Source organism: Chiloscyllium plagiosum, unplaced genomic scaffold (assembly GCF_037043375.1).
Source record: "Chiloscyllium plagiosum isolate Xiang-an unplaced genomic scaffold, Cpla_swu_hap1 HiC_scaffold_123, whole genome shotgun sequence".
NCBI classification, from domain to species: Eukaryota; Metazoa; Chordata; class Chondrichthyes; order Orectolobiformes; family Hemiscylliidae; genus Chiloscyllium; species Chiloscyllium plagiosum.
Window position 1 is genome coordinate 58,328 of NW_028270262.1, and position 72,089 is coordinate 130,416.

At 42.4% G+C, this 72,089-nt stretch overlaps 1 pseudogene; it reads left to right on the plus strand.

Moving 5' to 3' along the window:
* The first annotated feature begins 305 nt into the window (after window positions 1-305).
* LOC148134008 (uncharacterized) lies at window positions 306-48,136 on the plus strand (annotated as a pseudogene).
* Window positions 48,137-72,089: the final 23,953 nt, after the last annotated feature.

Below are 72,089 nucleotides of genomic sequence, written 5' to 3' on the forward strand. Positions count from 1 at the left end.
ATTGTTTCAGTTTATTTTACTCTTGACACCGAATGCTTCCAGCGAATGTGGTCATTTGCTGCCAGAAACTTAAGAGAATATGTTGGACAGAGAAAACCTTGGCTCTGACTCTAGCTACAATTAGCATTCTGTTTTGTTCAGTAAACATTCCCTTCTATTTTCGGTTTCAACCTGAGAGGATAATTGGCAATGTTCCGTGGGGCTGCCAAACAAAGTCAATTTTTTTTACTGATCCCAAGTGGCAGGGATATAACTGGCTTGATAACATTTTAACACCTTTCGTCCCATTCGTGTTAATTCTGTTGATGAACACTCTGACAGTCAGGCACATTTTCGTGGCTAGTCGAGTCCGCAGGACACTGAGGTGTAACAGCAAGGGGGAGAGTCACAAAGATGTGGAGATGGAGAACCGAAGGAAGTCAGTGATTTCCCTCTTCACCATATCCATCAGCTTCATACTTCTGTGGTTACTGTACGGTACAAGTTTCCTATACTATGTCATTAATGGAACAACTATTGGTGCTTATGAACAAATTGGATACGTACTCAAGGATTTCAGCTGCAGTACGAACACATTATTTTATGCAATAACACTGTCCAAGTTCAGAGCAAAATTCAGGAGTGCGGTGCAAGAACTGGTCTCGTAAATTTGTTCTCTTAATGACTCAGCAAAATACCTCAGGGAGGTCTACAGTGTTTCCAGAGCAGAAACTGCATACGTATGCGAGGATTCCATCAGCACAATCACATAAATCCGAGTATGACACCGAGTTGGGAAGGGGAGAGCGAATGCAGTCACCATTTAATATGCTCAGAAACATGCTACTGTCCCTGATTGCCTGATGGATTGTCACATACGGAGACAAACAGAAAATGAGCAGTACCAGGTCATTCAGCCTTTCGATTCTGGTCTTCCTGCCATTCCAGAATATCATGGATAATCCAATTACAACATCAAATCAACATTCACGTCTGTCCCGGAGGTTCACTCCACCCATCCCCTTTCACACCTGAACAACAGCCTATCCATCTCTACATTAAAATTATTGACGATATCACAAAGGTACAGCTGGTAATGAGACAAGAGGTAACTAACAGGAGCAGTATAGAATGGAAAGAGGCTGGAGAAGTGATTTGATGCGTGTAGTTGAAACATTGGGTATTCACGGAATGTCTTGTGGATGAGTGCTAAACACTGGCAGGAGGGGTCTCTGCATTTCCCCTGCAGTGGAGGCGAGATAGGGGCAGAAACAGTCCCGACTGTATTATGATGATTGTCAGTCTCTCTCGGTACAACTCCCAATAAACACTTTATTACAACAAGAGAAAGACTCCAGATGCTGGTGATGCTCTCATCGAAATATGAAATAATTTTCTGTTGTTGTATTTATTCTTGAAAGGGTTTCTTAAGCCAAACTTCTGTCCACTCACAACACTTTTCCCTACCTTTTTCTATCTGCTATTGTGTCACTCCCTGTCCTTCTCTGCCTCTTTTTGTCTGTCATTCTATTTCACTACCTCTATCTCTATCGCTCTCCCTATCTCCCAGTTTCTTGCTGTCAGTCTCTCCTTCTGTTATTCTCGTGCTCTCTCTCTCTCTCTCTCTCTCTCTCGGTCTTTCTCTGACACTGTTTCTCTCACTTTTTGTCTGACTCGCTCAGTCTCTCTGTCTATCTCACTCATTGTCTCGCTGTCTAATTCTTCCTATGTCTCTGTCTACCTCCTTCTCTCTCTCTCCCTCTCTCTCTCTCTCGCTCTCTTCGTCACGTGCTCTCATTGACTAAATCAGAATTTTGACTCAGTTTAGCTTATTTTTACGTGCATTGACTCAAGTCCCTTCCTCATCCCTTCAGTCACTGATTTTACTGCAGTAAGTGATTTTGGAGAACACAACATGCTTGGTCACAACGAGCAATACCGTGACACAATATGAAGTATAGTTCTGTAACGTTTTGTTCATTCATCTGTGGCACTTTGGTTGTCTCTCTTCCTCTCTCTCCCACCAAGCCACTCCCCATTCCACCTCCTCCCCGCCCCAATGTCAGTGCGGAAGATTGTCTGTGTTTCTTTCTCTTTCGGTGTGTTACAGTCTCTGTGTGTAGGCGGCTTCATTGTTTTTGTGGGAATGTCCCTCGTTTTATCCTTCTTGCGTTTGTATGTTTCTGTGACTGTGACTACTTCTACTTATGTGTCTGCTGCTGTACTTTATGTTAAAAATCACCCAACATCAGGTCAAAGTCCAACAGGTTTATTTGGAACTACGAGCTATGAGACTGCCACTCTTTCATCACCTGTTGGAAGGAGCGGCGCTCTGAAAGTTAGTGCTTCCAAATAAACCTATTGGACTTTAACCTGGTGTTGTGCGATTTTTAACTTTGTCCACCCCAGTCTAACACCAGCACCTCAAGGTCAGTACTGTGCTTTACGGTCGTGAAGCTGTGTGTGTGTTTTGCTCATGTGCATCTGATGTGCTTCTGTCTGTGTGTATGTTCATTAAGTAGTTGAGTGTGTGACTGTAAATCATTGCATTCCTAGCACATGTGCGTCTACTGAGTGTTTGCATTACTGTCAGCGTCTCAAGATGGTTCTGTGACTCCATGTCTACCTGTCTCGGGGTATTATTGTGGGAATCCGCATGTGTCTCTGCCTGCCGGTGCTCCTGTTCAAACAGGTGATTGTATTGTTCAGACTACATTTCGCTGTCTGTCCATGTGTCAAGATTTTTCTCTATCTCCAGCAGGATGTGTGTGTGTGTGTGTGTTTATGTGTCGCTCAATATCTGCATCTAATTGTGCAGTTCTGTAACTATGTTTGAGTATGATCATGTGCGTATATAACAATGTTTCTGTTACCTTTTGCATGTTGGTTTGTCATGTCTACTTATGTAACTGTATTTCTGTACGTGTGGTAGGATGTGAATGTTTGTCAGAGTGTGGTTCTTTTTCTGCCTCGTCCTGAAACTCCCTCTCCTGAGAAAGGACGAGTGAATACTAACGGCAGATCCTGGTGCATAAATTGCACTCAATGGAGTATTACTGGGAACCCACGATAATTCAAGATATCAGTATCTCTAACCCCAAGAATCCTGAAAAGTGCATTGTTACTTCAATTCAAAGAAATAACTAACTGAGCAAGAAAGGGAAATACGCAATGAAGGGCAGGCCATGAGGAAACTGAGCAGAAGCTAGGGCCTGCACCGTTGGGATCCGTCAGATATGACTCCAACTCCAGCAGGCAAGGTGCAGGTAGTGTTTACGTTGACGGGGGTGGGGGGAGAGATTCCTTTTCGCTCTCTCCTTTTTGTGTATTGTTTTCATTTTGTTTCATTAATCTTCCTGATGTCTGGGAGGCCGGAACACTGTTGGTGGGAACTCATCATTTTGTTGGCTTGGAGAATGGAATCTTGGCTGTAGTCGATCTGGAGCTGTGACACGTTGCTGTAGTTGGCCTGGCGTGTGGTCTCATGGTGGCATCAGTGGGTCGTCAACTTTGGCTTTGTCAGTCCGTGGATGAGGGACTCCTGGTTACGGAAGACCACGAGAAGGGACCCTGTAGACCACGATGAATGAAGATTAACTTGATCTAAGTATGTTATTTTATCTTTCTTGTAGCTTAAAATTGCGTCAGATTATGGCGTGAATTAATGCCGCTAATTAAACAAGGTTACATTATTCTTGGGTCTTTTTTCAAAAGGTCTCATAAAGATAGAAGTTCCGATATGTCTGGAAATATATACGTGAGGGGGCTTTTAAGCTTTTCTTTTTAACACTTGTATATGAAAGGGGAGCGGTTAATTCTCCCAGTTCAAGGTTTGGTTTGGTTTGGTTTTGCAAGGCTATCTTGGATCTGATTAAATATATTCAAGTATTGCCTCAATTTGAGGAGAAGGATGCAGAAGCTGTTTCTCATCTCATTTCATAATGTGGCTAAACAATTAAAGTGGCCAGTGACCATGTGACTCTTATTAGTCAAAATAAAACTCTAAGGTAGATCTAGTGAGGTATTTATATCATACCATAAGATGGATCTGGAGCGTAAAGCCATTTTAAGTGCATATGAGAATGTGCTAGAATCCTACAGACAGCATTTCAGGAAAATAATGAAGGGGCCTGGTCAAACTTACATGTTGAAATCATCAAACAAGTTAATTTTGATTGGTGGTTAACAGAAAAAAAAATCATCAAACCTATGACGCTCGAGGAAAGACAATTATGTTGATGGATTTCAAACGTTTACTTCCTGATGTAACAAGTACTCATGTGCAAGAGCAGACAATGAAAACGGCACAATTATCAGTTGAAATGCCCAATGATTTTGGGTTGGTTGTGAAATCAAATGTTGGCATCCAACGTCAATTCCAATCCGTAAGGGATAGAAATTGACGAAAAGAGAAGTCCTCACGTTGTAAGGGAAATGCAGTTCTTGTGGAGATCGTGTGGATAACTTACCACGGGGTTAAAAAAAACCTTTGAAGGGGAAACACATGTACAAAGAGTCCAGTCTTTTCACGATAATAAAGCAGGACACATGAAACCACAGCATTGTTGTGTTAGGAAAATAGGATAAGCCATGTAGTTTGTTGGAATGGTAACGGAAAGCACAGTGGGGGCTACAAAGATGCACCAGACTGTACAATCTGGTCGGAGATCGGTTATAGAGGAAGTGCCAGCTCTTCTTAAACTATGAACCTGCGTAGGCTAAGCTTTTTTTTGCGTAGGCCAGGAGCAGCAGGTAAAGTGGTTAAAAGGTTAAGAGATGCAGGATCCGCTCAATCTTTGATGTTAAAATATGATGAAATATGTAGCTCTGAAGGGCTATTCCCTGAAAACGTGCCAGCAACGCGGCGAGAGAACAAATGCTCATTTATGTAGAGTGAGATTAGAGTGTCAAGTGAAGAGTGGAGAAACCCGTACCTTTAATACCTATTCCTGCGTTTGCTGAACACTTTTAAAGAGTCTTAACTGATTGCATAGGACCCCTACCTAAAACAAAGAGTGAGAATTACAATAATAAATGAGCCCACTAGATTTCCAGAGGCCACTCCATTATGCAATATCTGAGCTAAAGGGATTGTGGAGGAGTAACTCAATTTTTTCAACAGATACGGACGACTCACAGATTTGCAAATTTTACATCAAAATTATTCAAGGAAGATATGGATAGCTGAGGAATAAAAGAATTTAAATCTACTGCTGACCATGCATAATCACAGGGAGCGCTAGAAACGTGGCATTAGACATTAAGGGCCATGTGAGGACTTATAGGCCAGATTATCTAGGTGAATGAGATATGGAATTCAATTTGTGCATTTTTTTTATAAACAGATTTTGACAATGTTGCCCCATCACCACGTTTATTTAGAGCTTGTTTTTTTTTTTCAGACGGGTCCTAAAGGCACGGGTTCCGATATGTCTGGGTTTATGTACGTGAAAACGTTTTTCAGTTCTTCTTTCCTTCAAAACATTTTAGTTTTGGAAAAAGACCTGGCTAGACACATCAACCTTGTAATTTTATAATCTCTACAATCCTAGGCCTCCGATGATCCAAGGAATATCTGTCTACCTGCAAATCATTCCCAGCCCTGATTTGCACTGCCAAATTGTAGAAATTCACATTTCTCTATATTAAACTCCCCTTGACACGCTTCAGCACAATGGCCCATCTAATCAAGGTCCTGTTGCACTCTGAGACGACCTTCTTTAATGCCTATTCCACCATCAATTTTGGTGTCACCTGCAAACTTACAACTTACAACCATCCATCCTGTCTTCACATCCAATGAACATAAATTGCATGTCACAGTGGAACGAGTTCCGACTGGTCACACGGACCCTTGTCGAATACCTTGCTGAAGTCACTGCAGAGAGCATCCACCACTCTTCCTTCATCAGTCGTATTCGTCACTTCTTCAAAACTCAATCCAGTTAGGGAGATATTATTTTCCACGCACAAAGCCTTATGGTTGATCCCTAATCGCATTATGCCTTTCTAAATACATCCTGTCCCTCTAAATGCCTTCTGTAGCGTTTAGAACAAGGACCTGGTAGATCTAATCGAATATGAAATCCCTGCTTGGTGCTGTTAACCAGGGCCCATAACAGAGCCCTGTATGACAGATATAAACAAGGGTCTCACTCGGATGTTTCCTTTCTTCCTGATGGTGGAAATTGAATAAAGATTTTTTTCACCTGTTGTCTTTCACTGTGTCTCACACTTGCACACACACAAAATGGGTGCTAGGGGGAAAATAAGCACTTCCGCAGTTAGGAGCTAGTGTGGGGGAATAAAAAAGAAACAGGAGTGTCAGACATCCAGTTCACTCTGTGGAAAAAAAGTAATAAAAAGGAAAAAAATAAACAACTGTCTCACTCGGGTGTTTCCTTTCTTCCTGGTGGTGGAAATTGAATAAAGATTTGCACACCTGTTGCACTTCAACATGTCTCACACCTGCACACACACACAATATGAATGCTGGGGAAAATAAACACAACCACAGTTAGGCAGTAGTGTAGGGGTAGAAGGAAAGAGAAATAAACAGGGGTCTCAAAAAGTCTTCTTATTGACAAGGCAATGCAACCCTCTTTGACCATTTCTTGTTACTTTTAATGGGATATGTATTCTTGGGTATTTACTGCCCATCCATAAACCCCTTGCAAACGCATTACTGTGATGAGCTCTGTTACGGAGCTGAATGAGTGTGCAGGACATGTAAGAGAAATTGAATGAACTGAGAGCTTACAGGCACCTGTGTCTATGACGAGATCATAGTCCCAGATTGTATTGGAAATAGATGCCTGAGTTGGAAGACTGTTTTGACAACAATTCGAATTTAACAAATCAGTTTAAATTATGCCCCAGAATAAAAAAAACCAATCAAGTTTGAATTTATTGTTTTGCCAACATTGAACCACTGAAATGATCCGATGTTGGGATATAAAAAAAACATGCATTTTGGAAACTGGACAAAGGGTATATGCCACCGACTGAGACCAACAAATTCGGAAATACTCTCTATCCAACCTACCTTTTCATATGAAATATATTCACAGTAAAAAGAAAGGTGATGATCCCGGGAGATCTTCAGCTGGAAAAGTAAAGTCACAGAAGTGACAGCCGCTGTGTGGTTTTGAAACTAAGTTGACGTAATTTCAGTCAGTGTCTTATTAGAACAGCATACTGTTGTAGATTGGAAGACAGATAATAAGCAGAGAAGGGAAAGGAGAGTTGAGAATTGCAAATAGTTTTTGTTTAATGTTCAATTTTAGAGTTAAAAAATCTAAATTGATATTATTTTCTTCAAATAGTGGAATTTGTGAGTTCTTGCTCGTTCATACTTTAAGAGACTACGAGGTGAGGCGAGCTTTTCTGGGTGTTTGCTTTAATGAACAGAGGAGTTCAATGCCATGTCGTATCACGTCAACATTGTAGCTGCCAATTTCAACTTGCGCTATAAACTCATTTATCTTGTTTCATATGTTGCATACATTTAAATACAACACTCTTCGTCCTTCACTGACTGCTATTCTTCTCATATTGTCCCATTACCTTATGTGCCTGAAGTTCTGTTCCTGTCCCTTTCCATACTCTCTATTCTACATGCATCTTCTGGAAATTTTAATAAAAACTCCTGTGCCTCACCCAGTTTAAATAGTTCAAAGTTCTTGTGATATTAATTTGCACCATGCATTTGTCTACTTGATTCTGAATGCTTCATGTAACATATTGCAAATTCTTCATGCAATAGCATCGAAATGTTTGTGCCTGTATGTAAATATAATTGTCTGTTGTAGGTTTTGGCTCAATATATAACAACTGTTATACGTATGACGTGTCCGTGTCACTGTATATAGAGAGTGCTGTATGTTGGAGACATTTGTGTCTCTATGTAAATACAGTTTTGCACTGAATATGTTTGCAGCTATACCTAAACACTGTTGTCAGTTTGACTTGTTATGCCTTTTATAAACATTGTATGTTGGATCTTCTTTCTTTCAATATGGGAACAAAAACTGCTCACAGGACTCTATCAGTACCTTGTACAGAAGCAGGAAGATTTCCCTGCACTTACACTCTGACCCCCTTGAAATAAGATCCAATATTCCATCAGACTTCTAGATTACCTGCTGCACTTCTGTGCTAGTTTGCTGTGTTTTGTGCATATTTAATCTCAAGTCTCCTTTTGTTTCAGCTTTCTGAAAACTTTTCTCTCTTAGGATGTTGTTCTGTTCTGCTGTTCGAATTTCCAAAATGAGCAAATTCACACTATGCAACGTGATTTCCTATTTGACAAATTCTGGTACAAATAGTTCACCTATGAATATCTCTCTAAACTGTTTGTACCCCTCTCGTAATTTGCCTTCCCACCTATTTTTATGTCATCCACAAACCTGGCTACAGCACATTCGCTTCCACTCTTTAATCATTCATGTAAACAACATTACATGTTATACATACATGTGTTCTACAAATAAATGCACGTATATGTTTATATATAATGTATTCGTGTTGTTGTATGTTGGATTACATTGTGGCCATGCATAAATACTATTCTGTATTGGAATTTCTCGTATATAAAAATAAACATCATCATGCATTGGACCTGTTTGCGTACGATTATTGCAGACGGCGCTGTCCTTGTTTTACATAAATGTTGTTATAGATTGGAAGTATTCGTGCTTATGGGTGAATATTAGCGCACATTTGAAGTGTTTTTGTTTCTGTATAAATGTTCATGTGTATTCTAACTGTTGGTGTTTGTCCGTAAATATTGTTTTGTATTGGTACTGTTTCAGTTGAGATACGGTCATTAAAGCTGTTTATGTATATGTAAACATTATTATGCAATGGTGTTGTTCGTGTTCATTCATAAATATTGTTGCATATTCAAACTGTTTGTGTTATTACATAAATAATATTCCGTATTGGAGGTGTGCGTGCTTCTACATAAATAGAGTTGCATGTTGGAAATTTCGTGCAGAACAGACCAGGTAAGTCTATCCGCTCATTATACCTTACTTGTTTCTGTACTGCACATCAAAACTGTGCTCTCTGAGAGCATGATCAGTGGGTTGGCAAGGGAATATGAGACTGCTGGCTCCAGAAACTATTGAGGCGCTCAAAGGTTTACACAGGTTGGAGAATAGTGAAACTCCTCTTTGAGTCTCCAGCATGCAGGTGGAAAACATTCCAGGGGAAGATCCAAATATACTATGTATGTTTGTATATTATATTATGTACAGGACATAGTACAATACAGTGTAGAACAGAACCTTCAGCCCTCAATGTTGCGCCGACCTGCAAACCACTGTAAGCCCTTCCTCCTACATTATCCCATCATCATCATCCATATACCTATCCAAGGACTGTTTAAATGAACCGAATGTGGCTTAGTTAAATACATTGGCAGGCAGGGAATTCCACAGCCTTACCATTCTCTGAGTGAAGAACCTGTCTCTGACATCTGTCTTAAATCCATCACCCATCAACTTGCAGCTATGCCTCCTCATACAAGTCATCATCCTAGGAAAGGACTCACACTGTCCATCCTATCTAATCCTCTGAACATCTTGTATTTCCCCATTAAATCCCCTATAAGGCTTCTTCTTTTCAATGAGAAAAGACCCAAGTCCCTCAGCCATTCCTCGTAAGACCTTCCCTCCAGACAAGCAACATCCTGGTAAATCTCCTCTGTACCTTTCCCAATGCCTCCACATCCTTCCTGTAATGTGGCGACCAGCATTGTGCACAATATTCCAAGTGAAGCTGCACTAACATTTTGTACAGTTGCAGCATGATATCACAGCTCTGGAATTCAATCCCTCTCCCAATGTCACCCAACACACATATGCGTTCTAAACAGCACTATCAACTGGGTGGCAACTTCCAGGGATATATGTGCATGGACACCAAGACACCTCTGCACATCCAAACTGCCAAGAATCTTTCCATTGACACAGTACTCTGCCTTCCTGTTACTCTTCCCAAAGTGAATCAGCTCACATTTATCTGCATTGAACTTCATTTGCCACCTCAGCCCAATTCTGCATTTTACCTGCAGTTCTTCTGTAACCTGCAACATTCTTCCACACTGTCCCCCACTCCACCGGCTTTAGTGTCATCTGCAAACATACTAACCAATTCACCTATGTCTGTGTACAAGTCATTTATAGAAATTGACAAACAACAGTGGTCCCAAACCAGATTTTCATGGCACACCAATTGTAACTGGACTCTAGGCTGAATATTTTCCATCAACCACCACTCACTGCCTTCTTACAGAAAGTCAATTTCTAATCCAAACTGCTAAATCACCCTCAATCCCATGCCTCCGCAATTTATCCAGACTCTTACAACGTGGAACCTTATCAAAGGCTTAACTGAAGCCCATTAACACCACGTCAACTGCCCTACCCTCATCCACGTACTTGTTTACCTTCTCAAAAACTCAGTGAGATTTGTGAGACACGATCTGCCCTAGACAAAACTGTGTTGACTATCTCCAATCAAATTGTTGCTTGCTAGATGATTACAAATCCTATCCCTTATAATCCTTTCCAAAGCGTTTGTTACAACAGACATAAGGTTCACTGGTTTATAACTATCTGGGTCATATTTACTGCCCTTCCTGAACTAGGGCACAAAATTTGCAATCCTCCAGTCCTCCGGTACTGAACCTGTAGACAATGACGACTCAAAGATCAAGGTTAAAGGCTCCACCATCGCCTCCCTAGCTTCCCAAGATCCTCAGATAAATCCCATCTGGCCCTGGGGACTTATCTAATTTCACATCTTCCAGAATTTTTAGCACCTCCTCTTTAATACTCCTTTCTATCCCTTAACTTAGCCTACTCATCTACAATATTTTCCTTTTCCTGAGCGAAAACAGATGAGAAATATTCGTTTAGCACCTCTGCGATCTCCACAGTGTCCACATGCAACTTCCCACTTTTTGTCTTTGACTGGCCCTATTCTTGCACTAGTCATTCTTTTATTCCTCACAGACCTATAGAAAGCTTTATGGTTCTCCTTTATTCTACCTGGTAAAAACTGTTCATATCCCCTCCTTGCTCTCTTAACTCTCTCTTCAAATCCTTCCTAGCCAATCTGTAGCTCTCCATCGTCTTATCTCAACCGTCTTGTCTCAATGTCACATAAACCTCCCTCTTCCGCTGAACAAGAGTTACAATTTATTTAGTAAACCAAACTTACCTTACCTTATCACTTTCTCCTTGCCTGACAGGGGCATATCTATCAAGGACACGCAATATCTGTTCCTTAAACCAGCTCCATATTTCGATTGTCCCCTTCACCTGAATTTTAATAATCCATTCTGTGCTTCCTAAGTCTTGCCTAATCGCATTATAATTGCCCGTCTCCCGTCTCCAACACTTCCCATGTGGCATGTACCGATCGCTTTCCATCGCTAAACTGAACACAATCGAATTTTAGCACTCTCTCCAAAGTGCTCATCTACAACTAAATCAAACCCCTGACGTGGTTGATTGCCAAGTACCAGATCCAATGTGGCCACCCCTCTTGTCGGCCCCTTATATACCTGTGTTAGGGAACCCTTCTGCACACATTGGACAAAAACTGTTGTATCCGATGTAATAGAGTTAGAGCATTTCCAGTCAATATTGGCGAAGTTGAAGCCCCATAATGACCACCCTGTTCCTTTCACTCCTACCCAGAATCATTTTGCCAATCCTCTCCTCATATTTCTTAAACTTTACGGAAACCTATTTTAAAAACTCCCAGCAGTGGGACTTCTCCTCTTCTGTTTCTAACCTCAGCCCATACCACTTCAGTAAACAAGTCCTCGTCAAAAGTTCTTTCAGTCACCATTGTACTGTCCTGTTTGTAGACGTCGGATCTTCCCCAGAATGAGCCTTAAATATCCATATACCTGAAACCCTCCCTCTTGCACCATCCCTGCAGCCACACGTTCAGCTGATATCTCTCCCTATTCCTTCCCTAGCTATCACGTGGCACGGGTAACAAACCAGAGAAAACAATTCTGCTTGTTCGAGCTTTCAACTTCCATCCTAGCTCCCTGAAGTCCTGCTTTACATCCCTCTCCCTCTTTCTACATATTTCGTTGTTACCAATGTGGATCACGATATGGAGCTGATCACCCTCTCCCTTCAGGACCCCAAAGACACAACCCCGTGCGGGCGGCACGGTGGCACAGCAGTTAGCACTGCTGCCTCACAGCGCCAGAGACCTGGGTTCATTTCCCACCTCAGGCGGCTGCCTGTGTGGAGTTTGCACGTTCTCCCTGTGTCTGCGTGGGTTTCCTCTGGGTGCTCCGGTTTCCTCCCACAGTCCAAATATGTGCAGGGTCAGGTGAATTGGCCATACTAAATTGCCCGTAGTGTTAGGTAAGGGGTAAATGTAGGGGTATGGGTGGGTTTCGCTTCGGCGGGTCGGTGTGGACTTGTTGGGCCGAAGGGCCTGTTTCCACATTGTAATGTAATCTAAATATAATCTATAATACCTTCCAACAGATTCCATGTGACATGATACGCTAACTGGCATATGTTTCCTGCTTTCTGTCTCCCTTTTTAATGCAGCTCCTCCACCTGTTATCTTCCAATACACAGGGCAGAACGATGGATCACCGGAAGAGCAACAGTTTCAAGAATTGGATAGTAAAGCTCTTCACTAATTGGTTAGTGGTTTCTCTATTCTCCATCAGAGTGAATGATTTATTTCGGGACTGAAATATTCTGACTGGTGTGTGGTCACATTAATGGAAGTAAGATCTTGATGTCCTGGCTGCTAGCCCTTCTCCACAGGACAGGTGATGGGAAACCTTCTCCAACAGATCGTCCTGAGTCGGACCTTCACCCTGGTCTTATCGCCCAACTCCTTCAGATTAGTACTTACTTTTACTTTCAAAAACATTGCTTTGGTGAAGAAACCAAACAAACATCACAGTTTGACTCAACCCTACCAAACAAATGAAAAACATTTCTTACGTTCAAAAGTCAATATTTACATAAAGATGACCTACCTGAATGATCCCATAAATGATCAGATCCCACCTTTAACTGTTGAAAAATTTCTCAAGCGGTGGACTTTCCTCACTGTGCCTTGGTGGCAGCTGACCCGAGCTTTATGCCTATATCCCACAGCACGTAGACCTGGACCATGCAATGTGCCAGTCTGTGACATTCGGTCAGGGCTCTGGAAATCCAACAAATTCCAGGCAAACGAAATAGCATATTTCACCGAGTTGATGTTCCTCCAGGTTAAGTAGATATTTGTCTCAGTGTGCACCCTGGGGAACAGCCCACATAGTAGAGAGACATAAAGATGTACACAAAGGAAACAGACGCTTTGGTACAACTCGTCCATGCCAGTCAGATATCCCAATCCAATGTAGTGCCATTTTCCAGCACTTGGCCCCATCCCTAAAAACACGTCCTATTTATATACCCATCAGATGCCTTTTAAATGTTGTAATTGTACCAGCCTCCACCACTTTGTCTGGAAGCTCATGCACCACACTTTACATAAAGAAAATGTCCCTTCAGACTCTTTTATATCTTTCTCCTCTCACCCTAAATCATGCCCTTTAGTTCTGGACTCCCCGACCCCAGGGAAAAACACGTCTATTTACGCTATCCATGACCCTCATGATTTTAGAAACCTCTACAAAGTCACATCTCAGCCTCTGACGCTGCAGTGAAAACAGCCCCAGCCTGTTCAACCTCTCCCTACAACTCGAATCCTTCAACACTTGTGAATCTTTTCCAAACCATGTCAAGTTTCATGACATCCTTCCGATAGGATGGAGACCAGAATTGCACACAATATTCCAAAGGTGTCGTCAACAACATCCTGTACAGCTGCAACATGACCTCCCAACTCCTGTACTCAATATTCTGACCAATAAAGGAAAGCATACCAACTGCCTTCTTCACTATTCTATCGATCTGCAACTCCACTTTCAACGAAGTATGAAACTACACTCCAAAGTCTCTTTGTTCAGCAACATTCCCTACGACCTTACCATTAAGTGTATAAGTCCTGCTAAGTTTTGCGTTCCCAAAATGCAGCAACTCACATTTATCTGAATTAAACTCCATCTGCCACTTTTCAGCCCATTGGCCCAATCTGGTCCAGATCCTGTTGTAATCTGAGGTAATCTTCTTCGCTGTCCACAAACCTCCAATTTTTGTGTCATCTGCAAACTGTACCTCTAATGTGTCATGCTATTGGTGTTGGGATAAACCTTAACAGAAGCACTGCATCTTTTTCAGACATCCTTTGCAAAAGCACATTCCAGAAAGAGATGTGTAAAGGAGGATTCAGTACCACCGCCCCCAGGACCTTCTCTCCTTTTAATCCAGTGCATAACCTCACACATTTGTTCCCCATTGCATTCCAGCCGCCAACTGAACCTTCAGAGAATCCTATACGAGGACTCACCCCACTGAGTATCTGTTACTGTCTTTCAGGTCTGGCAGCATCTGCCCAGACAGAGATAAAGCAGAGATAATGTTTCGAGTCCCGGGGGGCGGCCGTCCTTCGCGGCAATGTGTTTTGAAACTTTATGCGGGGACACAAAATTCCTCTATCACTTTCACCTCTCTGTGAGGAGATTTCATTCTGATCCATATTATTGTGTTTGTCCGCATCTGGAGTCGGCCGCTTTTGTGTTTTCTCCCCTGAAAGGTTTGTTTCTCTATAAAGAGTTTCCCTTGAAGCATCTGCTAACGGTCACTCGGCGCACGAGAGCGGCCGTTAACCGCCATCTCGCCATCTCGCGGGGCCTGAGGGGGCGGGGCCTGGAGCTAAAATGGCTGCGACGGCTGGTCCCAGCCAGAAAGGAGCAGAGTCGGAGGAAGAGAGGACTGTGTCGGTAAAGTGCCGTTCCTGAAGTTAATGATGGTGGTTATTGGGGGGGAGCGCGGAGAGATTCTTGAATTTGTTTCTCACTCCCTCACATTGTCCAGCACGAGGGCGATAATTATTGTCTCTCCCTCCTTCCCTCACACTGCCCAATAAGAGGGCGATAATTATTATCTCTCCTTCCTTCCCTCACACTGTCCAACACGAGGGCAATAATTATTATTTCTCACACCCTCACACTGTCCTAAATGATGGTGATAATTATTGCCTCTCACTCCCTCACACTGTCCAACATGAGGGCGATAATTAATGCTTCTCACTCCCTCACACTGTCCAACACTATGGCGATAATTATTGCCTCTCAAACACACCACCACACTGTTCAAAATGAGGGCAATAATTCTTGTCTCTCCCTCTCTCACACTGTCAAACACGGAAACGATAATTATTGTCTCTCGCTCCCTCACATGGTCCAGCACGAGGGCGATAATTATTGTCTCCCTCCTTCGCACTATCCAACACGAGGGCGGTAATTATTGCCTCTCCCTCCCTCACACTGTCGAACACGACGGCGATAATTATTATCTCTCCCTCCCTCACACTGTAAAACATGAGGGCGATAATTATTGTTTCTCCCTCTCTCACACCGTCCAACATGAGGGCAATAATTATTGTTTCTCCCTCCCTCACACTGTTCAACAAGAGGGTTTTAATTATTGTCTCTCCCTCCCTCACACTGTCCAACATGAGGGCGACAATTATCGCCTCTCCCTCCCTCTCTCACTCCGTCCAACACGAGGGCGATAATCATTGTCTCTCCCTCCCTCACACTGTCCAACACGAGGGCGATAATAAGTGTCTCTCCCTCCCTCACACTGTCTATCGCGAGGGCGATAATTATTATCTCTCGCTCAGTCACACTGTCCAACCCCAAGGCGATAATTGTTGTCTCTCGCTCCCTCACACTGTCCAACACGAGGGCGACAATTATTGCTTCTCCCTCCCTCATACTGTCCAACACGCGGGTAATAATTATTCTCTGTTGTTGCGATGTCTTTGATCCGGGAACTTCACTGTTCCGCAGGTTAGAAATCTCTACTGTCCAGGAATGGTAACTGCAGCCACCTTGCAGAAATGCTCAGAATCTGTCAAGGTCAATAAACCAGCTCATGTGAGGAAATAGATTCCGTCTGTACACTGACAACTCAGTTTGTAATAGGTTCAGATTGAGAAATAAAACAGGCTGTACATTATAAAGAATGTTGTTTGGATATTTGTGAACTTGTCCAGTTCGATTTTATTCAAAATTGAGCACAATTTTGCAAAATAATTGAGCATTAGTCTGAAAGATTTGAAATAGAGAAAATGTTAATTTCATGATAAAATGTAAAACTCAGCACCACTGATTGTTTGAGGCTGGATCTGACACATTAATCCTCTTTCCCCATCTGTGCAGTCACTGTTGGAAGTCTTCAGTGTTTCCAGTAGCTTCTGTCATTAATTCAAGTTTCCAAAGGGAGCAGTATCTCATTTGTCGTGCTCCAGAAATCCCTGTGCTGCCATCAACATGTAAATAAGGAATGGGAAGCAGCGTAGAGCAAATCTTCGAAGATGGAGAGTGTGGCACTGGAAAAGCACAGCGGGTCAGGCAGCATCCGAGGAGCAGAACAGTCAAAGTTTCAAGCATAAGCCTTTCTTTACGAATTATGCTTGAAATGTTGTTTCTCCTGCTTCTCGATCTACTGTGAATTTCCAGCACCATACTCTCTCGATTCTGATCCCCAACACCTGCAGTCCTCACTTTCTCCAAACCTATCTAGTCAGGTCCACGCCTACTAACAACCCACCCTCGCCTCCTGGCACCTTCCTCTGCCGAGGCAGAAATTGCAAAATCTGCGCCCATAACTCCTCCCTCACCTCTCCCTTCACCTCTCTCCAAGGCCCCAAAGGAGCCTTCCACATCGATCAAAATTTCACCTGCAGTTCCACACATCATTTACTGCATCCGTTGCTCCCGATGTGGTCTCCTCTACAATGGGGAGACAAGATGCCTACTTGCAGAATGCTTCAGAGAGCATCTCCAGGACACCCGCACCAACCAATCCCATTCCTTGTGGCTGAATGCTTCAACTCCCCCTCCCACTGTGCCAAGGACATGCAGGTCCTGGGCCTCCTCCATCATGTTCCAACTTGGGACCCTCCAACCCAATCGCATCAAGTTGTACTTCACCATTTTCCACATTTCCCCTCCTCCCAACTTCCCCCGGTTCCAACCTTTTACCTCAGCACTGCCATCATGACCGATCTATCTTCCTTCCCACTGATCCACTTCACCATGCCCTCTGTCGTTTTACCATTACCCCCACCTCCCTCCACCTCTCACATTCCCAGCTAACTTCCCAACCAGCCCCACCCCACCTCCCATTTATCTCTGTACACTGAAGGCTCCCAGCCTCATTCCTGATGAAGGGCTTTTGTCCGAAATGTCGATTTTCCTGCTCCTCGGATACTGCCTGACCTGTGCTTCTCCAGCACCATATTTTTGACTCTGAAGCTTCCGAGATACCGAACAGTGTTGCCTGGTTCCACATTGTAATTTCACAGAAATCATCATCAGAAAGATCGAGCAGCAATCTGATGGATCTATTAGATACATTTATGCATTTCTAGACAAAAATCACCAATAAATCTTATCTTGAGATTTTTCCTTTGAAATTGCTTTAAAGTTGCGACCTTGCAATGGCTCGAAATCAAATTCGGGTCAACTGCTTGGAAGGCAGCTATGCGCACCACTATAACACCATCATGACAGCGAACTTGTCAGTATTCCCAAACACATTTAACTAAACCGTGATCATCATCAAGAGAATGGGGCTGAAATAAAAACAGAATTGACTGGTAAAGCTCAGCATTACCAGCAGCATCTTTGAAGTGAAATCAGAGTGAAACCGTTCAGTCACCGAACCAGAAACGTTAACTCTGATTTCATTTCTCAGAAGCTGTCAGTGCTGCTGAGCCTTTCCAGCAACTCCTGAGATTGTGTCGTTGTGTTTTACATTCCTGGACCCCGGGAATAATTTCTCAGCATCTACTCTATCAAGCCTCTGTCCTTCAGAATCTGATACATTCTAATGAAATTGCCTTTCTATTTTCTAGTATATAGACTCCATTTATTCTGGTACTCAGCGCAGGAACACATCGAGTACTCAATAGTGAAGATTATTTTTTATGATCCATTAATGTATTTGGGTAACCGCTGGCTGGGACACCAGCTATTGCTCAAAGATAATTGCTGTGGGAAAGATGAGGATGGGTTATTGCTGCAATCATTTGGTGCAGGTTAACGCACCAAAGGAGGGAGTTCCAGGATTTTCAACCAATGGCACTTGTAGACTCGAGACTTTTTCTAAGCCGGGGAGAGTGGCTTGATGTGGAATTGTCAACTGATGGTGTTCCTATGTATCTGATGTGCCTGGCATTCTAGTCTATAGTGTCGTGAGTCGAGAAGCTTGTTGACGTGCATCTGCGTGTTTTGTGTGTGTGCCCACTTCTGCCTGGAATGGGACATAGTTTGTCCTGGAGTGAAGTTTGAATTAACTATTTGATGCATTGCTTTTTAATTGATGTCTCTGACTCTCCCTGTCTGTTTGTCCCTCTTGTGTTTAAAGTGATAAAATGCCACCATCTACTGGCCTCACCAGCCACTACACAAGCTGAAGATTTTTGTTTCTGGGACAATTAATTCTGTTATTTCTGACAGTCTCACAATGACCTGAGTGACGCAAAATCGCAAGAGGCTGCGCAGTGATGTCACCCCAAGATGGCCGCCCCCATGGAGAAGGACTGACAAGGAGGCGGGGGAGGAGGCAAGAGGAGACCAAGACAGGGCTATGAAGCAATACAAATCCGCTCCCCCTGTGGGTAAGGAGGAGGAATCAACCGCCATTTTCTCAAGGAATAAAACTTTCATTTCATAGAAATGTACACTGCGTTCTCTATCTTCCTTTCACCATCCTGTGAGAAGGCAGCACCTGCCCCCTGAAATAACAACATGAATTATTTCAATGATATAACACAGAACATGTGTCACTGTTAGGAGCCTCAGAAGTATGAACACTTTCAACATTGCTGTCCATATTGTTCACAGTTGTGCAGGCTCGGTGGGTTAGACATGGGAAATGCAGGGTTATAGGGATAGTGTGGGGAGGGGATAGGTCTGGTGGAATGCTGTTTGATGGGTTGGTGCGGATTTGATATGCCAAATGGCACCCATGTGTCGTGACAGGATTGTGTAATTCTCAATCAAAACATGCAGTGCTAGAAAAGCACAGCCAGTCAGCCAGCATCCGAGAAGCAGGAGGGTTGACATTTCAAGCATAAGTCCTTCATCAGGAATTACTCCACTCTCCCCGTTGTATGATTCTTAGTTAGTTGGATGGCTGCTTTGTGATATAGAGTGATGCTCACAGCAGAGGTCAGTGCAGTCTCTCCTGGGTCAGTGACAAAGACACAGCGGGGTCAGTGTGGTCTCCCCAGTTCAGTGACAGAGACACCATGTGGTCAGTGTGCACTACCCTGGGTCAATGACAGAGACACAGTGGAGTCAGTGTAGTCTCCCAGGTTCAGGAACAGAAACACAGTGGGTTCAGTGTCACCTCCGCTTGGTCAGTGACTGAGACACGTTGGATCAGTGTGGACTCCCTTGGGTCAGTGACAGAGACACAGTGTGGTCACCCCTGGGTCAGTGATAGAGCAACAGTGGGGTCAGTGTGGTCTCCCCTTGGACAGTGACAGAGAAACAGTGGGGTCAGTGTGGTCTCACCTGAGTCAGTGACAGAGACACAGTGGGGTCTCCCCTGGGTCAGAAGCAGAGACACAGTGGGATAAGTGGGCTCTCGTACGGATCAGTGACAGAGACACAGTGGGCTCAGTGTGGTTTCACCTTGGTCAATGACAGAGGCACAGTGGGGTCGGCCTGCTGTCTTAACCCCTTCCACGTGTGGACAGGGATGCGTTTCCTCATGGATTCAGACATGCTGCCAAGCAGAGTTAGATTAGATTACTTACAGTGTGGAAACAGGCCCTTTGGCCCAACAAGTCCACACCGACCCGCCGAAGCGCAACCCACCCATACCCCTACCTTTACCCCTTTAACCTAACACTACGGGCAATTTAGCATGGCCAATTCACCTGACCCGCACATCTTTTGGACTGTGGGAGGAAACCGGAGCACCCGGAGGAAACCCACGCAGACACGGGGAGAATGTGCAAACTCCACACAGTCAGTCGCCTGAGTCGGGAATTGAACCCGGGTCTACAGGCGCTGTGAGGCAGCAGTGCTAACCACTGGGCCACCGTGCCGCCCACAAACCACGAGCGAGTCATGGCTGGTCAAGTCCCATCGAGACAAATGCAACATACTGGTTCACTGATTCTGGGAGTTTTATTCTTCTGAATGAATTCTCCAGTGTTAGTGATTTGTCCTAATCCTCCAATATGTTACTGTCTGTGCTGTCCGTGATGTCGTTTGTGAGTGGATGGGAAGCTGTGCTGTTTGGGCACTTCACCTCACACAGTCCTGCATTAAACAAATCTCAGATCTTTCATAATGTCAGTCTGTGGGAAGAGTTTGCTGGCCCTATTTCAGATATAACTGTATAATTGAAAGCCACGGGTGAGGTGCTGAAATACTGGATGGTGCCTGGTGTTGCCTTTATTGAATAAAGGTAGTAAGGAAAAGCCAGGGATCTACAGATCCGTGAGCATATTATCAGTGGTGGGTAGAATTTGACAAAATCAAAATGATGGATAAAAAGACAAAGAAAGGGGAGAGACGGTTAACACACAGAGCTTCCAGAGAGGCCTGCACATGGATGACTTGGAAAGGTTGTTTTAATCCAGAGATAAAATGCCGATTGTTGGATTATTTGAGGAGGAGTCTTTTTTTTTTATTTGTTCAGTTCAGTGTTTGATGTTTTAAGTCTAATATTTTCTCTACATGGTTCATATTAATCTGTGATTACATTTTATATATAAGGTACTGTTGAGAGCTGCTTTATTCGTATTAATGGTACTGATTAGGTTCCCTACAGCCCAACAAGTCCACACCGACCCTCTGAAGAGTAACCCACCCAGACCCATTTTCCTCTGACTAATGCACCGAACACGATGGCCAATCCACCTGACCTGCACATCTTTGGATTGTGGGAGGAAATCGGAGCCACTGGCGGAAACCCACGTAGACACGGGGAGAATATGCAAATTCCACATAAACAGTTGCCAGAGGCTGGAATCGAACCTGGGATCTTGCGCTGTGAGGCATCAGTGCTAACCACTGAGCCACCGTGCCGCCACCCTGAGGGCATACAGGAGACACTGAGTGTGATGACAAGTATATTTAGAGAACTGATTACACAGCAGGGTCAGTACGATAGATGATTGACTGTCAGGAAAGATAAGAGGGTAGACCAGAAGTCTCCTATTCCTCTTTTAAAGAGATATTCAATTTTGTGTACTGTTGAAAGCGAAAGTCCCTCAGAGGAAAACAGAAGTACTAGTCAGATCTTGGCACTAAGAATTAATCTTATGTTAAATGGGTTTGTGAAGATGTAAAGAACCATTGTTACAGGGGGCCGTCCTGTCAGGGGCACAGAGAAGAGATTTAGCAGCAGTAGGTGTGAACCCAGTATGGTGCCAGAGTGAAGGACATCTCAAAAAATGTGAAGCATATTGTGAAAGCGGAGAGTGAGAAGCCGGAAGTTGTTGTATACATTGGGAGGGAATGACATCATCAAAACAAGGGTTAGGGCTTTGTGGAGTGAGTCGAAGAGCTTGGGTAGAATTTTAAAGAAACAGAACATCACAAGTAGTAATCTCTGGTTTACTTCCGGTCCCAATTTCAAATGAGGGAAGAACAGGGCAGACAAATCAATGGCTGAAGAGGTGGTGAAATGTGCAGGGACTCATTTTTGAGGATCATTGGGATGTCTTCTGGGACAGAAATGGCCTGTTCAAAAAGGGAGGGTTTCACCTGAACAGGGAAGGGACCTATATCCTGGTGGGTTCTGTTTCGAGAGGCTATGAACCCTTTGTGTTGGGGAAGGGGCAGGTGGGGATTTCCTATGTAACATTGAAAACAGACAGAAAGATGTGAATGGTACTGAATCGGAAAAGAACAAGATAATTTAGAAAAGATAGACAATAGCAATTCAGAGCCCAAAGTATTTCTGAAGAATTAAGCTGCATTTATTTCTATCCAAATAAGGCTGATGAACTCAGGGTATATGTAGCAACATAGAACTCGTCTGTTTGAGTGATTACAGAAACGTGGCTGAGGCAAGGACAAGACAAGCTGCTCAATGTTCTGGGTTTCAGATGTTATAGAAATGATAGAAATAGAGGCAAGGCAGGAGGAGGGACAGCATTTTTGATTGAGGAAGGGAGGAGGAGGATCAATATACAGAGTAACAGGTACCACGGAGTGAGTTCCAGATTAGAGTATAGTCGAAGGGTATGGTATGGTTCACATCGGATTAAACAACACTAGGGAGTGAACTGCAGATTGGAATCTAATGGACGGGTTTAGGTTGTTTAGATATGCAATCACAGATACTCAATTGCTACTGTACTTAATGCAGATATAACTGAGGGACCATTTAGTGAAAATCTATGGTTTGACGTGGGAAATAAAAAAGGGATGTTCACCTTGATGGGATTGGACCACAGGCCCCCCAGTAGTCAGAAGGAAATGGAGAAGAAAACATGTTGAGATCTCAAATATATGTAAGAATAATAATGTTGTAATAGCAGGTGAGTTTAATTTTCCTAATCCGGCACCAACCTGAAAAACGTGGTAAGAAGTGTTCGGACCATGTTGTTCCTGTCAGAGTGAAAGGCAAGGCTGGTAAGATTATGGAACAATTAGTGAATAAATGTATTGAAGTTGTAGTCAAGAATAACAAATAATCATATGTTGGATACAGACAATTGGGATCAACTGAATCTCTTGAAGGCTATAAAGTGTATTGGAGCATTGTGAGGAAAGAAATTAGTTGAAACTTTATTGCTGGAACAGCACAGCAGGTCAGGCAGCATCCAGGGAACAGGAGATTCGACGTTTCGGGCACAGGCCCTTCCTCAGGAATTAGGAAGGGCCTGTGGAATTAGGAAGGGAAAGAGAGATGTGAGATATCTCTGGCAGATAATGTTCATGATAATCCAAAAAGATTCTACAACGACATTAAGAGCCAGACAGCAACTCCAGAGAGCAAGACCTCTTAAAGATTAACAAGGTTATCTTTGTGTTGAAACTCAGGAGGTGAATATTTTGCATTAGTTGTGATAGAGGCCCGAAGTGAAATAAATATTGATGTTTTGAAAACAGGTTTAACATGACAGAAGAGAAAGTGCTGGAGGTCTTAGAAGACATACAGATAGATAAATCTCGAGGACTAATCAAGTGTATCCATGACATGGTGGGGCATTGGGGAGGAAGTTGTGGGGCAGAATTATTTGTATCATCCAGATACACGTTTGAAATACCAGAGGACTGCAGGATGGCTAATGTTGTGCCATTGTTTAAGAAGGGATGTAAGGAGAAGCCAGGAAATTATAGGCTTGTGAGTCTGACTTTGGGGGTGATTCTGAAAGTTGGGATTTATATGCATTTTGAGTGGTAAGGATTGAACAGGGATAGGCAGCATGGTTTTGTGTGAGGAAAATCATGTCTCACAAAATTTGATTAAGTTCTTTAAGAAGTGACCAAAATAGTTGATGTGGACAGAGTGGTAGACATTGTTTACTTGAGCAACAGCAAAGCCTTTGACAAGGCTCTGTATCGTGACCAGTTAGTAAAATTCGATCACATGGGATTCAGGATGAGCTTGCTAATTGGATCCAAATTTGGCTTCATGACAGGGAACAGACAGTCACTGATAGCAGAGGTATATTTTTTGGACAAGAGGTCTGTGACCAGCGGTGTTCCATCAGGATCGGTACAAGATCCACTTTTGTTTGTCATTTATATAAATGATTGTGATGACAATATAGAAAGCATGGTTAGTTAGTTTGCGGAAGGCACCAAAATGGCTGGTGAAGTGGTCAGTGAAGAATGCTACTAAAGATTGCAAAGAGATCTTGATCATTTGCTTCAATGGACTGAGGAGTATCAGATGGAGTTTAATTTGAAAACGTGTGAGGGATTGCATTTTAGTAAAACACACAAGGACAGGAATTAGTGGCAGTGTTGTACAGCAGAGAAGCCTCGGGGTTCAGGTACATAATTCTTTGAAATTTGCGTTAGAGAGTAGGCAGGGTGGTTAAGAAGGCTTTTAGCATTCTTCCCTTCATTGCTCAGACCATTGAGTATAGCAGTTGGGATGTGAACCTTGACGTTTTACAGAGTGTTGGGGAAGCCTCTGCTGGATTAATGTGGGCAATTCTGGTGACCTGTTAAGGAAAGATCAAACTGGAGGGGGTCCAACAAAGATTTATCAAGAAGTCGCCGGGAATGGAGGGTTTGAGATCTAAAAATAGACAAGAAAGGTTAGACTGTTTCTCACTGGAACATTGGAGGTGGAGGGATGACCTTATTGAGGTTTATACAATCGTAAGGTGTATAGATAAGGGAAATGATGAGGGTCTTTTCCCTATCAAAAGTAGGGGCATACTTTAAAATGAGAAGAGAAAGATTTAAGAAGGATATAAGGGGCAACTCTTTTTTTGCACAGATAGTGGTTTGCGTGCTGGAATGAACTGCCAGAGAAAGTGATGTATGCAGGTACAGTTCTAACGTTTAAAAGGCAGAGAGTCATAGAGATGAACAGCAAGAGAAAACCCCTTCCGTCCAACTCGTTCAAGCCAACCAGATATTCTAACTAAATCTTGTCCCATTTGCCAGCACTTGGCCCATATCCCTCTAAGCCCTTTCAGTTCATTTACCCATAAAGATGCCTTTTAAATGTTGTCAGGAGTGTGGTACTGGAAAAGCACAGCAGGTCATGCAGCATCTGAGGAGCAGGAGAATCGACGTTTCGGTCATAAGACTTCATCAGGAATGATCTGCTGTACTTTTCCAGAACCACACTCTCGACACTGATCTCCATCATCTGCAGTCGTCAGTTTCTCCTTGTCTTTTAAATGCAGTAATTTTGCCAGCCTCCACCGCTTCCTCAGGCAGCTCATTCTATATTCACACCATTCTCTGCATGAAAACGTTGCCCTTTTGGTCCCTTTTAAATCTTTCCCTTCTCACCTCTTGTTTGAACCTATCCATGCCACATGATTTTATAAATCTCTATAAGGTCTCTCCTCGGCCTCCAATGTTCCAGGGAAAACAGCCCCAGACTATTCAGCCTCAATGTCTTCAACACTGGCAATATCCTTGTAGGACTTTTTTGAACCCTTTCAGTTTTCATAACATCCTTTCGATAAGAAGGAGACCAGAACTGAATGCAGCATTCCAAAACTGGCCGAACCAATGTCCTGTACAGCTGCAACATGACCTTGCAACTCTTATACTCAATGCTCTGACCAACAAAGGAAAGCATACCAAATGCATTCTTCACGATCCTATCTACCTGTGACTCTATTTTCAAGGAACTGTCAACCTGAAATCAAAGGTGTCTTTGATCAGCAACACTCCCAGGACCTCGCCATTAAGATTTGCCTTCTCAAAATGTGCATTTGGATAAGTTAATGAATACGAAATGTTTGGAAGGATACGGACCAAGCACAGGTAGGTGGAACTTCTTAGTCTTGGAATATGGTTAGTGTGGACAGATTGGCCTGTAGGGTCGGTTTATGTGCTGAATAAATCTCTGACATTACAGCAGGCAGTCAAAGGACAGTTTTGTCTCTACATATGCTCCTTTTGTCACCCACCCCAGGGGCAGGGACATGGCATGGAGAGTATTGTGGATGGATGGAGACACAGAGTGTCTCTGATATACAGTGGATGTGTAATGTAGGAAGTACAGAATGGGCAGTTCAAGGGTGAAGAAAGACCCAAGGGGAGGGCAATTGGACAGGGACAATGGACGGGGGGTGCTAAGTTTGTGGGACTGCAAAATTTGCCGAAGTGGTGTGCGCAAAATTGGTGTTGGAGGGCTGCAGTTTCAGGATTGAAAGACAAAAATAGGGAAGGAAAGAAAGAGAGAAAGTGAAACAAGAAGAAAGAAAGGAAGATAGTGGGAAAAATATCCACAAGTCGAAAGACGAAGTAGGAGAGAAAAAGGCAAAAAGAAAGAGTATCAGTAAAAAGAGAGAGATAGTGTGAGAAAGAAAAAAGATTGAGAGAGAAGTGGAATGTATGAGAGGTAGACAGAAAAGAGGATCACTCAGAGATAAACAGGAGTTAAGGAAAGACATGATGAGATTAAAGTGGTGATACTTTCTATTCTGGTTGGTCCCAGCTCACTCGAGGGTCTCTCACACTCCCTCTTTCCCATTGTGGACATACCCTGCTCCAGGGGCCTCCTTTAGGAGGAGATGGTTCAGGGAGGGAATGGGGAGTATTAAAGGATCAAACTGGGATTGACATTAAAACACACCCCACACCCTCACACAGATACAGACAGAAACACACAGATACTCACTCCCTGCTCAGTGCACATGGTGAAAGGGACAGTGGTTGCCAGAACCTATTTGAAATACCCCCAGGTCTGTCACTCATAGACGCCCATTCCACCCAAGACCCAGATCATCCAGTCAGCTCCCAGCTCCCTCTTCCTGTGGGTCGACTTCCCCAGAGATGGATCACAGCCAGAGTCATTTTTAGTGGGATTAGAAGGATTAGAAGGAGGGAAGGATGGGTTGTGAGAAAATATTGTCTTGGAATGAAAGCTGTTTGGATTCTCATCTTGATCAAATTTCTCTTTTCGATTTCCGGTTGATCAATGTTAAAATCATAACTTGCCATTGCCGGGAATCAAACCCCGTTCATCTGCTTGGAAGGCAATTATACTCACCACGACAGTACCATCACTGTCCACTTTAACTCAACATAATCCCCAAAGACATTTTATAAAGACATTTGTCATGACAAATTAAACAGAGCTGATGTTCACCCACCGAACGTGATGTTAGGTCAGGTGACAGTAACTGATATAAAGAGGCAGATTTGAAGGAGCATCTTAAATCGAAAGGGGAGCTGGGTCATAGGAAGGTGCAGAGGTAGAGAGAGTCCAGGAGTCCGTCTGGTTGGCCTTGGATTCCCCACTAACCCATCAGCTGGTTCATGGAAAGGCAGGATTAAAGAAACAGAATGATACCAGGGATTGAATGGAAATGAAGTAAATTACTGTTGAAAATAAACTTACAATCAAAGGGCACAGAATGTTTTTACAAGACATTATTTTCTCCTTATAACACTCTTTATTTTTTCCTCCCTTTGTCACGATGTGTGGATCAGTTAATTCAGTGAGGAAGAATGGAGAGGACTCTGTCGCTGCGTCTTACACTCTGGGCCGATAGTGAACAATGATCCTTTCCTCCAGCTCATTGATTTATGTGTCCGTGTCACCTACTGAGAACGGATTGCTTTGAATGATTGTATCTTTGGTGCATGTCTAACTCCTCTTTCAGTTTTGCTTTTGTTGTCCAGCTTTCTACTGACTGTTGCTCCTTGCTGACAGTACTTTACACTGATTTTGTTCCTGCAGTCGCTTTTGTTTTGTCCCTCAGATTGAGTCATCCTTGCCCATTAGAAAATGAGTGTTGTCCCGTTGGTGTTCCTCCTTCTCCTTCTGAACATGCCTCACGTGGACTCGTCATTCCATTATCTGCTGTGTCTACTGTTGTCTGTCAGTGACTTGGATTTATTCACCAATTGAATTATTTTTATAACTGGATATTTTGCTGCATACTTTAACTGGTCTCTGAATTTTTTCTGCGTCACCACATAAATAAGCGCATTTGTGCAGCAACTGAGGTTCCGCAGCATATATCCGACTTCTTCAAAGAGATAATAATTAGCGTAATTCAAGGAATCACCAGCTCGAAAGAACCTTAAAACACACAGAATCCACAGAAGTATGAAGCTGGTGGTAATGGCAAACAGTAAAATCACAGAATCTTTTCTGCTCTCTATCTCTGGATCATTCTCTGTTTTTCTCTGACCCCTCAGTCCCTTACGCATCTTAACAGCCTCGAAGATGTGTCTGGCAGTCAGAATGTTGAGAAAGAAAATAAAAGTGAATGGTAACATTGGTGTTAAAAAATATTCAAAGTATTTAAAACTTTCCCACCGGTCATTATAATAACTGGGCCTTGTTTTACAGTGCCATGGAACATTGTTGATAATCTTTTGAGGTATATATCGAAAGTAGTTGGGAATGTTCTTTAAAGAAAAGAAAATGCAGATTGTTGCTACAACCCGCTTTGCAGTTTTCTCTGTACAATACTTAGCTTTCATCTGATGAAAACAAATCGCAACAAATCGGTCAAAAGAGAAAGCAACAGTGAACCAGACAGAGCAATCAATGAGCAAGAGGTGAAGCACATAGATAACAGTACAAACAGGAGTGATGTCCAGGAAACACAGTGGATAATAATAGTAAGGGAATCGGCGAAAGATGAAATAAACAATAGTGAACAGTAGATCAGACGCTGCCATGGCCACCAGATAGTGAGTGATGCATGTAGAAAGACCACACTTCTGCCGAGCTAAGATTACAATCACCACTAGATTAACTGCAAGAGAGAGAGAGAGAAAGACTTGAAGTTACTGATCAAACATTCTCCGTGCCTGAGCTTAGACTGAAAATAATAGCACAAAGATAAATGTTGCTCCATGTCATATGAAGTTTAAAGAATCTGAACCATAGCAGCAAGCTCTCTCAAAATGAATCATTTGCAATTTAAAAAGAAGGGGAAGAATGAGAACAGCAAATTGTGCACACAAAGCACAGCCATGTGCTGAATGATTTTTTTTTGTTGGAGTTGGCAGTGGTTGATTTCACCTGGTTTATAGGTTACTCAGACTGGCTGGAGATTCCCCTGAGATCACAACATCCACATCAGGACACCTCAAATCAATAAAACAATGAATGGGATGCACCTAACATGGACATTGATTGCAAAATTTCTGTCTTTGGTTTTGGAGCCTCCATGGCTCAGAGTGTCCCCTGAAGTGTATACCCACACTATATGAATGACATTAAATCACTCCACACTGTCCAGGAATGACTGTTGCTGAACAATTGATAGGGAATTGAGTCCCTCCCTCATGGACAGGATTGAGCATCCTGACAATCTGTACCACAGAAGTATCCAGCAATGAATCGAACCACCATATCACAAGCTGCATACCCACTGAAACCATGAGCACTGCAACATTTGACAGGGACTCTCCCACATGGCTGTACACTGTATACTACAGCTCCCACTCAAATATAACCTGAATTCATGCTGCATTGTTCATAGCAACTTTCTGGTTTAGAAATCACACATTTTATCAGAGTTTAAGCAAACCTTCCTGCCTCGTGTCCAGGCTCATGTTCCCAAACACCTCTCCTTGTGAATAGAGATCCCCCTCTCAGATTCAGAGAACACACTGGGGCTCGGAATCTTCACCACCTAACCAGCATTCTCCATGGCAATCATCAGAGTCTGTTTCTATGATAACATCGTAGAAACCCTATCGTGCGGAAAGAGGTCATTTGGCCCATCGAATCTGCAGCACACTTCTGAAGAGTATTCTAACCAGACCTCACCCAATGCATGTGGTTTTATCATGATTAACTCACCTAACCAGATATCCTGGGCGCTATAGGGCAATTTAGCTTAGCCAACCCATCTAACATGCTCACCTTTGGATTGTGTGGGGAAACCAGAGCACCCAGAGGCAGCTCATGCAGACATGGGGAGAATGTGCAAGCTCCACACAGACAATCACTCAAGGGTGGAATCAAACCCAGGTCCTTGGCACTGTGAGGCCGCAATGCGAACTACTGTGCCAATGTTAAATCTTTGTGGATTCACACCATTACTAAAGATGTTGGAGGATAATGTCCTAATGGGACTATATCGAGACTGTTAATTAATAGACTTAGCTAATGATCTGCGGAGCTGGGTTCAACATTCCCCATAGCAGATGGTGGAATTTTAATGAGTCTAATGATGACAATGAAATAATTGACAGTTGTCAGGAAGAAAAACCATCTCGTTCACTAATGTCCTTCAGAGAAGACAATCTGTCATCCTTACCTCGTCTCGCCACCGTGTGACTCCAGACCCACGACAACCTGATTGACTGTTACCTGCCCTCTGGGCAATTAGGGAAAGGAGGTGAATGTTGACCAAACCAGCGACACTCACATCCCTTCAATGAAAAAAAGTAAATGAAGCTCCACATGCACAGCCAACTCTGTACTGCCGCCAACTGCTTCCTTTTTAGATCTTTATCTGGGATTGGATATCGCCATACTGAGTCCATTATCACAGATATGAAATGATCCACTCCAAATTTGATCCAAGTTTTGAAGACAAGGGATTGTCCACTCAAATCACCGTAGTTTACCGGAGTTTGAAACATTAACACACAGACCAGTACTTAGCAAAGAAAACTGAGGCAATAAGATCGGTCTCCTGGCTTTGAAACCATTAAGAATTCGGAAATTTATGGGATTTGGTAAAATAAGCTATGATAGGGATTATCCGCTCAGTACCAAACATCCACTCTTTCAGCCAAGACATTTCTCCTTCTCTCTGCCAGACGAAACATTCTCCGAGACATTAGCCACCTCTCGGGATCAGAAATATCCTCTTGCACTTGTTGTAATGGGCGTTATTTTTAAATGTCCCATTGGAATGTGAGCTTTCGTAGCTGGGCCAATATTCATTGCCCAGCTCTATTCACCTTTCTGATGGGATTGGAGATCTACCTTTTTGAACATCTACATTTCCTGAGATACAGGAAAGCTCACTGTGTTTCTGGGGTACAGTTGCAGAATCAGGATGGCATGGTGGCTCAGTGGTTTGCCCTGCTGCCTCACAGCACCAGCGACCTGGGTTCAATTCCCGCCTCAGTCGTCTGTCTGTGTGGAGTTTGCACATTGTCTGCGTGGCTTTCCTCCGACAATCCAAATATGTGCAGGTCAGGTGAATTGGCCATGCTAAATTGTCATGCTATCCTAAATTGTTAGGGGAATGCGTCTGGGTGGATTACTCTTCAGAGGGTGAGTGTGAACTTGTTGGCCGGAAGGGCCTGTTTCCATGCTGTAGGAAATCTAATCTAATCTTTTTACCCACCAACAGTGAAGGAATGACAATATTTTCCAGTCAGAATTAAATCTAGTTTGAAAGAGAACGTGCATGTGATGGTGTTTCTCTGCATCTGCTGTCCTTGTTCTGCCGAGAGATCATGGAAAGTGCTATTCAAATGAGACTTGCACTGGTTTGGATCATGTTGATGATTTTCATTGCTGGTCATGGTGTCATTGGTGAAGAGAGTGAGTACTGAATGATCTGTGTGCCAATCACTAGGACCAGTTGTCTGTCCTGTACAATGTGGAGATCTGTGAGTGTTACACTCAATGCTGCATTTGAGCTGCACTCAGCCAGTACATGGAGATCATTCCATCCCAGCCCTGACCTGTGCTTCTGGATGGTGGACATGGATTATAGAGGCAGTCAGGGAGCTTACTGTCACAGTTATCAGAGTATCTGACATACTACTGTGACTACAGCACTTGTGTGGCTGGGCCAGGTCATTTTCTCGTCAATGGTTGGTCCATGGTATTGATAAATACAGAAATCTGTTGATGCTGGAATTCAAGGGACATCTATATCTCTAATTTTGAAATTATGATAAAGGAAGGGCATCATTGAGGCAGCTGCAGATTTTAGGGTCAAAGTACTACCATGCAGAAGCCAGCAGAGGTGTATGGTGACTAAGATGACTGACCTCCAAAAGCCCTAACCAATTCCACCTAAGGTCAGGATGAAACAAAAGAGTGTTGCAATCTCATTGAGTTCAGTTTTTCAAGGGTTCCTTATTGTAAACATGAGCTCAGAATTAATATGTTTAAGAGCTGAAGATTTCTTTTCAGGAATTAAACGTTAACTGGAAAAATAAGTAATTGAGGAACAGATCATAAATCCTTCGTAAATGCAAGGTAAACAGTTCTGAGTTTGGTGCATTACAGAGTTAACATGTGGAGATGGTAAGGACAGCAGATGCTGGAAGTCAGAGTGGATAGAATGTGGAGCTGGAAAGGTCAGGCAACATGTGGCTGTATCGGAAGGCCAGAGGTTACAGTACAAGAAACAAGCAACGTGTGACAGAGTTTGGGCTCCTGGCCGAGTCGGAACGTTTGTCACTATCACACTAAAGTAAGAGAAATGCTCCTAATGTTAGAAACTGGACTTGTGAGCAATGTTATTGACATAGAGAACACAGACGCATCCAGATATAAAGAACTTTGTGAAGTAGATACGGAAATAATATCTACACTAATAAAAGAAATGGCAAATGAAGTTCATTAATGTGGAATACTTATTCAGCGTTAGAGCACTTGGTAGAAAGAGGCTTGGATGGTATATTAAAGCACCATGTTAAATGTTCGGAATTCTGGTCTGTCAATTCGAGGTGATTCTCCCCAATTTAATTATCAACCATAATCTTAATATTGCAGTTAGTAAAGTTAGTTATTTGGTGAAATAGACATTTGTATTCCCATTCATCGGTATTTTTATTTTTATATATTGTCTTAAAGCTGATTGATTTTTCACTGATTAACGGTTCACTTCCTCCTCCCAAGGAGGACACACACCTCAAAGTGAAGAGCAGCGATCACTCGAAATTTAACTGTGGGCAGATTATGAAAAGCAGATTCAACAATTATTCATCCAATTCCAATCAAATACTGATGTGAAACAGTCCAGCTGTAAATCCATGATTAATAACGTACAAGTAGTAAATTAATGTAGCCACATCCCCGAGCTTGTCCTAACCTTGCTGGAAGATTAATCAGTACCAAAAATATTATTTGGGTCAACAAAATATTTGTACAGGGCACTTCATTGAACTAACGTTGTTAATCTGCCATTTTAATTTCATAACAACTACCACATCTGTTTATATTTACTGGGACATTTCACTTTATAAACTGAGCGCCAAACATATGCAGCCAGCTGCAAAGATTTCCGATTTGCAATCCATTGCATACTGTTTCTGGATCTGAAACGTTTCCTGTGATTTCTCTCCACAGATGCTGCCAGACCTGCTGACCTTTCCCAGCAGTATCTGTTTTGTTGTTGTTATTGCTGTTGACTCAGTCTTCTGTACTGCACTAACCTGTGGCACTATGGCAGTCATGTTCTCTCATTCTTACAGTCTTATCGAATGCCACATGAATCTCATTTGATATTTTTCCACCCAACACTCCAACAATAACATTTTCTGTCAAGTGAACTATTTTGGAATTGAAGAAAGGGGACGTTATTGCATCAAAGAGTTTGATTCACTGTGTTACTCCCCTGATGTAAAACACACTGTGCCAGATATCTCCCAGCCAGCAGGGTTAGTGTAGCAGCCCTGACATTTACAGTGTGCTGTGGGAGTGAACAGCTCAGTGTTTACAATACTGCAAACATTTATAAACATCCAACTGTGAGCTGGCAACAACGAATCCCTTCGATACTAACTCATTTCCACCCCCCTCCACAATTTCAAACTTCAACAGCTAAGAAACAGGGTGGCTTTACTCAGTATCGATATGTGACCTCCTATAAACACCCCACCTATAAACCACATTCACTATTTGGACAGACATCCCGTGTGACACTTGGTGCAATGATGTGCCATGCTGTGGGGCCAAGAACATCATTCAATCCAGGGTAATGAGGCAGTACAACATATATATCTTTTTGACAATCAAAGGATTCAACAATATACATCTATAATTCATATTCTTTTAGCAGTGTGCTACGGATGGACATGAATCAACCGGTGACCCAGATATATTATCCAACTCAACAAGTCCCTGAATCCTGAGCATCAGGTCAACTGAACATCCCAACAGCAGAGCTAACAATCAGTCCGTATGGCCGGATGTTTTTGTCCCGATTGGACCCTCGGAGAAACACAACAATATCAATTATCCTAAATCGCACACCAGTCACCCGAAACCAACTTGCCATTCATCAGTGAAAAACCCTATTGTACCACCCAATCTCCACTGTTCTGAGCCCCGTGGACCAGGTGGAAGAACAGAGATCTCGCAAAGTTGACGGGATACTGCCCTCGATGGTGTAACTCTATGGTCTCACATTGAATTGGTTTTAAAATATATCCATACGATTCACCTAAAGGTACTCACAAATTACCATAACAATAATCAAAATAATAATAACACTTATCCAAACTGGTAATCAAAGTCCAAATAACAATCCCAAACGAATGTACGTGGGAGCCCCTTCACATTGACCAGTATTGCTTCAGGAGCATCAAAGGGTAACAGCAACAAAGTGCAACATGGGAAACATCCTGTTAGACAATGTTGTTTGTTCCTCTGTGTGAGAGCTGTTACCACTGTACTCCAGATCTCAGTATTTGTCCTAGTAAACTCCACATCACAGCACTGTCCACCGTTTTACAAATGGCACAACTCTCTCGTCTTTTTGCCAATCAAATAATCCAACATTACACATCATAATTGGAATCCTATGTTCAACGGCCCTCCCAGTGAACTATCCTCACAAATATCATGCCCCCACACATCCACTGACTGAAAAAAACAGACAAGATGGTCAAAGCTATCCATGCTGACATTCTCTTCTCACTCTGTAATGACTTGTTCAACTCGATCGTTGCCCACCTGTTGTATCTGGGCCTATTTAGAACGAGCTGCCTGAGCAAGACCCCAACACAATCCCTCCCCATCAAGGAATGGGAAACACCAGGTATCACTAACAGGTGGGTTGTTATAAAAACCCATCTGACCAATAGCAGGCTTTGGACTCCCACAGACAGAGAGAGAGAGTGGTCTTGCTAAACACTTTCTAGACCAGCCAGGGCTTGTGCTCAGCCCAACCCCATCAAGGTGGGCTCTGGGTAAACCCATTCTGCACAGTATAGAGAAACAGGTAATGCTGCACATTACTGAGGAACCTACTAATCAAACGAATTTCTTTGAACTCAATAAGTAAGGATACTGGAATTTGGCATCAGTATTTGCCTTGCTAAATGGAAATAAAATGATTAAGAGTCATAGAGTGGAATAAGTCTGATTTAATGCAGAGATGTACGCAACTTAAGTTGTTATAAGACTTACCAGGAATACCAACAACAGCAAGGATGGTGCAATATACTTTGACGACCTTTTGTATTGGAAGATGCATTTTGTTGTTTGTGAAACAACCTCTCCCTGCTGCTGCCAATCAGTTGGAACGGGAGCATTCCCTCGAAACTGGAACTGACACAGTAACAGTATTTTTTTTTATATATACTGTATTGTATCTCCACAGAGAAATTGTGATTATATCTTAAATTTTTTATGTCATTTTGAACAAACAAAGTATGACAACAGGTTTATTTTAGTGATGTGATATCATTGAGATTTTCCGCTGTAATTGAATACCCTAAAGACTAGATTAATCTGAACCTATCAGGCATCAAAGTTAATTTCAATTTATCTTCAAATGACAATACTTGCATTGTTCCATATCCTAACAATGCCATACATATCTAAATATCTTCTGATATTCTTTTTCATGAAGCCCTTCATTTTGCTGAGGTTATACAGTCATTCAGTACCTCATGCTGTCGAGCTCCTTGAGAGCTGTTCTGCTGCACCCTGTTGTCCCACTGTTGTTCTTGTTCATTCAGTTTTACACCACATTTGGGAAATTCTATCTGTGAACGAGCACTCTAATACAGAACTTGAAGCTGATACTGAGGATATCAAGAACTGGAACTGATACTCAGACAAATACGAGAAAAGAAACTAATTCGGAACCTTCCCTTCAGAATTACAGAATGACAGAATCACATAGAGGAGAAATAGCTGGGCAGCCTATCATGTTTGTCCCACTGAAATTATACTGAATCCACGTTCATCCTATTTTTCAGCACTTGGCCTGTGGGCTTGAATGTTATGATATTTCAACTGTTCATCAAGTATTGTTTAAAGGTTGAGAGGTTTCTCGTCTCAACTACCCTCCAGTCAGTGTATTGCAGGCCCCTTCCATCCTCGAGGAGAGAAGTGTTTTCCTCATGCTCCCCCTTAAGCCTTTCAGTTTAAAATTATCCCGCCTTGTTATTGGACATTCGACAATGGGAAAACAACTACTGTTTATCCGCAATGTCCATGCCCCACATAGTATTATATACCCCGATTCCTGCTCTAAAGAAAGCAGCCCGAGTTTATGAACCACCCTCTTCACAGCTGCATTGTGACACCCCCAGCAACATTCATGGAGAATCTCCTTTGCACTTCCTCCAGTCCAATCAGTTCCATCCTCTGGTTTCAGTGAGAACTGCACACAATTCTCCAACTCTGGCCAAAACAAAGTCCTGATTGATTCTGTTTTTTTGAAGTGGGAACCACGAGGTAGATGAAGACTGTGCAGTAACCATTTTCTGCATGGACTTAATCAAGATCTTTGATAAGGTATCGTATGGGTAGGTTGTTGAGTAACGTTAAATCTCATGGGATCCAGGAGAGCTAGCCAACTGGATACAAAGTTGGCTTGATGGTAGGAAGTTTTATGAAGGTGTAGAGGTACTGTACCTTTAAGGGAGTTGAAAAGCTAACAAAACTACCTGATCGAGCATAAAGTGTTCTGAACAAGGTGACAATGCAACACGTGGTCGACACAAATAGAACAGTTAGCTTGCCATGAGACAAAACGCAATTCAAATTCGGCCAATCAGATTTAATTATGTCCCAAGATACCAAACTCCAATCAAGTTTGAATTTAATATTTTAATAATATTAAAACCAATGATACGATCTGATGTTTTAGGATATAAGACCGGACACTGCTAGCACAAGAGGTCTCTGAAAGGTGCCTGTCTGGGGAAGGGGTTTGCACAGCAGAACATCGAGGCCGACCTGGTGAGAATCTGAAGAGGAAAATCTACAAAGGAGATGCAGCAAAGCTGACTAGGTTTGAAACGGGATTTTATTTTGTAAATCTTTACCAGGATTTTTTTGTCAGACTAGTATTGTAGAGTGGGAGGAAAAGATAAGTTTAAGAGAAAGAAGTTTTAAATAGATGTTGGTTTCAATATTCTCTGTTCGACTTAAAGAATAAAGTTGCTAATTTTTATTTTAAATAGTGACCTCTGGGAAATTTCTTTGCCTCTTGAATTTTAACAGATTACAGCACGTGTTGCTGGTTTAAATTAGCAGAGGGGTTTACCCCATGCCATAACAGTTTGGGGGCTTTCGTGCACGATTTCAACAGGTTTAGACAGATCCGCGCTGGGATTTGGACAGATTTGAATCGATTTGGGGAATGTCAAAACCCAATGGATTTAATTACTTGCAGGTTAGTGTCCTAGATCTTTAAATAAAATGTGGGTGGGACAATTTGTTTAATTTCAATGACTTGTGGTTGGTTAAACGTGAGAGAAATGGCTCTTAGAATTGCCAAAGAATTTCTGGAATTTGAAGATGATTCTCAAATTTGCCAAGAAAGTTTAGAAAGTAAGAAAAAGGCCATACTTTTAGAATTAGTAAAGAAGTTAGATTTGGGTTTGACCAAGGATTAAAGTTAAGCAGAAATTATAAGGGAATTACGCAAACACTTAGGTGTATTAGAGAAACAGATAATTGCAGTCGAGGTGGAAAAACTTTAATTACAATTGAGGAAAATGTAGTTAGGATATAAACAAAGACAGAGAAAAGGAAGAGGGAAAGAGAAAGAGAGAGAGGAGAAAGAGAGAGAGAGAGCCAAAAGAGAAAAATATAAGTTTTTTAGCTGAGCAAAGAGGGAGAGAGAGAGACGAAAGGGAGCGAGAAAGAGAGAGAGAGAATTAAGAAAGAGAGAGACCGTTCTTCACTGAGCAAAAGGAGAGAGAATTTGAACTTGAGAGGTTGCGACTTCGTCAGCAAACTCAAGTTATCAGGAAGGAGATTAAAACAGATGGTAGTGATATAAACAAATATGTCAAAATTCTGCCGCATTTTGATGAGAAAGATGTCGAAACATTCTTTATTTCATTTGAAACGTTGTCTGGGCAGATGGAGTGGTCCCATGTTTGTTAAGACTAAACTGGGAGGCGGAGCAAGTTATGTCAGATGAGGGATCAAGAGATTATGAAGAGGTCACACACGCTATTTTAACTGCTTATGAATTGATACCAGAAGAATGCAGACAGTGTTTCAGAAACAAAAAGAAGGATCCAGGTCAGACTTATTCCAAGTTCGAAAGAATTAAAAATAGCCATTTTACAGATGGCTGCATGCTTTAAAAATAGAGGATGTGTCAGGCCTTACGAGAGGCTATGCTGCTGGATAAGTTTAAAAATTCTCTATCAGAAATGTTAAGAATTCACGTGGAGGAACAGAAAGGTCAGAAAGTGAGAAGGGCATCAAGAATAGCAGATGGATACATGTTGGTGCATAAGACAAGCTTCCGGCAATAATCTTGTACTGTGAGATACAGAGGTTGGGAGAAGTAAAGATCCTACACTGCAAAACCATGAGAAGAGAGCACTGGTAAGAATTTACCACAGGACAAAAAAGAAGCCAAAGACGGTGGACAGGGAGTTTGAAAGGCCTCAGGTGTTTCCACTGTGGTAAAGTGGGACACATAAAGTCACAGTGCTGTTTGGTGAAGAAAAGCATTATGGCAAAAGATGTGGTAAAATAAGCTAAGCCAGTAGCATTAGTAGAAGTAGAAAAGGAAACCCCAAGAAGAGCCGAGGAGCTGCAGGAGAGTGCACAGTCTGGGCAGGGGCTGGATATGGAGTTAGTATCTGATCTCTACAACTAATTCACCTCTGTGGGTAAAGTTTACTCAGAAAGAACAAGGGGGAGTAGGACAAGAAGTTATGATTTTGAGAGATACATAATCTAACCAGTCGCTGATAGTAAGGGATGAGTGAATATGCACCTTTTCTGATCTGTTACACGAGAGTGTGGCAATTTGTGGAATAGGTGGACAGAAATTTAGCATTCCCCTACGTCTGATCTATTTTGAAGTGCCAACTGGGACTGGGTAATTTGCATTAGGAGTGATTGACTGAGTTCCAGGAATCCAGTTTGTTTTTGAGAATGATTTGGCAGGGTCCAAGGTGGTCCGTTGTTGAGGAGAAACCCAAGGAAGACCAAAAAACTGAGGAGTTAAAACAGAAATATCCTGGTATTTCCACAGACTGTGTGGGAGCCAGATCCCACTATCATAAATCACAGCACGAAGTAAAAACTAAAGAGAAAGCTGAAGGAGTTGAGGTTCAGTTAGCGGATATCCTGTCTGATGAAATGGTTCAGGAAAAAAAAACCTGAACAGGTCGAGGGTCAGACAGAAGTGTTTAGGCCTGAAAGGCTAATGGACTTGCAACAGGAGAACAAGATGAAAAAAGATATTTATATATGTGGATGTGTACTCTAAAAAGGATGCAGCGAATAATCCTGAGGATTTTATTTGAAAGATAGAATCCTAAGACGAAAATGGAGATCATGGCAGGTTAGTACAGAAGAGAAATGGGCCGAAGTGCATCAGATTGTGTTGCTGGTAGCATATAGACAGGATGTGTTACGGATAGCAGATGGAATACCAGTAGGAGGTCGCCTCGGGGTACCAAAGGCTCAGGCTCAGGTACAAAATATTTTTTATTGGCCTGGAATGCACAAGGGTGTGGTTCCCTTTAGCTGTATGTGTCATTAATGCCAAATGGTAGGTAAACCACAGGTGGTAATTAAAACAGCAGCTTTGTTGCCAATTCCCACATTGAAGAACCTTTCATGCGGGTTATAACTGATTGTGTAGGTCCCCTCGCGAGAACGAAAAGTGGGAACCAGTGCTTGTTAACCTTAATGCATGTGACTACCAGATTTCCAGAGGCAATTCTATTCCGGAGTATCAAGGCCAAAAGGGCTGTGGGGACTTAATGCCTTTCTTCACATTGTATGGGCTTCCCAGAGAGATTCAGTCGAACCAAGCATCAAATTTTACTGCTCGGCTGTTTAAGGAGGGTATGGATAGTTTAGGTATACAGCACTTTAAATCCAGTGCGTATCATCCTGAATCCCAGGGAGCTTTAGAAATATGGCATCATACTTTGAAGTCCATGTTGAGAGCATACTGTCAAGGTTATCTGAATGATTGAGATAAACGTATCCCATTCGTATTGTTTGCCATTAGAGATGCGCCAAATGAATCTACTCAGCCCACTCCCTTCGAGTTAATATTCATGCATGAAGTGAAAGGCCCTTTGAAATTAATTAAAGAGAAGTTTATTGGACCAAAGTCGGAGATCTCACAATTAGATTATGTATTAGAAGTGAGGGTGAGTTTAAATCGAGTAGGTGAGTCGGCTAAACAACTTCTAAAGACGGCACAGCGTGGAATGAAGCAGGTGGCAGATAAAAACGCTCTCTGACTCGGACCTTTTCCAAGTGGATATCGTGTTACCAATGATAGAAGAACCCTTCAAAGCCAGGTTTAGTGGTCCCTATCAAAATGAGAAAATGTTGAGTCAGGTGAACTATCTAGGAAAGATGCCAGATGGAGAAAAAAAAAACCTTTATCAGGCATGTCATGTGAAGGTATTGAATAAATGTTAGACTAGAGAGAAAGAACTGGAGAAACATGTGTTAGTTACTGCCCCACAGAGTGAGGAATCAAATACATATGGTGTGGATTTTTATATGTCTTAAAATGTTTAAAAAATGAAGAAATCCTTAAGGAGTGGGATTGGTTATTGATCTATCTGTCTCAGGAACAAAGAACACAATTGGAAGATTTGTCACTGAATATCAGGATATATATAAAAGTCAGATAGACAGGGCAAATGCTGTTGTACATGAAGTAGACGTAGGGAATACTGTTCTGATAAAATAATAGTCATACTGGCTTAATCCTCTCAAAGGCAGACAGGTCCAGAAGGAGGTGGAGGCCGTGCTCAATGACAATTTCATCGAACCAAGCCAGAGCAAGGGGAATTCGCCGATTGTCTTGGTTGCCAAACCAAACGGGACTCAACGGCACTGCATGTATTATCGCAAGGTCAATGCTGTTATAAAATCAAAATCATGTCCAATTCCGAGATTGGAAGACTGTATCGACAAAGTCCAACAAGCCAGTTACAATCACCGATTTGGACTTACTGCGGGGTTACTGGCAATTACCTTTATCAGAGACAACAAAGGAAATGTTTGACTTTGTAACCCCAAATGAGCTCTATCAGCTTAAAGTTTTTTTTTGGAATGAAGAACACACCCGCCGCATTTCAAACACTCATGAACAGAGTGTGCCTGGGTTAACAAGCTTCTATTTGGAAGATGTAGCGATCTTTAGTAAGTCCTGGAAATACCACATGATACCGTTGGCCAAGCCCTAAGAATGACGGTGAGAAGCAAAACTCGGAATATACTTAAACAAAACTGAATTCGTGAAAGCACTGTTGACATTTTTGGGACGCATCATCGGTCAGAGAAGGTTGACCACACAGAAAACAAAAACGAAGGCCATCGAGGAATTTCCATGACCAACCTCGAAGAAAGAGGTGCTTGATTTTCTGGGACTCAGCGGATTCTATTGGAAGTTTGTTCCATACTTCAGCAATGTAGTGGCACCGCTAATAGATTTGCTGAAGAAGAACACAGAGTTTCACTGGACAGAACAATTCCAGGACGCATTCAACCATTTGAAAGCAATATTAACCACGAAACCAGTTTTAGCGACACCAAATTTTTCGAAATCCCTCAAAGTTTTCATTGATGCTACTAACAGGATTTGTAGCTGTACTCCTACATGAAAATGAGGATGGGATTGAACTGCCAATTGGTTATTTTTTGAAGAAACTCAACATCCACCAGAGGAAATACTCCACGATCGAAAATGAACTGTTGAATTTGGTACTGGCCTTACAGCATTTTAATATGCATGTCACAAATGACATGTCAGAGATGGTTGTGTGCAAGGATCATCGTCCCCTTAAATTCTTCGAATGCTTTAAAGACAACAGCATAAGACTATTTCACTGGAGTCTTATGTTACTGACTTTCAATTTACAAATGGTGCATATTGCTGGTTGTAAGAATGTCATCACTAAATTACAGTGAATTTAGCTGATAAAGTATAGATGTGCTTGGTATCTATTCAATGTTTTATATATATATGCGGGAGGCAGTTAAAATGAACTTAGATTAAAGTCATATGTATGTTGTAGTGATGTGGCGAAGGGATAGAGAAAAAGAAGATGCCATGTTTTCATTATGAAGACTTTTTTTTCTTTAGGGGACGGTGGTATGAAGGTTTAGATGTGTACTGTACCTTGAAGAAAGAGAGGAAGCTGGCAAGGACTGACGGAAAGCACAGAGTGTGCTAAGCAATTTAAAAAGGGAACATTTGCTTGAAACAAATAACGGGGGTTGCGTTGCCAGGGGAAAAAAACAAATTCAAATTTGGCCAATCCGTTTAAATTATGACTCAGATATCAAAATCTAATCGAATTTGAATTTTACTCATGATTTGGAGATGCCGTTGTTGGACTGAGGTGTACAAAGTGAAACGTTACACAACACCAGGTTATAGTCCAACAGGTTTAATTGGAAGCACACAAGCTTTCGGAGCGACACTCCTTCATCAGGTGATAGTGGAGGACTCGATCGTAACACAGAGTTTATAGCAAAAATTTACAGTGTGATGTAACAGAAATTATACATTGAGAAATTGATTGTGTGTTAAGCCTTTCATCTGTTAGAATACACTGATAGTTTCACTTCTTTCATGTGTAAATCACAAAACCTTTTTTTTCAAGTAGCATTCTCGGGTTAGCTGTTAACAGTGGTGATAGCTAGACAATATGTTGAAGGTGTTGGCCACCTGTGTTCTCTGTCTATGCCATGATGTTTAGATTGATTCTAATCTAAAAAGTGAGATAACAGAGTTTTACATAAATTCATGCAGTTTTTGAGCTCAGAGTTCTACATGAATGCATGCAGTTTTTGAGCAAAGTACAATGTAACTCTGCAAGTACAAATTCACCCCACAAAATATATGTGTGCATTTGGGTCTTTGTCTGTCTGTGTGTGTTTGTCTGTCTGGGGTGGGGGTTGTGAGTGTGAGAAAGTGTGTGTGTGTGTCTGTAGTGAGTGCAGAGTGTCTTAAGTCTGTGAGGGGGTGCATGTGTGAGAGTGAGAGTGTGTGTGTCTATATGGGTGTGTTTGAGTGTATGTTTGTGCGTCTGTGTGTACCTGTGTTCGTGTGTATGTGAGAGTGTGTGTGTGGGAATATCTGTAGTGCAATGGTGATCACCTGTAATGTGATATGAACCCAAGGTCCCGGTTGAGGCCCTCCCTATGGGTACCGAACTTAGCCTTCACCCTCTGCTCGGCCACTTTTCTCTGCTGCCTGTCCAGAAGTGCACCTTGGAGGATGGTCACCCAAAGGTCTGAGGCTGAATGTCCTGGACCACTGAAGAGTTCCCCAACTGGGAGGGAACCCTCCTGTCTGTTGATTGTTGTGTGGTGCCCATTCATCCGTTGACGTAGCGTTTGCTCAGTTTCCCCAATGTACCATGCCACCGGGCATCATTGCCTGCAACGTCTTAGATAGACAACGTTGGTTGAGTCACATGAGTACTTGCCATGTACAAGGTGGGAGGTGTTCCCACGCGTAATAGTGGTTCTCTGAATGGTACCTGTCAATAAGAAACGTTGTGCAAGAGAAGACAGAAGAAAAGATGACCCAGGAAAACACAGAGGAAAATCTACAATGCTGGCTGGTTTTGAAACATGATTTATTTTGTAAATCTTAATTCAGTTTTAAAAAAAAATTGGACCAGTATTGTAGAGTGAGAGGTGAAAGATAGATTTAAGAGAAATGAGTTGTCAATAGCTATTGTTTTAAGGTTCTCTGTGGGACTTAAAGAATAAAATTGTTAGTTTTTACTTCAAATAGTCACATCTGGGATAAATCTTTGTATCTTGAAATGTAACAGTTTACGGCACAAAGTCAGCTTCTGTGTGTTGGGTTTACATTTGCAGAGGGGTTTACCCTGTGTTGTAACAACTGATAAATTTCAGCCCTATCTCATGGGCGGTTGAGCCATAGGCTTGATGTGACAGGGAATTTGGTGACACCAGGATCACTGATTGGCAATCCCATTGTCTTGTACCATAGGCTCTCACAGATTCAAAGAGCCATGGAGGTTGATAGCATGGAAACAGGCTCTTCAGCCCAACATTTCCATGCCCTCTAGTCTCAGACTTTCCTACCCTGGGGACAAGCGGTTGGCTGTCAACTTACTCCATGCCTCTCATATTTTACTCCAATAATCCTTTGATTGAGTGACTTGTGCTTTGGGGATGGGTGGACAGACAGGGATTGTTCCTGCTGGAGTTCAGACGAGTTAAGTATAACCTGATCAATGTCTATAATGTCTCTCATGATCTGGATATGGTGGATGGGCAATGGATGTTTCTCCTTGTGGGTGAGTTCAGACTGTGGGCACGGTTTGAACATTAGTGGGGGAGTCACCCTTTTTGGACACAGATGAGAATTTAGTTTTTAGGGCTGTGTAACTTTGGAACTGATTGTCCCCATCCCATCACTTTCTGGGACAACGAATATATTTAAGTTACAGGTAGATGTATTCCCTTGCATAATAAGAATCTAAGGTTACTCTGGGGCGATGGGTATGGTGAATTCTGAAATGGTGGAGTCAGTTCCAGCGCGCAAGTGACCGACTCAATTCCAGTTTCATGTGTTTCTGTGTAATAATTCAATATCTGAATTTTTATTATTATGATTAATAGCAGTAATTTTGAACTCTGTTATTTTGCATTTGTGTGTGTTTTTAGCGAGAGAGAGAGAGAGTGTGTGTGTATTTCTAATGGTGTTCCTAAGTATGTTGATGTGAGACTGTGCCTGTCTGCCTGCATGTGTCCATCCGAGTGCACAGTCTGAGTGTCGATGATCCCATGGTGTAACTGTCCATAAACCCCAACCTGTCTCTGCCCCAGTAATAATACACAAAACATACAGACCACTGTACAATCATACATACTGTCACAGTCTCTCACACTCGATGCCAAACACCCACTGCTCTCACTGTGTCACACACAGTCACTGACTCTGACACACCCACATACGCTCTCAAACTCAATTTCCTGCTCTCAGACTCTCATACTTTGCAGCGAAAACCCTCACACTCACACCCCTCACTCTTATTCAGTCACTCTCATTAAATGACACATTGCACTGTCGGCACGCGTGCGCGCGCACACACACACACAATGCACATTCTTGTCCTTGCTCACTCAAACACTCACACAGATGTAATCACATGCTCTTACACACTATCACACACCCTTGTGCAGAGAAACACTGTCACACATGCACACAGTTTAATCTGATCAACCATATGGTCAAATATCTTGACTGAAGAGTCAATAACAAGGGGCACACTTTTAAAGTGAAAGGCAGGAGTTTTCAAAGTGAATTTGAGGATTATGTTCCCACCAGAGAGCGGTGGGAACCTGGAATTCACTGCGTGAGTGGGTAATTGAGATGGGAAACTTCCCAAACTTTAAAAAGCACCTGGTTGGTCACATGGTGCAGCCAAGGCTCTCGGCCTAGTGTGGAACGTGGGATTTGTTTCGGGATGAGTGTGCTATTGGTGGCAGAGACTTGTTGGGTCGAATGTCCTCTCCTGTACGGTATTAATCGATGATTCTATGATATCACATTCGCAACATTCTCAACTGGATGGAAGCATTCTATACATTCATTGCAAATTTCCTTGTTTGATTCTCTCCGTTCTGCTCGGTTAGATTCACGTTTCCAAATGTCCACATGAACAGTTTCCATTATCTGGGAGGAGAATCTTAAGCCTGACCGAGCTGGATGAATTTCCTGTGTTAATCTGACACACAGGGATTTCAGAAATCTAAATAATCCTTTGCATTCAACGTTCCTTTGATACTGTATGTGTGTGTGTGCTTACATGTGTGTGTGTACGAGTGTCTGCATGTGTGCGCACCACCATGCTGTCTAGACAGTTTATCTTTTACACCATGTTAGAGTATTTCCTGTGCGCTGTTAGAGTTAACGTTAATGCTAGATTTTGTGCATCGCCAGGAATATGAGTAGGTGCCAATCAAGAGTAATCTTACATAACAGTTGCCATCACTGCTAATGACGTTACACAATGCATTGTACTGTGAGGAAATTAACAGCAGTCAGTATCATTATATTGCACTGTCATTCTTAGACTAAACAATATTATTAAATGACACTTTATTGAAGATTTTCTTAAATTAGCATCATTCCACAACAGCAATGACGAGTGGAATGATCTATCTAGCCTTCACAAAATATTCCCTACACATTGGGTTTCATCTTCCCTTCCTCTGCGGAACACGCACACACAGACACACACACACACTCAAAGAAACTCTAATGTTTGGGAATTCATGGCCTGAGCTTTGTAATTAACCCCCTGATGAACCAGCCACGCTGAGGTAGAAAGCCATCTCTTGTTTGCTAAAGGACTGCCACTAATTGTTTTGACACAGTTATTATATGGTCTCATTTAATCTGAGGGAGAGATGGCTTGATTTATAAAGAAGGTGAAATTGAGGACCTCTGATGGATTTCACACGAAGCCAGATAATGTAAGGGATTTTTTTTATTCTTCATGAAAGTTTGGTTACAATTCTCCAAATAAAGAACATTTACTATCCTCTTATTGCAGCCTTTGGTGTTCTTGGTAAGACAATGTTATTTTTCTCCTTGGACAGTGAATGTCTTGGTGTTCATGTAACAGATTTCAGGAATAATCCTCATTGCAGAGTCACTTATCCATCAGAAGGAACTGGGGAATACAGACTCAATGATGCACATTTATTGAGCAGCGCCTCCAGGATAGGTATCAGCAAAGAAAATCAACTCTTGGATGTTAATGCAATGTTTGTGTCCAAACAGAATGTTTTATTGGAATCAAGAAATATTTAGCAATTATCTAGAATTAATTTAGATTTTGCCATTAGTGAAATATAAAGTTTATTGGAAGAGCACAGACTTTAAATTTTCAATGTTGTTTTGACCTCAAAATGCAGTCCGTTCGTCTACATTGTACACAAATCTTTGGGAAACTCGCTGTAAACTCACCTCCAACTATTTCCCAAACATTTCCGTGATATTTCTTTATGGAATCCGACTTCTAATCTCTTCTCTTTCATTCTTACAGCAAACCTACTGGTCATCGTCATTCTCTCCAGTGGAAATTATGGACTTTCTAAATGTATCTTGCCTTACATAATTGCCATGGCAACTGCAGATTTCCTGGTGACATTTTTTATTGTAATTGTGCATCATATTTTGAATTATCACTTTACACATTCATTTCTATCCTACAATGCTGTTTGTTAGTTCATTCTCTGTGTTAATCCTGCCACACTGGATATGTCTGTGTGGTTCACTTTCTTCTTTGCAATTTACCGGTTTGTAACAATCTGTTGTCAGAAGTTCAAATTAAACTACCGCACAGTGAGAACTGTCACTGTGATTTCAACCACGCTGTCTGCCCTGATTTCTTTTTCTGGTTTGCCTATGACTCCAGCTGAATAATTTCAAGCGTTGCCTGGGGCTGTCGCTCCAATATGGCCTTTTATTTTTCGCCTTCAGGTGAGGCCTACTCTTGGCAGAAATAAATTTTAGTTGCATGGCTGCCTTTTTGTTTGATATTACTGCTTAACTCTTTGACATTCCAGCGTATTTTAGTGACAAGCAAAGTATGCAGCGCACTGTGGGGTCTCAGCAATGAGAATAGCACTGATCCTGAGATGAAAAGCAGAAGGAAATCCATCGTGTTACTGTTCAGTGTATCAGGCAGTTTTGTCCTATTGTGGCTAACAGCAGTCGTTAACTTTTTAACCAGCGAGCTCACAACAACAGCGTATTACCGAGGTGATAACACAGCTCCAACATATTTTGCCACTGAATCTGGGTACATTCTCATGAGTTCCTGTACAAACCCACGTATTTATACAGCTACAAAACCAAATTCAGGGAAGAGATGACGAAGATGATGAAACATCCTTTCCTTTTGATATTGACGTTGGTTAAGAAAAAAGTTAAACCAAACCTTTCTTCATGAACTAAGTAAATATTAGCCCGTGATCTCACTCAGAACAGCCTATTCTGATGTGGCTGAGGATTGCACTTGTGAATATTAAATGTTCTTAAAATACATTTTTTTCATGCTGTACACCGGCTCATTTCTCAGAGGGAAATAGTTGTCATGGTGTTTACCCTCTATACAGTCAAATCATTGTCACTGTTTTACCTGACAGGGGCTAACATCACAACGACCTATTTTCATTCAGCAGCATCGCTGTTTTAATCCTGAACAGTCGTTCAGCCCTTTGAATTGCACAGCCTCACCTTCATTTACCAGATGGATGGCACTGCTCGCTTCTGATTCTATTCTGACCTGAACCTTCTGAGAGAAGATTGGTTCACTGTCAGCTGGTTTATGATGCACACTGATGCCAACAGAATGGATTCAATCCCTGTCACTGACTAAGGTTCAATCCCTCTCACTGACAGAGATTACCACAAAGTACACTCCTCCTCAAACGAAGGATGGGAATCAGAACCAAGAAATAACGTCTGTGTCAGTCTAACAGTTACTGTTAGCGAAAACATTGCTACACCGCCTTTTTAAAGGAATTTGGTGCAAGATATTTTGAAATGAAGCAAAGCCAGCAGTGTTTTCTGAAAAGCAAAACGTGGCTAAACAGTCCCTAATCTATGAGGATAAACGAAGCCGGATGGATGCAGATGTAGCGCATTCGAATTTCTAAAGGACATTTATAATGTTACAGCCCGTTCTCGAAGCACATGGTGATGGGGTTAGTATGCTAGTTTAGAGCGAGAATTGAGTCATGATGAGAAACAGATTGAGGAAAAATGGGTCATTTGCACATCGTTAAACTCTAACGAGAGATCAGTGCTTGTACATTCATAATCACAAACTGTACTCACACTAATACAGAGTCAAGAAGGAAATTGATGAGTTGAACAATAAGTCTCCATCAGGAATATTTAGTTAAGATGAGTAAACAAAAAATAGCAGATTGAGTATAATATTGTGCATTGTCCATCTCGTATTCAGCATGGACAAGCAAAATATTCATTAACTGAAGATGACTGGAGAATGTTGAGATACAGGACAGTCTGGGTGGCCTATACAATCGAATAATAGTTTTTGGACAAGTACATCAAACAATTATGAAGGAGAAATAAAAGCTTTTATTTGAGTGTTGAAGAAAATCTTGGAAACAGACCTTCAGTATTGACCAACTTTATTCACGATATATATATATCATGGGAAGCAGTCAATAAAGTGCTCCGAAATACAATCAGCTACAAGGATTTATACAGTATTTCAGCTGATCCAATACTAGCAAATAGCCACTAGATGGCCTACTCGCACTTTCCTTGGATAACATGGGATCTTGCCAAAAGTATGTAGAGTCATAGTTATAGATGTACAGCATGGAAACAGACCCTTTGGTCCAACTCTTCCATGCCGACCAGATATCCCAACACAATGTAGTCCAACCTGCCAGGGCCTGGCCCATATCCCTCCAAAACCTTCCTATTCATATCCCCATCCAGATGCCTTTTAAATGTTGAAATTGCACCAGCCTCCACCACTTCCTGTGGCAGCTCTTTCCATACAGTATCACCCTCCGTGGTGGTTAAAATGTCTATTGATTTCGGCTTATGCAAATAATATGTGGGCGGCACGGTGGCACAGTGGTTAGCACTGCTGCCTCACAGCGCCAGAGACCCGGGTTCAATTCCCGCCTCAGGCGACTGACTGTGTGGAGTTTGCACATTCTCCCCATGTCTGCGTGGGTTTCCTCCGGGTGCTCCGGTTTCCTCCCACCATCCAAAGATGTGCAGGTCAGATGAATTGGCCATGGGAAATTGTCCGTAGTGTTAGGTAAGGGATAAATGTATGGGTGGGTTGCGCTTCGGCGGGGCCGAAGGGCCTGTTTCCACACTGTAAGTAATCTAATCTAATCTAAGACATCACGGACCCTGGCACCTGGGAGGCAACACATCAACTGCAGGTTTCTTTCATTCCTTCTATCTGTCCGTCTAAATATTGAGTCCCCAGCGACTAACACTCTCCTCCTTTTTCCCTCTTTCCTTCTGTACAACAGGGATAGAGTCTGTGGCAGAGGCCGGCACCCCAATGCATGCCCGTGGAAACCGCCCCCCCCCCCCCAACAGTATCCTAAACAGTATACTTTTTTCAGGGAAATTGGTGCACTTTTTGTCTGTATTTAAGTATTGTCGTGTATTGGAACTCTTTGTATTTAAGAATAGAATTGCTATGAATTGGAGGTGTTTGCATTTCTCTGGAAATATTGTTGTGCATTGGACCTGGTCTTGTTTTACATTAATATTTTTCTGCCTTGGAGCTGGACTTGTTTACTTTAATATTCTTCTGCCTTGGAGCTGTTCGTGCATCTGCATCAATATTGTTGTCTCTTGAATTTCTTTGTGTTTCTACCTAAATATTGTTGTATATTGTTACTGTTTCGGTTTAACTTTCAATGTTGTTGTGCATTGGAGTTGTTTATGGTGACAGATAAATATTAGGATTAATTGGAGTTGTTCGGGTTAATCCATAAATATTGTTGTGTATTCAAACTGTTTTGAATTGATTTATTGTGGCCACGTGTATACAAGTACAGTGAAAACCTTTGATTGCAAGCAGTAAAGGCAGGTCATTGTCAACAAAGTCATATATCGGGTGCGTTGCCACAGATGCCATACAAATTGCACTGCAAAAGAACTTCGTGAAGCAAGATCAGCATTAACAAGATCAACATGATTGGACGGTAAAGAGTCTGTTCAGCAATCAAGTAAAGGCAGGGATAAGCAACTGTTGAACCTGTTGGTGCATGTATTCAAGTTTCTGTATCTTCCACCTGATGGAAGAGGGTGTAGGAGAGCATTACCGAGGTGGAACGGGTCTTTGCTGATGTTGGCATTCTTTCCGCAGCAACAAAAAGTGTAAAAGGAGTTCAGGGATGAAAGGTTGGCTTCGGTGATGGTCTAAGCTGTGCACGCAATCTTCTCTGGTTTGTTGTGGTCTATGGCAGTGAGATTGCTGTACCATGCACATGGACAGTATGCTTTCTAGAGTGCATCTGTACAGGTTGGTGAGGCTTCTCATCATCGTAATGAATTTCCTCAGCCACTTGTGGAAGAAGATGCGTTGTTCTGCTTTCTTCTCTCCATGGCAAGTCCAGAAGATGTTGTCTATTCTCGACACTCCTTGGAACTTGACGCTCTCAATCTTCTCAACTTGTGATCAATTAATCGAGATGTGGACATTTTCTACTCCTTTCGTTCTTAAGTCACTAACCAGTTCTTTTGTTTTGCTAACACCCAGATAGAGGTTGTTAATATTGCACCACGTCACCAAGCACTCTATCTCCTTTCAGTATTCTGAATCATCTTTATTTGATAACCGTTCTCCCACGGTGGTGTCATCAGCAAACTTGAAGATAGTGTTTGCACTAAATTTTACAGCGCAGTCATGGGTGTGGAGGAAGTACAGCTGCGTGTGGAGACTGCATCCTTGGGAGGCTCCAGTGTTGAGTGTTATCCTGAGGAAAGTGCAGTCATCGGTTTTCACTGAGTGTAGTCTGTGGGTCAGGAAACCGATGATCCAATTGCAGAGGCAGAGCCGAGACATTGTTGTTGTTGGAGCTTTGTGATCATTCTGAAGGGGATTATGGTGTTGAAGCCTGAGCTGTAGGCGATGAGTTGGAGTCTGACATAGATGTCCGTGTTGTTCAAATGTTGCAAGGATGAGTGCAGAGCAATGGAAATGGCGTCAACAGTTAACCTGCTGCGTTGTTAGGCAAATTGCAGGGGATTGAGGCAGGCTGGGAGGCTCGAGCTGATGTGGACTATGATTAGCGTCTCGAAGCACTTCATGACGATATAGAAGTCAGAAGCACGGGGTGGTAGCCATTAAGGTACGTTGCATGCACTTTCTTTGGTACTGAAATGATGGTGGTCCTTTTGAAGCAGGTACCGATTCCAGCTTATCAGAGGGAGAGGTGGAAGATGTCAGTGAAATGCCTGCACATAGGTTCGAAAGTACGGCCGAGGCCACTACCCAGGCACGTCTCTTTCCTTAGGTTCACTCTCAGGAAGACGAATCTGACGTCTGCAACAGTCACCAAGGAAACATGTGTATTGGGGCCTGACAGAACAGGTGACAACACGCCATTGGCATTTTGCTCGAACCGAGCAGAGAAAGTATTGACCACATCAAGGTGAGATGTGTCTTTGTCTGCTATCATGCTCTGCTTCACTTTGTATGCTGTTTTGTTTTTTTTTTAGACTTGACACAGGCGGCGGAGTATATCATTTATTGAGCCCTCTAGCTTGGTCTGTTCTTACCTTTTGAAAACTCGGATGGATTTGAGGAATTCAGACTGGGATTTTCTGTATATATGGGATTTCCAACTTGCATTTGTTATGGACCAGGCCAAACCTCCCTTAAAACATTTTAAGAAAGTAATCCAGACCCTAACTTTGCAAGTTGTACAGAGCAGGTGGAGGGTGAATATTCCAAGTGTGATGCGGTTGGCTCAGCCACGTAATTTAAAACAAAAAAATTGCAGTATTATCGAATGACACCCAAAGAAAAAAGAACAGGATAGATAATGGCTTAACCTATACTTAAACTCAACAGACTATCCCAACGTAACGATGCTTGTTCCAAATTCCTTCAACAATCCTCATAAAGACTATTTGGCACAAAAGGTAAAATCAAACACAGAGTCTAACAGGCGACAGAGGGAGAGAGAGATGGCAGCAGGATTCAGCATGGAACATCTTCTCCCATGTAGCTATTTCTTGGACCAGCAGCCTCAAAGTGACTGACTGTTTTCAGTGAACAGCCAGACTGCTGAAACCAACCAAACCAGAGTTCAGCTGAGCTGGGAGAACTGGCCACTCCCCTTTCATTGTACAATTCTTTAAAACTTGAAACCCTTTTGTGTTAGGCAGTATTTGTTAGTAATAATCAAATTAACCTTAAAACCTTTCAAACCTAGACATTTCAGAATGGCTGATTTTCTTTCTCGTGAAAAAAAGCCAACTAACTTTGTTAAAGGAGCGACATCATTATGCCTCGCCCCTTAACAAAAATGAACCATCAATATCCAAAAACAGTTTCATTTTAAAACTCCTTAATTTTAAACTGTTACTACTCTACAGCACACGTATACATTAAATTGACTATAATCATGCAAACATGCGTAACTACATATTGTTTCAGTTTATTTTACTCTTGACACCGAATGCTTCCAGCGAATGTGGTCATTTGCTGCCAGAAACTTAAGAGAATATGTTGGACAGAGAAAACCTTGGCTCTGACTCTAGCTACAATTAGCATTCTGTTTTGTTCAGTAAACATTCCCTTCTATTTTCGGTTTCAACCTGAGAGGATAATTGGCAATGTTCCGTGGGGCTGCCAAACAAAGTCAAGTTTTTTTACTGATCCCAAGTGGCAGGGATATAACTGGCTTGATAACATTTTAACACCTTTCGTCCCATTCGTGTTAATTCTGTTGATGAACACTCTGACAGTCAGGCACATTTTCGTGGCTAGTCGAGTCCGCAGGACACTGAGGTGTAACAGCAAGGGGGAGAGTCACAAAGATGTGGAGATGGAGAACCGAAGGAAGTCAGTGATTTCCCTCTTCACCATATCCATCAGCTTCATACTTCTGTGGTTACTGTACGGTACAAGTTTCCTATACTATGTCATTAATGGAACAACTATTGGTGCTTATGAACAAATTGGATACGTACTCAAGGATTTCAGCTGCAGTACGAACACATTATTTTATGCAATAACACTGTCCAAGTTCAGAGCAAAATTCAGGAGTGCGGTGCAAGAACTGGTCTCGTAAATTTGTTCTCTTAATGACTCAGCAAAATACCTCAGGGAGGTCTACAGTGTTTCCAGAGCAGAAACTGCATACGTATGCGAGGATTCCATCAGCACAATCACATAAATCCGAGTATGACACCGAGTTGGGAAGGGGAGAGCGAATGCAGTCACCATTTAATATGCTCAGAAACATGCTACTGTCCCTGATTGCCTGATGGATTGTCACATACGGAGACAAACAGAAAATGAGCAGTACCAGGTCATTCAGCCTTTCGATTCTGGTCTTCCTGCCATTCCAGAATATCATGGATAATCCAATTACAACATCAAATCAACATTCACGTCTGTCCCGGAGGTTCACTCCACCCATCCCCTTTCACACCTGAACAACAGCCTATCCATCTCTACATTAAAATTATTGACGATATCACAAAGGTACAGCTGGTAATGAGACAAGAGGTAACTAACAGGAGCAGTATAGAATGGAAAGAGGCTGGAGAAGTGATTTGATGCGTGTAGTTGAAACATTGGGTATTCACGGAATGTCTTGTGGATGAGTGCTAAACACTGGCAGGAGGGGTCTCTGCATTTCCCCTGCAGTGGAGGCGAGATAGGGGCAGAAACAGTCCCGACTGTATTATGATGATTGTCAGTCTCTCTCGGTACAACTCCCAATAAACACTTTATTACAACAAGAGAAAGACTCCAGATGCTGGTGATGCTCTCATCGAAATATGAAATAATTTTCTGTTGTTGTATTTATTCTTGAAAGGGTTTCTTAAGCCAAACTTCTGTCCACTCACAACACTTTTCCCTACCTTTTTCTATCTGCTATTGTGTCACTCCCTGTCCTTCTCTGCCTCTTTTTGTCTGTCATTCTATTTCACTACCTCTATCTCTATCGCTCTCCCTATCTCCCAGTTTCTTGCTGTCAGTCTCTCCTTCTGTTATTCTCGTGCTCTCTCTCTCTCTCTCTCTCTCTCTCGGTCTTTCTCTGACACTGTTTCTCTCACTTTTTGTCTGACTCGCTCAGTCTCTCTGTCTATCTCACTCATTGTCTCGCTGTCTAATTCTTCCTATGTCTCTGTCTATCTCCTTCTCTCTCTCTCCCTCTCTCTCTCTCTCGCTCTCTTCGTCACGTGCTCTCATTGACTAAATCAGAATTTTGACTCAGTTTAGCTTATTTTTACGTGCATTGACTCAAGTCCCTTCCTCATCCCTTCAGTCATTGATTTTACTGCAGTAAGTGATTTTGGAGAACACAACATGCTTGGTCACAACGAGCAATACCGTGACACAATATGAAGTATAGTTCTGTAACGTTTTGTTCATTCATCTGTGGCACTTTGGTTGTCTCTCTTCCTCTCTCTCCCACCAAGCCACTCCCCATTCCACCTCCTCCCCGCCCCAATGTCAGTGCGGAAGATTGTCTGTGTTTCTTTCTCTTTCGGTGTGTTACAGTCTCTGTGTGTAGGCGGCTTCATTGTTTTTGTGGGAATGTCCCTCGTTTTATCCTTCTTGCGTTTGTATGTTTCTGTGACTGTGACTACTTCTACTTATGTGTCTGCTGCTGTACTTTATGTTAAAAATCACCCAACATCAGGTCAAAGTCCAACAGGTTTATTTGGAACTACGAGCTATGAGACTGCCACTCTTTCATCACCTGTTGGAAGGAGCGGCGCTCTGAAAGTTAGTGCTTCCAAATAAACCTATTGGACTTTAACCTGGTGTTGTGCGATTTTTAACTTTGTCCACCCCAGTCTAACACCAGCACCTCAAGGTCAGTACTGTGCTTTACGGTCGTGAAGCTGTGTGTGTGTTTTGCTCATGTGCATCTGATGTGCTTCTGTCTGTGTGTATGTTCATTAAGTAGTTGAGTGTGTGACTGTAAATCATTGCATTCCTAGCACATGTGCGTCTACTGAGTGTTTGCATTACTGTCAGCGTCTCAAGATGGTTCTGTGACTCCATGTCTACCTGTCTCGGGGTATTATTGTGGGAATCCGCATGTGTCTCTGCCTGCCGGTGCTCCTGTTCAAACAGGTGATTGTATTGTTCAGACTACATTTCGCTGTCTGTCCATGTGTCAAGATTTTTCTCTATCTCCAGCAGGATGTGTGTGTGTGTGTGTGTTTATGTGTCGCTCAATATCTGCATCTAATTGTGCAGTTCTGTAACTATGTTTGAGTATGATCATGTGCGTATATAACAATGTTTCTGTTACCTTTTGCATGTTGGTTTGTAATGTCTACTTATGTAACTGTATTTCTGTACGTGTGGTAGGATGTGAATGTTTGTCAGAGTGTGGTTCTTTTTCTGCCTCGTCCTGAAACTCCCTCTCCTGAGAAAGGACGAGTGAATACTAACGGCAGATCCTGGTGCATAAATTGCACTCAATGGAGTATTACTGGGAACCCACGATAATTCAAGATATCAGTATCTCTAACCCCAAGAATCCTGAAAAGTGCATTGTTACTTCAATTCAAAGAAATAACTAACTGAGCAAGAAAGGGAAATACGCAATGAAGGGCAGGCCATGAGGAAACTGAGCAGAAGCTAGGGCCTGCACCGTTGGGATCCGTCAGATATGACTCCAACTCCAGCAGGCAAGGTGCAGGTAGTGTTTACGTTGACGGGGGTGGGGGGAGAGATTCCTTTTCGCTCTCTCCTTTTTGTGTATTGTTTTCATTTTGTTTCATTAATCTTCCTGATGTCTGGGAGGCCGGAACACTGTTGGTGGGAACTCATCATTTTGTTGGCTTGGAGAATGGAATCTTGGCTGTAGTCGATCTGGAGCTGTGACACGTTGCTGTAGTTGGCCTGGCGTGTGGTCTCATGGTGGCATCAGTGGGTCGTCAACTTTGGCTTTGTCAGTCCGTGGATGAGGGACTCCTGGTTACGGAAGACCACGAGAAGGGACCCTGTAGACCACGATGAATGAAGATTAACTTGATCTAAGTATGTTATTTTATCTTTCTTGTAGCTTAAAATTGCGTCAGATTATGGCGTGAATTAATGCCGCTAATTAAACAAGGTTACATTATTCTTGGGTCTTTTTTCAAAAGGTCTCATAAAGATAGAAGTTCCGATATGTCTGGAAATATATACGTGAGGGGGCTTTTAAGCTTTTCTTTTTAACACTTGTATATGAAAGGGGAGCGGTTAATTCTCCCAGTTCAAGGTTTGGTTTGGTTTGGTTTTGCAAGGCTATCTTGGATCTGATTAAATATATTCAAGTATTGCCTCAATTTGAGGAGAAGGATGCAGAAGCTGTTTCTCATCTCATTTCATAATGTGGCTAAACAATTAAAGTGGCCAGTGACCATGTGACTCTTATTAGTCAAAATAAAACTCTAAGGTAGATCTAGTGAGGTATTTATATCATACCATAAGATGGATCTGGAGCGTAAAGCCATTTTAAGTGCATATGAGAATGTGCTAGAATCCTACAGACAGCATTTCAGGAAAATAATGAAGGGGCCTGGTCAAACTTACATGTTGAAATCATCAAACAAGTTAATTTTGATTGGTGGTTAACAGAAAAAAAAATCATCAAACCTATGACGCTCGAGGAAAGACAATTATGTTGATGGATTTCAAACGTTTACTTCCTGATGTAACAAGTACTCATGTGCAAGAGCAGACAATGAAAACGGCACAATTATCAGTTGAAATGCCCAATGATTTTGGGTTGGTTGTGAAATCAAATGTTGGCATCCAACGTCAATTCCAATCCGTAAGGGATAGAAATTGACGAAAAGAGAAGTCCTCACGTTGTAAGGGAAATGCAGTTCTTGTGGAGATCGTGTGGATAACTTACCACGGGGTTAAAAAAAACCTTTGAAGGGGAAACACATGTACAAAGAGTCCAGTCTTTTCACGATAATAAAGCAGGACACATGAAACCACAGCATTGTTGTGTTAGGAAAATAGGATAAGCCATGTAGTTTGTTGGAATGGTAACGGAAAGCACAGTGGGGGCTACAAAGATGCACCAGACTGTACAATCTGGTCGGAGATCGGTTATAGAGGAAGTGCCAGCTCTTCTTAAACTATGAACCTGCGTAGGCTAAGCTTTTTTTTGCGTAGGCCAGGAGCAGCAGGTAAAGTGGTTAAAAGGTTAAGAGATGCAGGATCCGCTCAATCTTTGATGTTAAAATATGATGAAATATGTAGCTCTGAAGGGCTATTCCCTGAAAACGTGCCAGCAACGCGGCGAGAGAACAAATGCTCATTTATGTAGAGTGAGATTAGAGTGTCAAGTGAAGAGTGGAGAAACCCGTACCTTTAATACCTATTCCTGCGTTTGCTGAACACTTTTAAAGAGTCTTAACTGATTGCATAGGACCCCTACCTAAAACAAAGAGTGAGAATTACAATAATAAATGAGCCCACTAGATTTCCAGAGGCCACTCCATTATGCAATATCTGAGCTAAAGGGATTGTGGAGGAGTAACTCAATTTTTTCAACAGATACGGACGACTCACAGATTTGCAAATTTTACATCAAAATTATTCAAGGAAGATATGGATAGCTGAGGAATAAAAGAATTTAAATCTACTGCTGACCATGCATAATCACAGGGAGCGCTAGAAACGTGGCATTAGACATTAAGGGCCATGTGAGGACTTATAGGCCAGATTATCTAGGTGAATGAGATATGGAATTCAATTTGTGCATTTTTTTTATAAACAGATTTTGACAATGTTGCCCCATCACCACGTTTATTTAGAGCTTGTTTTTTTTTTTCAGACGGGTCCTAAAGGCACGGGTTCCGATATGTCTGGGTTTATGTACGTGAAAACGTTTTTCAGTTCTTCTTTCCTTCAAAACATTTTAGTTTTGGAAAAAGACCTGGCTAGACACATCAACCTTGTAATTTTATAATCTCTACAATCCTAGGCCTCCGATGATCCAAGGAATATCTGTCTACCTGCAAATCATTCCCAGCCCTGATTTGCACTGCCAAATTGTAGAAATTCACATTTCTCTATATTAAACTCCCCTTGACACGCTTCAGCACAATGGCCCATCTAATCAAGGTCCTGTTGCACTCTGAGACGACCTTCTTTAATGCCTATTCCACCATCAATTTTGGTGTCACCTGCAAACTTACAACTTACAACCATCCATCCTGTCTTCACATCCAATGAACATAAATTGCATGTCACAGTGGAACGAGTTCCGACTGGTCACACGGACCCTTGTCGAATACCTTGCTGAAGTCACTGCAGAGAGCATCCACCACTCTTCCTTCATCAGTCGTATTCGTCACTTCTTCAAAACTCAATCCAGTTAGGGAGATATTATTTTCCACGCACAAAGCCTTATGGTTGATCCCTAATCGCATTATGCCTTTCTAAATACATCCTGTCCCTCTAAATGCCTTCTGTAGCGTTTAGAACAAGGACCTGGTAGATCTAATCGAATATGAAATCCCTGCTTGGTGCTGTTAACCAGGGCCCATAACAGAGCCCTGTATGACAGATATAAACAAGGGTCTCACTCGGATGTTTCCTTTCTTCCTGATGGTGGAAATTGAATAAAGATTTTTTTCACCTGTTGTCTTTCACTGTGTCTCACACTTGCACACACACAAAATGGGTGCTAGGGGGAAAATAAGCACTTCCGCAGTTAGGAGCTAGTGTGGGGGAATAAAAAAGAAACAGGAGTGTCAGACATCCAGTTCACTCTGTGGAAAAAAAGTAATAAAAAGGAAAAAAATAAACAACTGTCTCACTCGGGTGTTTCCTTTCTTCCTGGTGGTGGAAATTGAATAAAGATTTGCACACCTGTTGCACTTCAACATGTCTCACACCTGCACACACACACAATATGAATGCTGGGGAAAATAAACACAACCACAGTTAGGCAGTAGTGTAGGGGTAGAAGGAAAGAGAAATAAACAGGGGTCTCAAAAAGTCTTCTTATTGACAAGGCAATGCAACCCTCTTTGACCATTTCTTGTTACTTTTAATGGGATATGTATTCTTGGGTATTTACTGCCCATCCATAAACCCCTTGCAAACGCATTACTGTGATGAGCTCTGTTACGGAGCTGAATGAGTGTGCAGGACATGTAAGAGAAATTGAATGAACTGAGAGCTTACAGGCACCTGTGTCTATGACGAGATCATAGTCCCAGATTGTATTGGAAATAGATGCCTGAGTTGGAAGACTGTTTTGACAACAATTCGAATTTAACAAATCAGTTTAAATTATGCCCCAGAATAAAAAAAACCAATCAAGTTTGAATTTATTGTTTTGCCAACATTGAACCACTGAAATGATCCGATGTTGGGATATAAAAAAAACATGCATTTTGGAAACTGGACAAAGGGTATATGCCACCGACTGAGACCAACAAATTCGGAAATACTCTCTATCCAACCTACCTTTTCATATGAAATATATTCACAGTAAAAAGAAAGGTGATGATCCCGGGAGATCTTCAGCTGGAAAAGTAAAGTCACAGAAGTGACAGCCGCTGTGTGGTTTTGAAACTAAGTTGACGTAATTTCAGTCAGTGTCTTATTAGAACAGCATACTGTTGTAGATTGGAAGACAGATAATAAGCAGAGAAGGGAAAGGAGAGTTGAGAATTGCAAATAGTTTTTGTTTAATGTTCAATTTTAGAGTTAAAAAATCTAAATTGATATTATTTTCTTCAAATAGTGGAATTTGTGAGTTCTTGCTCGTTCATACTTTAAGAGACTACGAGGTGAGGCGAGCTTTTCTGGGTGTTTGCTTTAATGAACAGAGGAGTTCAATGCCATGTCGTATCACGTCAACATTGTAGCTGCCAATTTCAACTTGCGCTATAAACTCATTTATCTTGTTTCATATGTTGCATACATTTAAATACAACACTCTTCGTCCTTCACTGACTGCTATTCTTCTCATATTGTCCCATTACCTTATGTGCCTGAAGTTCTGTTCCTGTCCCTTTCCATACTCTCTATTCTACATGCATCTTCTGGAAATTTTAATAAAAACTCCTGTGCCTCACCCAGTTTAAATAGTTCAAAGTTCTTGTGATATTAATTTGCACCATGCATTTGTCTACTTGATTCTGAATGCTTCATGTAACATATTGCAAATTCTTCATGCAATAGCATCGAAATGTTTGTGCCTGTATGTAAATATAATTGTCTGTTGTAGGTTTTGGCTCAATATATAACAACTGTTATACGTATGACGTGTCCGTGTCACTGTATATAGAGAGTGCTGTATGTTGGAGACATTTGTGTCTCTATGTAAATACAGTTTTGCACTGAATATGTTTGCAGCTATACCTAAACACTGTTGTCAGTTTGACTTGTTATGCCTTTTATAAACATTGTATGTTGGATCTTCTTTCTTTCAATATGGGAACAAAAACTGCTCACAGGACTCTATCAGTACCTTGTACAGAAGCAGGAAGATTTCCCTGCACTTACACTCTGACCCCCTTGAAATAAGATCCAATATTCCATCAGACTTCTAGATTACCTGCTGCACTTCTGTGCTAGTTTGCTGTGTTTTGTGCATATTTAATCTCAAGTCTCCTTTTGTTTCAGCTTTCTGAAAACTTTTCTCTCTTAGGATGTTGTTCTGTTCTGCTGTTCGAATTTCCAAAATGAGCAAATTCACACTATGCAACGTGATTTCCTATTTGACAAATTCTGGTACAAATAGTTCACCTATGAATATCTCTCTAAACTGTTTGTACCCCTCTCGTAATTTGCCTTCCCACCTATTTTTATGTCATCCACAAACCTGGCTACAGCACATTCGCTTCCACTCTTTAATCATTCATGTAAACAACATTACATGTTATACATACATGTGTTCTACAAATAAATGCACGTATATGTTTATATATAATGTATTCGTGTTGTTGTATGTTGGATTACATTGTGGCCATGCATAAATACTATTCTGTATTGGAATTTCTCGTATATAAAAATAAACATCATCATGCATTGGACCTGTTTGCGTACGATTATTGCAGACGGCGCTGTCCTTGTTTTACATAAATGTTGTTATAGATTGGAAGTATTCGTGCTTATGGGTGAATATTAGCGCACATTTGAAGTGTTTTTGTTTCTGTATAAATGTTCATGTGTATTCTAACTGTTGGTGTTTGTCCGTAAATATTGTTTTGTATTGGTACTGTTTCAGTTGAGATACGGTCATTAAAGCTGTTTATGTATATGTAAACATTATTATGCAATGGTGTTGTTCGTGTTCATTCATAAATATTGTTGCATATTCAAACTGTTTGTGTTATTACATAAATAATATTCCGTATTGGAGGTGTGCGTGCTTCTACATAAATAGAGTTGCATGTTGGAAATTTCGTGCAGAACAGACCAGGTAAGTCTATCCGCTCATTATACCTTACTTGTTTCTGTACTGCACATCAAAACTGTGCTCTCTGAGAGCATGATCAGTGGGTTGGCAAGGGAATATGAGACTGCTGGCTCCAGAAACTATTGAGGCGCTCAAAGGTTTACACAGGTTGGAGAATAGTGAAACTCCTCTTTGAGTCTCCAGCATGCAGGTGGAAAACATTCCAGGGGAAGATCCAAATATACTATGTATGTTTGTATATTATATTATGTACAGGACATAGTACAATACAGTGTAGAACAGAACCTTCAGCCCTCAATGTTGCGCCGACCTGCAAACCACTGTAAGCCCTTCCTCCTACATTATCCCATCATCATCATCCATATACCTATCCAAGGACTGTTTAAATGAACCGAATGTGGCTTAGTTAAATACATTGGCAGGCAGGGAATTCCACAGCCTTACCATTCTCTGAGTGAAGAACCTGTCTCTGACATCTGTCTTAAATCCATCACCCATCAACTTGCAGCTATGCCTCCTCATACAAGTCATCATCCTAGGAAAGGACTCACACTGTCCATCCTATCTAATCCTCTGAACATCTTGTATTTCCCCATTAAATCCCCTATAAGGCTTCTTCTTTTCAATGAGAAAAGACCCAAGTCCCTCAGCCATTCCTCGTAAGACCTTCCCTCCAGACAAGCAACATCCTGGTAAATCTCCTCTGTACCTTTCCCAATGCCTCCACATCCTTCCTGTAATGTGGCGACCAGCATTGTGCACAATATTCCAAGTGAAGCTGCACTAACATTTTGTACAGTTGCAGCATGATATCACAGCTCTGGAATTCAATCCCTCTCCCAATGTCACCCAACACACATATGCGTTCTAAACAGCACTATCAACTGGGTGGCAACTTCCAGGGATATATGTGCATGGACACCAAGACACCTCTGCACATCCAAACTGCCAAGAATCTTTCCATTGACACAGTACTCTGCCTTCCTGTTACTCTTCCCAAAGTGAATCAGCTCACATTTATCTGCATTGAACTTCATTTGCCACCTCAGCCCAATTCTGCATTTTACCTGCAGTTCTTCTGTAACCTGCAACATTCTTCCACACTGTCCCCCACTCCACCGGCTTTAGTGTCATCTGCAAACATACTAACCAATTCACCTATGTCTGTGTACAAGTCATTTATAGAAATTGACAAACAACAGTGGTCCCAAACCAGATTTTCATGGCACACCAATTGTAACTGGACTCTAGGCTGAATATTTTCCATCAACCACCACTCACTGCCTTCTTACAGAAAGTCAATTTCTAATCCAAACTGCTAAATCACCCTCAATCCCATGCCTCCGCAATTTATCCAGACTCTTACAACGTGGAACCTTATCAAAGGCTTAACTGAAGCCCATTAACACCACGTCAACTGCCCTACCCTCATCCACGTACTTGTTTACCTTCTCAAAAACTCAGTGAGATTTGTGAGACACGATCTGCCCTAGACAAAACTGTGTTGACTATCTCCAATCAAATTGTTGCTTGCTAGATGATTACAAATCCTATCCCTTATAATCCTTTCCAAAGCGTTTGTTACAACAGACATAAGGTTCACTGGTTTATAACTATCTGGGTCATATTTACTGCCCTTCCTGAACTAGGGCACAAAATTTGCAATCCTCCAGTCCTCCGGTACTGAACCTGTAGACAATGACGACTCAAAGATCAAGGTTAAAGGCTCCACCATCGCCTCCCTAGCTTCCCAAGATCCTCAGATAAATCCCATCTGGCCCTGGGGACTTATCTAATTTCACATCTTCCAGAATTTTTAGCACCTCCTCTTTAATAATCCTTTCTATCCCTTAACTTAGCCTACTCATCTACAATATTTTCCTTTTCCTGAGCGAAAACAGATGAGAAATATTCGTTTAGCACCTCTGCGATCTCCACAGTGTCCACATGCAACTTCCCACTTTTTGTCTTTGACTGGCCCTATTCTTGCACTAGTCATTCTTTTATTCCTCACAGACCTATAGAAAGCTTTATGGTTCTCCTTTATTCTACCTGGTAAAAACTGTTCATATCCCCTCCTTGCTCTCTTAACTCTCTCTTCAAATCCTTCCTAGCCAATCTGTAGCTCTCCATCGTCTTATCTCAACCGTCTTGTCTCAATGTCACATAAACCTCCCTCTTCCGCTGAACAAGAGTTACAATTTATTTAGTAAACCAAACTTACCTTACCTTATCACTTTCTCCTTGCCTGACAGGGGCATATCTATCAAGGACACGCAATATCTGTTCCTTAAACCAGCTCCATATTTCGATTGTCCCCTTCACCTGAATTTTAATAATCCATTCTGTGCTTCCTAAGTCTTGCCTAATCGCATTATAATTGCCCGTCTCCCGTCTCCAACACTTCCCATGTGGCATGTACCGATCGCTTTCCATCGCTAAACTGAACACAATCGAATTTTAGCACTCTCTCCAAAGTGCTCATCTACAACTAAATCAAACCCCTGACGTGGTTGATTGCCAAGTACCAGATCCAATGTGGCCACCCCTCTTGTCGGCCCCTTATATACCTGTGTTAGTGAACCCTTCTGCACACATTGGACAAAAACTGTTGTATCCGATGTAATAGAGTTAGAGCATTTCCAGTCAATATTGGCGAAGTTGAAGCCCCATAATGACCACCCTGTTCCTTTCACTCCTACCCAGAATCATTTTGCCAATCCTCTCCTCATATTTCTTAAACTTTACGGAAACCTATTTTAAAAACTCCCAGCAGTGGGACTTCTCCTCTTCTGTTTCTAACCTCAGCCCATACCACTTCAGTAAACAAGTCCTCGTCAAAAGTTCTTTCAGTCACCATTGTACTGTCCTGTTTGTAGACGTCGGATCTTCCCCAGAATGAGCCTTAAATATCCATATACCTGAAACCCTCCCTCTTGCACCATCCCTGCAGCCACACGTTCAGCTGATATCTCTCCCTATTCCTTCCCTAGCTATCACGTGGCACGGGTAACAAACCAGAGAAAACAATTCTGCTTGTTCGAGCTTTCAACTTCCATCCTAGCTCCCTGAAGTCCTGCTTTACATCCCTCTCCCTCTTTCTACATATTTCGTTGTTACCAATGTGGATCACGATATGGAGCTGATCACCCTCTCCCTTCAGGACCCCAAAGACACAACCCCGTGCGGGCGGCACGGTGGCACAGCAGTTAGCACTGCTGCCTCACAGCGCCAGAGACCTGGGTTCATTTCCCACCTCAGGCGGCTGCCTGTGTGGAGTTTGCACGTTCTCCCTGTGTCTGCGTGGGTTTCCTCTGGGTGCTCCGGTTTCCTCCCACAGTCCAAATATGTGCAGGGTCAGGTGAATTGGCCATACTAAATTGCCCGTAGTGTTAGGTAAGGGGTAAATGTAGGGGTATGGGTGGGTTTCGCTTCGGCGGGTCGGTGTGGACTTGTTGGGCCGAAGGGCCTGTTTCCACATTGTAATGTAATCTAAATATAATCTATAATACCTTCCAACAGATTCCATGTGACATGATACGCTAACTGGCATATGTTTCCTGCTTTCTGTCTCCCTTTTTAATGCAGCTCCTCCACCTGTTATCTTCCAATACACAGGGCAGAACGATGGATCACCGGAAGAGCAACAGTTTCAAGAATTGGATAGTAAAGCTCTTCACTAATTGGTTAGTGGTTTCTCTATTCTCCATCAGAGTGAATGATTTATTTCGGGACTGAAATATTCTGACTGGTGTGTGGTCACATTAATGGAAGTAAGATCTTGATGTCCTGGCTGCTAGCCCTTCTCCACAGGACAGGTGATGGGAAACCTTCTCCAACAGATCGTCCTGAGTCGGACCTTCACCCTGGTCTTATCGCCCAACTCCTTCAGATTAGTACTTACTTTTACTTTCAAAAACATTGCTTTGGTGAAGAAACCAAACAAACATCACAGTTTGACTCAACCCTACCAAACAAATGAAAAACATTTCTTACGTTCAAAAGTCAATATTTACATAAAGATGACCTACCTGAATGATCCCATAAATGATCAGATCCCACCTTTAACTGTTGAAAAATTTCTCAAGCGGTGGACTTTCCTCACTGTGCCTTGGTGGCAGCTGACCCGAGCTTTATGCCTATATCCCACAGCACGTAGACCTGGACCATGCAATGTGCCAGTCTGTGACATTCGGTCAGGGCTCTGGAAATCCAACAAATTCCAGGCAAACGAAATAGCATATTTCACCGAGTTGATGTTCCTCCAGGTTAAGTAGATATTTGTCTCAGTGTGCACCCTGGGGAACAGCCCACATAGTAGAGAGACATAAAGATGTACACAAAGGAAACAGACGCTTTGGTACAACTCGTCCATGCCAGTCAGATATCCCAATCCAATGTAGTGCCATTTTCCAGCACTTGGCCCCATCCCTAAAAACACGTCCTATTTATATACCCATCAGATGCCTTTTAAATGTTGTAATTGTACCAGCCTCCACCACTTTGTCTGGAAGCTCATGCACCACACTTTACATAAAGAAAATGTCCCTTCAGACTCTTTTATATCTTTCTCCTCTCACCCTAAATCATGCCCTTTAGTTCTGGACTCCCCGACCCCAGGGAAAAACACGTCTATTTACGCTATCCATGACCCTCATGATTTTAGAAACCTCTACAAAGTCACATCTCAGCCTCTGACGCTGCAGTGAAAACAGCCCCAGCCTGTTCAACCTCTCCCTACAACTCGAATCCTTCAACACTTGTGAATCTTTTCCAAACCATGTCAAGTTTCATGACATCCTTCCGATAGGATGGAGACCAGAATTGCACACAATATTCCAAAGGTGTCGTCAACAACATCCTGTACAGCTGCAACATGACCTCCCAACTCCTGTACTCAATATTCTGACCAATAAAGGAAAGCATACCAACTGCCTTCTTCACTATTCTATCGATCTGCAACTCCACTTTCAACGAAGTATGAAACTACACTCCAAAGTCTCTTTGTTCAGCAACATTCCCTACGACCTTACCATTAAGTGTATAAGTCCTGCTAAGTTTTGCGTTCCCAAAATGCAGCAACTCACATTTATCTGAATTAAACTCCATCTGCCACTTTTCAGCCCATTGGCCCAATCTGGTCCAGATCCTGTTGTAATCTGAGGTAATCTTCTTCGCTGTCCACAAACCTCCAATTTTTGTGTCATCTGCAAACTGTACCTCTAATGTGTCATGCTATTGGTGTTGGGATAAACCTTAACAGAAGCACTGCATCTTTTTCAGACATCCTTTGCAAAAGCACATTCCAGAAAGAGATGTGTAAAGGAGGATTCAGTACCACCGCCCCCAGGACCTTCTCTCCTTTTAATCCAGTGCATAACCTCACACATTTGTTCCCCATTGCATTCCAGCCGCCAACTGAACCTTCAGAGAATCCTATACGAGGACTCACCCCACTGAGTATCTGTTACTGTCTTTCAGGTCTGGCAGCATCTGCCCAGACAGAGATAAAGCAGAGATAATGTTTCGAGTCCCGGGGGGCGGCCGTCCTTCGCGGCAATGTGTTTTGAAACTTTATGCGGGGACACAAAATTCCTCTATCACTTTCACCTCTCTGTGAGGAGATTTCATTCTGATCCATATTATTGTGTTTGTCCGCATCTGGAGTCGGCCGCTTTTGTGTTTTCTCCCCTGAAAGGTTTGTTTCTCTATAAAGAGTTTCCCTTGAAGCATCTGCTAACGGTCACTCGGCGCACGAGAGCGGCCGTTAACCGCCATCTCGCCATCTCGCGGGGCCTGAGGGGGCGGGGCCTGGAGCTAAAATGGCTGCGACGGCTGGTCCCAGCCAGAAAGGAGCAGAGTCGGAGGAAGAGAGGACTGTGTCGGTAAAGTGCCGTTCCTGAAGTTAATGATGGTGGTTATTGGGGGGGAGCGCGGAGAGATTCTTGAATTTGTTTCTCACTCCCTCACATTGTCCAGCACGAGGGCGATAATTATTGTCTCTCCCTCCTTCCCTCACACTGCCCAATAAGAGGGCGATAATTATTATCTCTCCTTCCTTCCCTCACACTGTCCAACACGAGGGCAATAATTATTATTTCTCACACCCTCACACTGTCCTAAATGATGGTGATAATTATTGCCTCTCACTCCCTCACACTGTCCAACATGAGGGCGATAATTAATGCTTCTCACTCCCTCACACTGTCCAACACTATGGCGATAATTATTGCCTCTCAAACACACCACCACACTGTTCAAAATGAGGGCAATAATTCTTGTCTCTCCCTCTCTCACACTGTCAAACACGGAAACGATAATTATTGTCTCTCGCTCCCTCACATGGTCCAGCACGAGGGCGATAATTATTGTCTCCCTCCTTCGCACTATCCAACACGAGGGCGGTAATTATTGCCTCTCCCTCCCTCACACTGTCGAACACGACGGCGATAATTATTATCTCTCCCTCCCTCACACTGTAAAACATGAGGGCGATAATTATTGTTTCTCCCTCTCTCACACCGTCCAACATGAGGGCAATAATTATTGTTTCTCCCTCCCTCACACTGTTCAACAAGAGGGTTTTAATTATTGTCTCTCCCTCCCTCACACTGTCCAACATGAGGGCGACAATTATCGCCTCTCCCTCCCTCTCTCACTCCGTCCAACACGAGGGCGATAATCATTGTCTCTCCCTCCCTCACACTGTCCAACACGAGGGCGATAATAAGTGTCTCTCCCTCCCTCACACTGTCTATCGCGAGGGCGATAATTATTATCTCTCGCTCAGTCACACTGTCCAACCCCAAGGCGATAATTGTTGTCTCTCGCTCCCTCACACTGTCCAACACGAGGGCGACAATTATTGCTTCTCCCTCCCTCATACTGTCCAACACGCGGGTAATAATTATTCTCTGTTGTTGCGATGTCTTTGATCCGGGAACTTCACTGTTCCGCAGGTTAGAAATCTCTACTGTCCAGGAATGGTAACTGCAGCCACCTTGCAGAAATGCTCAGAATCTGTCAAGGTCAATAAACCAGCTCATGTGAGGAAATAGATTCCGTCTGTACACTGACAACTCAGTTTGTAATAGGTTCAGATTGAGAAATAAAACAGGCTGTACATTATAAAGAATGTTGTTTGGATATTTGTGAACTTGTCCAGTTCGATTTTATTCAAAATTGAGCACAATTTTGCAAAATAATTGAGCATTAGTCTGAAAGATTTGAAATAGAGAAAATGTTAATTTCATGATAAAATGTAAAACTCAGCACCACTGATTGTTTGAGGCTGGATCTGACACATTAATCCTCTTTCCCCATCTGTGCAGTCACTGTTGGAAGTCTTCAGTGTTTCCAGTAGCTTCTGTCATTAATTCAAGTTTCCAAAGGGAGCAGTATCTCATTTGTCGTGCTCCAGAAATCCCTGTGCTGCCATCAACATGTAAATAAGGAATGGGAAGCAGCGTAGAGCAAATCTTCGAAGATGGAGAGTGTGGCACTGGAAAAGCACAGCGGGTCAGGCAGCATCCGAGGAGCAGAACAGTCAAAGTTTCAAGCATAAGCCTTTCTTTACGAATTATGCTTGAAATGTTGTTTCTCCTGCTTCTCGATCTACTGTGAATTTCCAGCACCATACTCTCTCGATTCTGATCCCCAACACCTGCAGTCCTCACTTTCTCCAAACCTATCTAGTCAGGTCCACGCCTACTAACAACCCACCCTCGCCTCCTGGCACCTTCCTCTGCCGAGGCAGAAATTGCAAAATCTGCGCCCATAACTCCTCCCTCACCTCTCCCTTCACCTCTCTCCAAGGCCCCAAAGGAGCCTTCCACATCGATCAAAATTTCACCTGCAGTTCCACACATCATTTACTGCATCCGTTGCTCCCGATGTGGTCTCCTCTACAATGGGGAGACAAGATGCCTACTTGCAGAATGCTTCAGAGAGCATCTCCAGGACACCCGCACCAACCAATCCCATTCCTTGTGGCTGAATGCTTCAACTCCCCCTCCCACTGTGCCAAGGACATGCAGGTCCTGGGCCTCCTCCATCATGTTCCAACTTGGGACCCTCCAACCCAATCGCATCAAGTTGTACTTCACCATTTTCCACATTTCCCCTCCTCCCAACTTCCCCCGGTTCCAACCTTTTACCTCAGCACTGCCATCATGACCGATCTATCTTCCTTCCCACTGATCCACTTCACCATGCCCTCTGTCGTTTTACCATTACCCCCACCTCCCTCCACCTCTCACATTCCCAGCTAACTTCCCAACCAGCCCCACCCCACCTCCCATTTATCTCTGTACACTGAAGGCTCCCAGCCTCATTCCTGATGAAGGGCTTTTGTCCGAAATGTCGATTTTCCTGCTCCTCGGATACTGCCTGACCTGTGCTTCTCCAGCACCATATTTTTGACTCTGAAGCTTCCGAGATACCGAACAGTGTTGCCTGGTTCCACATTGTAATTTCACAGAAATCATCATCAGAAAGATCGAGCAGCAATCTGATGGATCTATTAGATACATTTATGCATTTCTAGACAAAAATCACCAATAAATCTTATCTTGAGATTTTTCCTTTGAAATTGCTTTAAAGTTGCGACCTTGCAATGGCTCGAAATCAAATTCGGGTCAACTGCTTGGAAGGCAGCTATGCGCACCACTATAACACCATCATGACAGCGAACTTGTCAGTATTCCCAAACACATTTAACTAAACCGTGATCATCATCAAGAGAATGGGGCTGAAATAAAAACAGAATTGACTGGTAAAGCTCAGCATTACCAGCAGCATCTTTGAAGTGAAATCAGAGTGAAACCGTTCAGTCACCGAACCAGAAACGTTAACTCTGATTTCATTTCTCAGAAGCTGTCAGTGCTGCTGAGCCTTTCCAGCAACTCCTGAGATTGTGTCGTTGTGTTTTACATTCCTGGACCCCGGGAATAATTTCTCAGCATCTACTCTATCAAGCCTCTGTCCTTCAGAATCTGATACATTCTAATGAAATTGCCTTTCTATTTTCTAGTATATAGACTCCATTTATTCTGGTACTCAGCGCAGGAACACATCGAGTACTCAATAGTGAAGATTATTTTTTATGATCCATTAATGTATTTGGGTAACCGCTGGCTGGGACACCAGCTATTGCTCAAAGATAATTGCTGTGGGAAAGATGAGGATGGGTTATTGCTGCAATCATTTGGTGCAGGTTAACGCACCAAAGGAGGGAGTTCCAGGATTTTCAACCAATGGCACTTGTAGACTCGAGACTTTTTCTAAGCCGGGGAGAGTGGCTTGATGTGGAATTGTCAACTGATGGTGTTCCTATGTATCTGATGTGCCTGGCATTCTAGTCTATAGTGTCGTGAGTCGAGAAGCTTGTTGACGTGCATCTGCGTGTTTTGTGTGTGTGCCCACTTCTGCCTGGAATGGGACATAGTTTGTCCTGGAGTGAAGTTTGAATTAACTATTTGATGCATTGCTTTTTAATTGATGTCTCTGACTCTCCCTGTCTGTTTGTCCCTCTTGTGTTTAAAGTGATAAAATGCCACCATCTACTGGCCTCACCAGCCACTACACAAGCTGAAGATTTTTGTTTCTGGGACAATTAATTCTGTTATTTCTGACAGTCTCACAATGACCTGAGTGACGCAAAATCGCAAGAGGCTGCGCAGTGATGTCACCCCAAGATGGCCGCCCCCATGGAGAAGGACTGACAAGGAGGCGGGGGAGGAGGCAAGAGGAGAC